At 45.1% G+C, this 71,830-nt stretch overlaps 3 protein-coding genes across 14 annotated transcripts; 2 read left to right on the forward strand and 1 right to left on the reverse strand.

The window, feature by feature from the left end:
* Nucleotides 1-25,317: 25,317 nt before the first annotated feature.
* Nucleotides 25,318-33,658, forward strand: LOC125545008 (uncharacterized). 11 transcript variants are annotated; one of them, XM_087547695.1, is made up of 9 exons: nt 25,318-25,757; nt 28,167-28,272; nt 29,296-29,433; nt 29,513-30,975; nt 31,168-31,415; nt 31,512-31,770; nt 32,700-32,879; nt 33,067-33,222; nt 33,306-33,658. In XM_087547695.1, the coding sequence occupies exons 4-9, from the start codon at nt 30,907-30,909 to the stop codon at nt 33,471-33,473; spliced, it is 1,080 nt and encodes a 359-aa protein (XP_087403821.1). In that variant the 5' UTR covers nt 25,318-25,757; nt 28,167-28,272; nt 29,296-29,433; nt 29,513-30,906; the 3' UTR covers nt 33,474-33,658. The 11 variants fall into 11 exon arrangements, with proteins under 11 accessions (XP_087403821.1, XP_048564793.1, XP_087403820.1 ...); XM_048708836.2 differs by having other exon boundaries at nt 29,316-29,433; XM_087547694.1 differs by having other exon boundaries at nt 25,318-28,272.
* A 987-nt stretch (nt 33,659-34,645) lies between these two features.
* LOC125545007 (receptor-like serine/threonine-protein kinase SD1-8) lies at nt 34,646-45,031 on the reverse strand. 2 transcript variants are annotated; one of them, XM_048708832.2, is made up of 8 exons: nt 44,020-45,031; nt 43,281-43,836; nt 36,383-36,514; nt 36,130-36,302; nt 35,748-35,958; nt 35,431-35,668; nt 35,195-35,345; nt 34,646-35,111 (listed from the first exon to the last, which is right to left on the reverse strand). In XM_048708832.2, the coding sequence occupies exons 1-8, from the start codon at nt 44,758-44,760 to the stop codon at nt 34,800-34,802; spliced, it is 2,514 nt and encodes an 837-aa protein (XP_048564789.1). In that variant the 5' UTR covers nt 44,761-45,031; the 3' UTR covers nt 34,646-34,799. The 2 variants fall into 2 exon arrangements, with proteins under 2 accessions (XP_048564789.1, XP_048564788.1); XM_048708831.2 differs by having other exon boundaries at nt 35,431-35,671; nt 44,020-45,029.
* On the forward strand, nt 36,521-42,631 carry LOC125545010 (uncharacterized). Its single transcript, XM_048708841.2, has 2 exons — nt 36,521-42,099; nt 42,226-42,631. Exon 1 carries the CDS (start codon nt 39,431-39,433, stop codon nt 40,253-40,255), a length of 825 nt encoding a protein of 274 aa, XP_048564798.1. The 5' UTR covers nt 36,521-39,430; the 3' UTR covers nt 40,256-42,099; nt 42,226-42,631.
* Nucleotides 45,032-71,830: the final 26,799 nt, after the last annotated feature.

Below are 71,830 nucleotides of genomic sequence, written 5' to 3' on the forward strand. Positions count from 1 at the left end.
GCTTTTCTCCTCACTGGGAATTTTCTCTCAAAGGCTTCGAGGTGAGTTTCTCTCAAACGACAAAAGCCGTGCACTGAAATCTGAGCAGCCAACCGTTTATGGTTGTGGGGGTGGGCTATTTATAGCCACTTGGCAACCCGACCTGATTTGTCCGAAATGACCCTGGGTCACTAAGGAACTGACACGTGTCTCAACGGTCAGATTTCGAACTCTCATGGCAACTTTACTTCGGCTGCAAGCAAAGCTGACTTGTCCGGCTCTGGACAAGATTCGCTCTCATTGTCTTCACTCGAAGACATAGGTTTTTGATTTAGGCATCACTTTAGTCATTCTGACTGGTTCTCCTGGACCCCACTTAACAGTACGGTGGTTCCTATGACTCAACACAAAATAAAAGGAACTACAAAGTCTTCGAGCTCCATAGGCTTCATAACGTGTCTTCTTTTGTCATAGTCTTCAATGTGAATATCTTCATATGCCACCTTTGTCTTCAATGTCTTCATACATTTTTAGGGGTCATCTCTGGTAGTGAAACCGAATCAATGAGGGACTTCTACCTGTGTTTTCCTGCAATTCTCACAAACACATTAGTCCCTCAACTAGGTTTGTCGTCAATACTCCAAAACCAACTAGAGGTGGCACTAGATGCACTTACAATCTCCCCCTTTTTGGTGATTGATGACAAACTAGTTGAAGTTTTCAACGGGGAATATAAAGTGTGAAGTTTGTAAAGGATAGGGAATTGTCTTCATAAGTTGCAAGGGCTCCCCCTGAAGATGTGCATATAAGTTAATTTGCTTTTGGAATGCAAATGCACATGGTAGGTTGTACTTGTGGAGATCCACTTCAGCTTATGATGACAATCCACTATGCATGTGAAAGTATATGAAGATAATGACATGCATAATGGAAAATGGACGTCTGCAGAATGAGATAAGTGCGGAATTTATCGTCGCATATGCGGAATTTATCTTCGCAAACAGAGTGGCAAACAAGTAGCAGACGACCATTAAGTTTTAGTGTTTACAACTCAAAGAACCAAATGAAGCAAAAACAAGAGTTGTAAACACGAAGCAAAATATAACAAAACATAAGGCACCCGCCCATATTGACCCGCTTGAAGACTATAAACATCATATGCTTCTCCCCCTTTTGTCAGTAATGACCAAAAAGGTTTGAAGACATAGAGTTTTCTACGCGTTCCCAGGCGCAGCAAGGTCGGTGGAGTTGTTTGGCGGTGCAGAGCTTTGAGGTGCAGAAGCAGGTGGTGGTGAAGTAGCATCATCGTCTTCATCAATGATTCTTGCAGTGACTGTGGTAGCTGATGAAGAAAACTCAGAGTCTTCAAGTGACGGTGTGTTGCGCATCACAGCCCTTCTAGGAGGTGTGGTGTCAAACTTGAAACGCTCTGTGAAGCCATCCTCTTCAAGTTCAGCTTCAGTGCATATCATTGAGAGCCCTTTCCATGTCCGACGGCAAGTCTCATGTGTAACGAAGGCATTCTTGGTGGCAAGGTTTCGAAGTCGATTGACATCCACCAAGAGGCTCTTCATCTGATGTTTGAGCCAGTCGTGATGCCTATCTTGCTTTTGGTGAAGGGCCACAAGAAGCTCTCGATCATTGAGGAAACGAGCACGCTTCTTGGGTCTTGGAGCATTTGTGCTGTCTGTGGCTTCAGTAGATGCTGGTGCACGTGTAGTGCCAGCCAACGGATATACCTTGGATATGGCTTCAACACCTTCAACATTCTGCGTGAAGCTCTGGTATTCTGCATTCTGAAGATTTATTGGTTGCTTGTCTGGCTCAGGATATATTGCTTCAGCAGAGGTATCCACATCTGGCAGAAAGATCCTATGGTTTCGGGCAGAGGGCTGATACGAGATTGTAGAGTGCAGTTTGATCAGCCTCATCACCCAAGGGGCATAGAACTTCAAACCAAATAATTCCGAGCCTGACGCTGCAAGTTGGCGTATGAAGAGATCTTGTGCGTTGAAGCATTTGCCATGCAGGATATAGAATATGAGAGTCTTCATTGCACCTTCAATCTTTGCATGTGGAGAGTGCCCCTTAATGGGCCAGAGAGTCCGCCGGATGATGTGATATATGGTCCTGGGCAGGTACTCTAGGTCTTCAACAAAGAACTCAGTAGGATAAGGTGCATCATGAGGCAATGGCTTCATCATTGAGAGCATCTGACTCATATTGGGTTCAGGCCTCTGGAAGATACTCTCAATAGCTTCATAATGTGATTGACAGCCTTCCTCGAAGAATTCGCCTGGAGTGGGCAGGCCGGTGAGCTCAATGATATCAAACGCATTGGCTTCATGATGGACATTGCCGGTCATCCACTCCAGGATCCAAGTCTTCGGATCTTTGTTGTATCCTCTTATATGAAGGGTGGCATAGAACTGAAGCAGAAGCTCTTCATTCCAGTGCTCTTCATCCGTCACAAACGGCAGCAGACCCACTTGCCTGAAGCAATCTAGTGCTTCCTCTAAGCAGGGCAGACCAGCAATGGCTTCAACCTCAAGGCGCTTGTGCGGAAAGATGCGGCCTTGGTTGTATAAGATGCATGAATAATAATTACGCTGAGAATAGCTCCAGAACCTGTCTGAGACGATCCTTTCCCTTGAATAGGGGTTCTTGGAGCTATTGAAAAATGTATTATCTGCCTTGAAGCTGTTGATGTCAAAGGAACCAGGTGCTGATGCAGGACCTGGGAACCTTGGGAGCCTTGGGACTGGCTTCTAGACATGAGGCATGTGCTCAATGTGATAATCAAACTGTGGACCTGCAGCAGACTCAGGGACTGAAGTGTCTGGCTCAGTAGCTTCGCTGTCCGCTGAAGCATTTGGTGGGGCGGGCTCCACATTGGCTTCAGTGTTTGTGGTGGCAGTTGCAACAGTTTCTGCCTCCGCTTGTGTAGTTGGAGGGACAACCTCAGGCACGTTCTCCTGGAGAACTGCATCTTGTTGGAGCGGGGGAGTGGGTTCTGGTGGAGCATCTCCATTGTCTTCGGCTGATGCAGCCGGAATTTCTGCAGTATGGACTTGAGGCCGTGGACCTTTGCGAAGCCTACGGAACGCAGACGACGCTTGTGGGGTCGGAGTGGTCTGGACCTCAAAGTCTTCTTCCTCCTGAGGGCAATCCGCCCATGACTCATCTTGTGCCATTGGCGTCAGAGGACGACCAATACTGATGAGTTCGCTTGTTTCAAGCTGAGGAAGGACTGCATCATTTTGTGCATTGTCTTGATGACCAATGTCTTCAGCAGCTATGGGGTCGGCTGCTGGAATGTCTTCAGCGTCAGGAGCCTCTGTGGGAGCAGGCTCATGAACTGTCAGTCTTCTTTCTGCATTGGGGTGAATGACAGAAAGGGGTTCAACCATCAAGGGCTCTGTGGGAGCAGCCCTAAATTTCTTGGCCTTGCGCTTCTTTTTGCTGGGGGCAGTAGGAGAGGCTTCAGAGCTCTTCCTTTTCCTGGCTTCAGCCTCTGCATTCCGTGTCTTCTTATGCTCTGAAGCGGTTGAATGGCTCTTTGGCTTCGAGCCGGTCGTGGCGGTTGGGAAGACAATCGGAATGGCTTCTTGCCTTGGGGCCTCTGGTTCATTCACAACAGGCTGCTTCTTCTTCTTCGCGGCCATCTTGGGGTCGATGCCTGGACGCCCAAGTGCCTTGCGCTTTTCAGCTTCGTTGTAGGCTTGTACACATCTTTCTGCCAGAGACTTCATCCTTTCACGTGAGCCTTGAGCTTCAGCACGCTTCTTCAGAAAGTTTTCTTTGAGCTCATGCAGCATGATTTTGAAGCTTCTCACTTCCTGCACGCTGAGGCTGGCCATGTGCTTCTTGAACTGAGCCTTTTCGTGATCAATTTTCTGCTTCAGCTCAACAATGCGCTGAGCAATGGCCAGTTCTAAAGCAATTGTGCCTTGAAAGGTGACGCTGAGTCCAACAGGCAGCTGCAGATCATTGAAGCTTATGTCTGGTGAGTCAAACCATTCATCGATGAAGCTGTGGATGATGGCGACATCAAAGAGAGGCAGATTGTTGAAGATTTCAGCTTCTTCTTTGCTTTTGATGAGCTGCTCTAGAGCGTCATCTCCCAGATCTTCATCGCTTGATAGATCAATGGCTTCACTGCGCAGAATAGCAGCAGCAGTGAGCTCTTTGCCGGTTTGTTGCTGGGGCTCCTTTTCTTTCTGGGGCTTGGAGACGGGGGATACATCTTCAGACTGCACACTGACTTCAGGAGGTGCAGTTTTCAATGGCTTCGCCCTTGAGATTTTTGAGGCAGGGGCCGGCTTCGAAGCTTTTGGTTTCTTCGTCTGCTTTGGCTTCGGCACAGCAGGAGCTTCATCAGACTCAGAGTCAGCTGGGGGTCATTTACGGCAGCCCCTTGGACTAAGATGTGAGTGATCAGGCCCACAAGATTGGCAAACGGACCGATGATATTGGGTTCGGCGTCGCGTGTGCCATCTGCCCTTGGTGAGGAGGGACCAGGGTTGAAGTCAAGCCCAAATTTCTTCTTGTTTAGCTTCGCTGACTGTTGGGCAAACTGAAAGTTGCGCTTGAAGAGATTGTCGTCACGACACCAGAGAAGTGACGACGAATGTGCATCATCAGGCTGTGGTCCTCGGACCATGCATGGGTAGAAGCCTTGAGCAATGGCTTCATCTTTGGTCTTGGGTACAAGGTTCTTGTATAAGATACCCCCCCATGGACTCTTGATAGCATTCTTTTCAGCATACTCCTGGGTGACGAAGCGGTATTTGAACCACTGTTCTGCCCAATAGCGTCGAATCCATTGGATTCGGGTCTTGCGCTGCCCATAGCTCTCTTCTGGATCTGTTTTGTACATTTTTGCCAAGTCTTCAGGCAGATCCTTGGAAGTTCCCTCACATCTCCGCCTGCCCCCCTTTCTTGCACTGCTTCTGAAGCCATAAACTTTAACATGAAAGGCTTCAAAACTTTCAAAGGCTTTCTTTTTCTCGGCCAACAGGAACTGGCTTCAGGAGAGTTTATGTGATGTTGTAGGAATTCTGCAAATGAATGCAGACTATGAGAACCGAAGGATTCTCCCACGGACATGTACCTGTGACAGCATTAAGGTGCGAGGGAAGGGGAAGAGGTCATATGCATTCTCAGAAGGTTTTGAAGATTAATCAGTTTAGAAGACATTGACCTCATCGAGCGACGACATTCACTCATAGATAAGAAGTTGGTTCCAGATTTGTACGAACACACGGATTAGTACAAGTGAGGAATCTAACTACTTTATGAAGCACAAGTGAATATACTAGGCATGTTATGAGATGCATCTAGAGATCTAACTATTGTGAAGAGAAACTTCTTATGGTAGGAAGTAACAGAACCATGAGATCAAAAGAGGCTGTAAAAAGAAGTTTTATTTACCACACTGGAACTGCTAGACGGAAGTGAGTTGATGCCGAGCAGTTCGGTCCTCCGTGCCCTAACTTGGCGACGAAAAACACCTACGGCGACGGCTGAGAGGACGATGTCCGCGGTCGGCGTGAGGACGGCGTTGGAGAGGTTGCGGCAGCGAAGCGCTTCGTCTCCGGCGTCGTCGAGTGCTAGCGGTGGCGCTAGGGTTCGTGCGAGGTGGAAGAAGGAGATAATGACCGCGGTAAGTGTGAATTTATAGGCTCAGGGGCGGCACTGTGCTATTACACAGGTGCCCCTGGCGGTTCGTATTTGAGAAACGCGTGGCCAGTTAGCGGATGTTTGGGGTTTGTTCCACGACCCACGCACGCCTAAATTGTCGGGCGGTCGTTCTTGCTCCTCCGGATTTTATGTGAAGGGATGAGCATTAAAAACGAATTTTATGGTTGTCTCTATATCTTCAGCTGACAAGGACACAGTGAAGACATTCGACAGTTTCAATAGAATGCATATGACTTGGAGAGATAGAATTTGAGATAGACAGCATAGAGAGATTAGGGTTCGATCGCATTCACTTAGTTCAAAAGATTCAACCAAGAAGACATAGCTATAAGTGAATGCTATAGAGGACAGAACACTAGTATGTATATATCTATATAATCAACGCAGTGAAGATAATTATGAAGACATGTTTAGTTCGAAGCACAACCAAATGTGAAGATATTGCAAGGTAACGCCATGAGTGAAACACTTCAAAATGGAACGTTTGGTGGTGACGTTACCCACCGTATAGGAAGTATTAGACCCAGACACGGCACACAATTATCGTGGCGCTCCGAAGTCAAATTCCACATTGATGTATTCACACTTAGAAGGTATGTCTTCATTGATTGAAGATATACTTTGCTTTGTGTGTTGCACATCTAAGTCATCAATATGCATAAGTGTTAGGATGTGTGCCTGATCACAGGACATTTGAGGATTCCAAGATATTTAGCTCACACCGTAACTTGCAAAATCTCTTCTCATCCAAGGTCTTTGTGAAGATATCCGCCAATTGCTCTTCAGTGTTGACGTGTATGATATCAATGTCTTCTTTCACAACATGATCTCTGAGAAAGTGATGACGAATTTCAATGTGCTTTGTCTTCGAGTGCTGAACTGGGTTGTTGGCAATCTTGATGGCGCTTTCGTTGTCGCAGTATAGTGGCACTTGCTTCAGATGAATGCCATAGTCCTTGAGTGTTTGCTTCATCCACAGAAGCTGAGCGCAGCAAGATCCAGCAGCAATGTATTCAGATTCAGCAGTGGAGAGAGATACACAGTTCTGCTTCTTTGAAGACCAACATACAAGTGATCGTCCCAGAAAGTGACATGTGCCTGATGTAGACTTTCGATCAACTTTGTCACCAGCATAATCAGCATCCGAAAATCCAACCAAATCAAACTCTGAGCCCTTTGGATACCATAATCCTAGAGTTGGGGTGTGAGCCAAATATCGAAGGATTCGCTTCACAGCTAAGTGATGCGACTCCTTTGGTGCCGCTTGAAATCGAGCACACATGCAAACACTAAGCATAATATCTGGCCTAGATGCACATAAATAAAGCAAAGACCCAATCATGGAGCGGTATACCTTTTGATCGAACTCTTTACCATTGTCGTCAGGACCTAGATGATGTTTGGCTGGCATTGGTGTTGTGAAGCCTTTGCAGTCTTGCATACCGAACTTCTTCAGGCAATCTTTGAGATACTTTTCTTGAGATATGAAGATGCCATTGCGTTGTTGTCGTATTTGAAGACCAAGGAAGAACTTCAGCTCCCCCATCATGGACATCTGATATTGCTCTTGCATCATATATCCAAACTCTTCACTGTACTTCTGATTGGTGCAGCCAAAGATAATGTCATCCACATATATTTGGCACACAAACAGTTCACCATCATATGTCTTCGTGAAAAGAGTGGGATCCAGGGAACCAGGTATGAAGCCTTTGCTCTTCAGGAAGCACTTGAGTGTGTCATACCAGGCCCTAGGGGCTTGTTTGAGACCATACAGTGCCTTGTTGAGCTTGTATACCATGTCAGGATGTTTTGGATTTTCAAAGCCAGGTGGTTGTGCAACATACACTTCTTCTTCAATCTTGCCATTGAGAAAGGCACTTTTCACATCCATTTGATATAGAAGTATGTTATGATGATTTACATATGCCAGCAGTATGCGTATGGCTTCAAGCCTAGCCACAGGAGCAAATGTTTCATCGAAGTCAATGCCCTCCACTTGAGTATATCCTTGAGCAACGAGCCGAGCTTTGTTTCTGACAACTTGACCATGCTCATCTTGTTTGTTGCGGTATATCCATTTAGTGCCTATAATGTTGTGCTTCCGTGGATCAGGACGCTTGACCAGTTCCCATACATTATTCAGTTCAAACTGTTGAAGCTCTTCTTGCATAGCTTGAATCCATTCAGGTTCCATGAAGGCTTCTTCAACTTTCTTGGGTTCTGATATTGATACGAATGCGAAGTGCCCACAGAAATTTGCCGGTTGAGTTGCCCTTGAACGAGTGAGTGGACCAGGTGCATTGATGCTGTCAATTATTCTGTCAATTTGCACTTCATTTGCAACACGAGGATGGACAGGGCGAAGACTTTGCTCTTGCTGATCTGCGTTGTTGTTGGGAGGAATGTCTTCAGGCTGAGCATTGTCTTCATGTTGATCAGGTGCTGAGATGATAAGTTCTTCTTCAGGATGAGCTTCAGAAGGCATAATCTCTCCAGTTCCCATAAGCTTGATTGATTCACTAGCTGGAACTTCATCTAGCACATTTGGCAGTTGCTCTCTTTGTGAACCATTTGTCTCATCAAACCGCACATCCACTGTTTCAACCACTTTGTAATGGAAGAGATTGAAGACTCTGTAGGAGTGTGAATCCTTTCCATATCCTAGCATAAAGCCCTCATGTGCTTTTGGTGCAAACTTTGAGGTGTGATGTGGGTCCTTGATCCAGCACTTTGCACCAAATACTCTGAAGTAACTAACATTTGGCTTCTTGCCAGTTAGGAGTTCATAAGATGTCTTGTTCAGAAGCTTGTGAAGATAAACACGATTGATTGTATGGCATGCAGTGTCAATGGCTTCAGTCCAGAATTTTCTTGGAGTCTTGTATTCATCTAGCATTGTTCTGGCCATCTCAATGAGTGTTCTGTTCTTGCGTTCGACGACGCCATTCTGCTGTGGCATGTACGGAGCTGAGAATTCATGTGTGATGCCCAAGGTATCAAGATATGTGTCAAGGCCAGTGTTCTTGAATTCAGTGCCATTGTCACTCCTTATGTGCTTTATCTTGGCGCCAAAATTGTTCATAGCTCGATTGGCGAAGCGTCTGAAGACATCCTGCACTTTAGTCTTGTAAAGGATTATATGCACCCAAGTATATCTAGAGTAATCATCAACAATCACAAAGCCATAGAGGCAAGCAGTAGTAGCAAAGGTTGAGTAGTGAGTGGGACCGAAAAGATCCATGTGGAGTAGTTCGAAGGGTTGAGTAGTAGTCATGATTGTCTTCGAAAGATGTTTTGCCCTTGTCATCTTCCCTGCTTCACAGGCACCGCATAAGTGATCTTTCTTGAACTTGACACCCTCGATGCCTATGACATGCTTCTTCTTCGCAAGGGTGTGGAGGTTCCTCATGCCAGCATGCCCAAGCCTCCGATGCCAAAGCCAGCATTCTGAAGCTTTTGCAAGAAGACATACTGCAAGTTGTGGTCCTGCTGAGAAATCTACCACATACAAATCACCTTTCCGATACCCTTCAAACACTAGAGACTTGTCAGATTCCATTAGTACCAGGCAACGATATTTTCCAAACATTACGATCATATTCAAATCGCAAAGCATTGAGACAGACATTAAGTTGAAGCCAAGGGATTCAACAAGCATGACTTTATCCATGTGTTGATCCTTTGAGATTGCAACTCTACCTAGACCCAATACCTTACTTTTACCAGTGTCAGCAAATGTGATGTGGCTCTTGTCGGATGGACGTAATGTTGAGTCCATAAGAAGGCTTCGTTTGCCAGTCATGTGATTTGTACACCCACTGTCAATAATCCATTCTGAAGACTTTGAAGTCGCTGGTGTCGTACCCTACAGTGCAGTTAGGGGGATAGGCTTCACGAAGAGAATTGTGAAGCAAAAACATTTGACGAACCAGTGGGTTATGAAAACTTAGATCCAGATTAGGACTAATAGGGAGAGTAGCATGCGATTCAGGAATGAAGTACATAATGATGCCATTCGGGCATTTTATCTTGCGCCCTACAAGATTTTTAAGGTCCCCAGCAATAGCGTCAGAAGATTTTGTTTTTCTGCTGGAGACCTTTCCCTGCAAAAGAGAGTTAAGCTTTCTTAACCACCCACATCTTCAAGGGTGGCTTAGAAGCAATAAGTCTAAGTGCAGCATCTGAGAATTTTGGCTTTGAGGCCTTAGCAAACAGTCTAGCAGGTGGACAATAATACTCATAGGAATAAGCAGAATAATTTTTGGTCATATGAACATGACGATTCGAAGAACCGCTCTCATATTCATATGCCTAAGTATGGTTTCCCTGCAAAACATTTGCGTTAGTGTGACTCGGGTGAGTCCTCTGTTTGTATGAAGCCTTTGGTCTGAGGTTTGTCTTCTTCAAGTGAGGTGTCATGAAGACATTCACAGAAAAATTTTCAAGACACTTTTTTGGAACCCAGATCTTCTTCATAGGCGGTCCATTCCTGCAGTTAGTACCAATGTACCTGGCAAACACTTCACCATTCTGATTCTTAAACATTTTATAGTTTGCATCAAAGGATTCAGCAATGATAATGGGGTTAGCACAAGTGAAGCCAGATAAATTGGATGGATCTGCTGAAAGTTCCTTTGCAGCAACCCATGTGGTTTTGGGGTACTTCTCAGGTTTCCAGTAAGAGCCATCTGCGTTTATTTTCCTCACGAACCCAACACCCTCTTTCCTGGGGTTTCGGTTCAGAATCTGCTTCTTGAGGACATCACATAATGTCTGATGTCCTTTAAGACTTTTGTACATCCCTGTTTCAAGCAATGTCTTCAACCTAGCATTCTCATCAGCAATAGCAGTGGTATCCTCAGCAGAGGGGTTAGTTACCACATCAACAATTGAAGATATTGCAACAGCAGTAGCAGTGGAACATTCAGCAACAGAAGTAGCATTATCACGCTCAATGCATTTAAGACATGGTGGTTCAAATCCTTCCTGAGCGGGACTGATCTGTTCGGTGCGAAGTGAATCGTTTTCCTTTTGAAGATCTTCATGAGCCGCTCTCAATTTCTCAAGTTCTTGCTTCCTTTGAAGATAATCATAGGAAAGCTTTTCATGAGTTGTTGAGAGAGTATCAAGACGATCTTCAAGTTCCTGATACTTAACGTGAAGGTTTTTTATGTCTTCAATTAAGGATTCAGATCGAGTCATTTCAGCACCCAACAGATCATCGCTTCTGTCTAACAGTTTTTGAATATGTTCCATAGCTTTCTGTTGTTCAGTTGCAATTTTAGCAAGTGTTTTGTAGCTGGGCTTTGAATCACAGTCAGAGTCATCATCACTTGATGTTTGATAGCGAGTAGTGCGTGTGTTTACCTTGGCACCACGTGCCATGAAGCAGTAGGTAGGAGTGGAGTCGTTATTGTCATTTGCGTCGGTGTCGGTGATGCAGTCATTGTCTTCAGTGTTGAAGATGGACTTGGCGACGTATGCTGTAGCCAGACTCGCAATGCCAGAATCAGACTCTTCCTCAGACTCCACCTCTGCCTCCTCAGATGCAGACTCCTCCTCTGAATCCATCTCCTTGCCAACAAACGCACGTGCCTTGCCAGATGAGCTCTTTTTGTGTGATGAAGACTTTGAGGAAGACTTGGAAGAAGACTTTGAGTATGTCTTCTTCTTCTTGTCATCCGAATCATATTCCTTGCTCTTCTTCTTCTTTCTGTTCTCATTGTCCCACTGTGGACACTCAGAGATGAAGTGTCCAGTTTTCTTGCACTTGTGACATGTTTTCTTCTTGTAGTCATGAGCAGAAGCTTCATCATTCCTTGAGCTTGATCGTGAAGATTTTCTGAAACCTTTCTTCTTGGTGAATTTTTGGAACTTCTTCACTAGCATTGCAAGTTCTCTTCCAATGTCTTCAGGATCATCAGAACTGCAGTCAGATTCTTCTTCAGATGAGGAAACAGCTTTTGCCTTCAAGGCACGAGTTCGCCCATAGTTTGGACCGTAGATATCTCTTTTCTCAGAAAGCTGAAACTCATGTGTGTTGAGCCTCTCAAGTATGTCAGAAGGATCGAGTGTCTTGAAATCGGGACGTTCTTGAATCATCAGGGCCAGGATGTCAAACGAACTATCAAGTGATCTCAGCAGCGTCTTGACGATTTCATGTTTGGTGATCTCAGTGGCGCCGAGGGCTTGAAGCTCATTTGTGATGTCAGTTAGCCGGTCAAATGTGTGTTGGACATTCTCATTGTCATTTCGCTTGAAGCGGTTGCGAAGAACACTGATCCTTTGATCTCTCTGGGTTGAGACGCCTTCATTGACCTTGGAGAGCCAGTCCCAGACCAGCTTGGATGTCTTCAAAGCACTCACACGGCCATACTGTCCTTTTGTCAGATGACCACAGATGATATTTTTGGCAGTAGAGTCCAGTTGAGTGAACTTCTTGACATCAGCAGCAGTGACACCTTCTCCAGCCTTGGGAACGCCGTTCTCGACGACATACCATAGGTCGACGTCAATGGCTTCAAGATGCATGCGCATCTTATTCTTCCGGTAGGGATATTCAGTTCCATCGAAGATGGGGCACGCAGCGGAGACTTTGATTATCCCTGCAGTCGACATAGCTAAAACTCCAGGTGGTTAAACCGAATCACACAGAACAAGGGAGCACCTTGCTCTGATACCAATTGAAAGTGCGTTATATCGACTAGGGGGGCTGAATAGGCGATTTTTATGAGAGTCTTCAAAACGTGGAAGTTATGAAGACACACAGTGAAGATTATGCCTATCACTATGCAGCGGAAGTTAGATTACACTAGGCCAGCCATGGTCAAGTATTCAATAGAGTGAAAGTACAATGACAAATAGCTGAGATGTAATAAGGATCAGGTAGGAAGAAGTTATGAAGCCAAACAGATCATACATTCATGTTGTGAAGACAAAAGATAGAGCAAGCATGCAATGGCTTCACAATGAATAACAATAAGAAAAAGGGAAGTGAAGATGAAACCAGTGACTCGTTGAAGACAATGATTTGTTGGACCAGTTCCAGTTGCTGTGACAACTGTACGTCTGGTTGGAGCGGCTAGGTATTTAAACCTTAGGACACACAGTCCCGGACACCCAGTCCTGAACACACAGTTCAGGACACCAAGTCCTCACCGTATTCTCCTTGAGCTAAGGTCACTTAGTCCTCGCCCAATCACTCTGGTAAGTCTTCAAGGTAGACTCCCAAACCTTCACAGACTTCGTTCACTGGCAATCCACAATTTCTCTTGGATGCTCTGAACGCGACACCTAACCGTCTGGAGGATTCACAGTCCTCAAGTGTAATAAGTCGTCAGATCACACAGACAAGAAGACCTAAGTGATGCCCAATTTGCTTGGGCTCTGGGTGGTTAGGGCTTTTCTCCTCACTGGGAATTTTCTCTCAAAGGCTTCGAGGTGAGTTTCTCTCAAACGACAAAAGCCGTGCACTGAAATCTGAGCAGCCAACCGTTTATGGTTGTGGGGGTGGGCTATTTATAGCCACTTGGCAACCCGACCTGATTTGTCCGAAATGACCCTGGGTCACTAAGGAACTGACACGTGTCTCAACGGTCAGATTTCGAACTCTCATGGCAACTTTACTTCGGCTGCAAGCAAAGCTGACTTGTCCGGCTCTGGACAAGATTCGCTCTCATTGTCTTCACTCGAAGACATAGGTTTTTGATTTAGGCATCACTTCAGTCATTCTGACTGGTTCTCCTGGACCCCACTTAACAGTACGGTGGTTCCTATGACTCAACACAAAATAAAAGGAACTACAAAGTCTTCGAGCTCCATAGGCTTCATAACGTGTCTTCTTTTGTCATAGTCTTCAATGTGAATATCTTCATATACCACCTTTGTCTTCAATGTCTTCATACATTTTTAGGGGTCATCTCTGGTAGTGAAACCGAATCAATGAGGGACTTCTACCTGTGTTTTCCTGCAATTCTCACAAACACATTAGTCCCTCAACTAGGTTTGTCGTCAATACTCCAAAACCAACTAGAGGTGGCACTAGATGCACTTACAATAACACCGATATGACGGAAACTAGGGCGGCAAGAGTGGAACAAAACACTAGGCAAAAGGCCGAGCCTTCCACCCTTTACCAAGTATATAGATGCAATAAGATAAACAATATAATATGGTGATATCCCAACACTAAACAATGTTCCAACAAGGAACAATCTCCAATCTTCACCTGCAACTAGCAACGCTATAAGAGGGGCTGAGCAAAGCGGTAACATAGCCAAACAACGGTTTGCTAGGACATGGTGGGTTAGAGGTTTGACATGGCAATTTGGGAGGCATGATAAGCAAGTGGTAGGTATCGTAGCATAGGCATAGAAAAAGAGCGAGCATCTAGCAAGCAAAGATAGAAGTGATTTCGAGGGTATGATCATCTTGCCTGCAAAGTTGTCAGAGTTGACTTGATCCTCGTAAGCGAACTCAACGGGCTCCTCGTTCATGAACTCGTCTCCCGGCTCTACCCAAACAAGAACAACAAGCAAATGGAACACAATCAACCACGTGCAATGCTCAAACAACATGATGCAAACATGGTATGATATGCGGGATGCGATATGCGATGCATAGGCAAGATTTGACAAGGAATGATTGAACCTGGCCTCAACTTGGAAATCCAAGAGTGCCATCGGAAAGGTGAGGTGATTTCGGTTGAAATCGATATAAAGATCACCGGAATCGGATGTACGGTTTGGAAATGGCAAGCAAAACAAATATGGCACCGGTCTGCGATAATCAGCAAGTGACCAACTAAATACATCAAGATAAATATGCTACAGCACTCAAACATGACAAAAAAATACATGGCAGGTATCCACTGATGATGCTTGACAAAATATGAACACTGAGCTACGCCTAATTCATCCATTACCAGGTTCAAACAAGCATGTCAAAAGAGCAAATGATAACAGGTTTCAGACTTAGTGAAATTAACACAAGTCTGGAATTTATCATCAGGAAGCACAATTTAGAGCATCAAAACTACAAGCTACAGGATCTTAACATGGCAAAGAAAGGCATGGCATGAAGCTACTCCAAGCACTTAACAAAAGTCCCTTAGTGACCTTGAGCCAAAAGGGGACAGAAAATACAATTGCAAGCATGTGAACATGGCAAAAACATAAACAGATTCAGACTTAGTGAAAAACTGGAGCATGCAAAACAGTTAACGAGTAGGCATGTTTACGAGCTCGATGCACTCACTACATAGCATGGCATGACAAACTAAGCATACACTCATCAAGAATACATGGCCTAGAAGCTAGACATGGCAAGAACAACAACATAGCATGCACGGATCAACAACAACATCCTCGGCAAAATCGCTAAACATGTCAACAATCTGTCAGGATCATTTTATAGCAAAAGTAGAGCTCGATTGACTCAAGCTAGGGTTCTTCATAAATGCAAACAAATACATGTATGGATAGAGCACCACAATGTTAACAAAACATCCTTACTGATCATCCTCAAAAGAGGCACGGATCGCTAGGAAACAACATGAACATATGGCATAACAACGAAAACAGGATAAGGACTTGGTGAAATTTTAAGTCCCTGAAATCAGCATTACCGATTACGCTACTTTACAAGCTTGTGCTAGTCACCACAAATATCACAAAAATACATGGCATACACCCCTGTAAATATGGCATGGCATATAACAAAACACATGTAGAGCTCAGGATCATAGCATGCACACATTAATCATGGCAAAAATGACAAAAGACTATTTGTTGAAACAGATCTGGCAAATTCCTCACATAGCCCTCTTCCAACAGCATTTCGGGCAACAAGATGAGCTCAAATGAAAATTATGCAATGAGATGAAATGATGTACTCGTCGAGACGAACATTTTGATATGCTACACGCATGAATCAGAGCTACGATGAGAGAGTTATGGCATGCGGAAAAATGCTAAAAGCTAGGGGTTTGGGAGGAAAAAGTCAACCCTCGGACTCAGATCTGGATCCAGATCGGGATCCCTCACGGGCACTGTAGCAGCGCGGCGGCGGGTCCAGGTTCACCGGCGACGGGGGCTCGTGGTGGCCGGCGATTGGCGCGGGGCGTCGTCGGGGAAGGAGATGGCCGGATCCAGGGCTCGGGGCGACGGAGCTAGCGCACGCCGGCGACGGGGAGGCACGGGCCGGCGAGACACGGCGTCGGCGAGGCAGACGGCGAGCGCTTCGGCGAGGTCGCGGCAGCCTGTGACGGCGGGCTGCGGCCGGACGCGAGGAAGGAGACGGGGCGCGGGCGGCGCGAGGAGGAGATGGGCGGCGGCGAGCAAAGTGGGCTCGGGGGCCCGAACCGGGCCGCGCGGACCGGTGGCGCGGGGCGGCGGCACCTGCCATGTGGCGACGTCTCAGTGGCCGCGGGCGGCGGCGGCGGCGTGTCCGGCCAAACTCGGACGTTGTCCGGCGCGGAGATGGGAATTTAGGGCTTCGGGGAAGAGGAGACCCGGGATTTGGAATGAGGGGTCTATATATAGGCGTAGAGGGAGCTAGGAAGCTCCAAATGAGGTGTGGTTTGCGGCCACACGATCGTGATCGAACTCCCTAGATGATGGAAGGGTTTTTGGTGGGTTTTGGGCCAAATTGGAAGGGTGTTGGTCTGCAACACACACGAGGCCTTTTCGGTCCCTCGGTTAACCATTGGAGTATCAAACGAAGTCCAAATGGCACAAAACTTGACAGACGGTCTACCGGTAGTAAACCAAGGCCGCATGGCAAGTCTCGGTCCAATCCGGAAATGTTTAACCCTCACACACAAAAAGAGGTAGAAAGGGACACCGAAGGACATAGGAGCGCCGGAATGCAAAACGGACAACGGGGAAAATGCTCGGATGCATGAGACAAACACGTATGCAAATGCAATGCACATGATGCCATGATATAAGATGCATGACAAAGACAACAACACACGGAGACAAAAACCTGACACCGAGGAAATAAAATAACTTAGGCCGGAAACGGCAAGAGTTGGGATACATATAAGGTAAATTACATCCGGGGTGTTACACACATGTACTAAGTTTCCGGTTAATACAATTCTAGCATGAATAATAAACATTTATCATGATATAAGGAAATATAAATAACAAATTTATTATTGCCACTAGGGCATATTTCCTTTAGTCTCCCACTTGCACTAGAGTTAATAATCTAGTTCACATCGTCATGTGATTTAACACCAATAGTTCACATCTTTATGTGATTAGTTCACATCTCCATGTGACTAACACCCAAAGGGTTTACTAGAGTCAATAATCTAGTTCACATCGCTATGTGATTAACACCCAAAGAGTGATCATGTTTTGCTCGTGAGAGAAATTTAGTCAACGGGTCTACCACATTTAGAGCCATATGTATTTTGCAAATTTTCTATGTCGACAATGCTTTGCACGGAGCTACTCTAGCTAATTGCTCCCACTTTCAATATGTATCTAGATCGAGACTTAGAGTCATTCAGATCGGTGTCAAAACTTGCATCAACGGAACTCTTTACGACGAACTCTTTGTCACCTCCACAACCGAGAAATATTTCCTTATTCCACTAAGGATATTTTTGAACGCTGTCCAGTGATCCACTCCTGGATCACTATTGTACCCTCTTGCCAAACTTATGGTGAGGTACACAATAGGTCTGATACACAATATATTATACTTTATAGAACCTATGATTGAGGCATAGGGAATGACTTTTCATTCTCTTTCTATTTTCTGCCGTGGTCGGGTTTTGAGTCTTTACTCAACTTCACACCTTACAACACAGGCAAGAACTCCTTCTTTGACTTTTCCATTTTGAACTACTTCAAAATCTTGTCAAGGTATGTACTCATTGAAAATATATCAAGCGTCTTAATCTATCTCTATAGATCTTGATGCTCAATATGTAAGTAGCTTCATTGAGGTCTTTCTTTGAAAAACTCTTTTCAAACACTCCTTTATGCTTTCCAGAAAATTCTACATTATTTTCGATCAACAATATGTCATTCACATATACTTATCAGAAATGTTGTAGTGCTCCCACCCACTTTCTTGTAAATACAGGCTTCACCACAAGTCTATATAAAACCATATGCTTGATCACTTTATCAAAGTATATATTCCAACTCCGAGATGCTTGCACCAGTCCATAGATGGATCGCTGGAGCTTGCACACTTTGTTAGCACCTTTAGGATTGACAAAACATTCTTGTTGCATCATATACAACTTTTCTTTAAGAAATCCATTAAGGAATGCAGTTTTGACATCCATTTGCCAGATTTCATAAAATGTGGCAATTTCTAACATGATTCGGACAGACTTAAGCATCACTACGAGTGAGAAAATCTCATCGTAGTCAACATATTGAACTTGTCGAAAACCTTTTGCGACAATTAGAGCTTTGTAGATAGTAACACTACTATCAGTGTCTGTCTTACTCTTGAAAATCCATTTATTCTTAATGGCTCACCAATCAACAGGCAAGTCAATCGAAGTCCATACTTTGTTCTAATACATGGATCTCATCTCAGATTTCATGGCTTCAAGCCATTTCACGGAATCTGGGCTCATCATCGCTTCCTCATAGTTCGTAGGTTCATCATGGTCAAGTAACATGACCTCCAGAACAGGATTACCGTATCACTCTGGTGTGGAACGTATTCTGGTTGACCTGCGAGGTTCGGTAGTAACTTGATCTGATGTTTCATGATCATCATCATTAACTTCCTCACTAATTGGTGTAGGAACCACTAGAACTGATTTCTGTGATGAACTACTTTCCAATTCGGGAGAAGGTACAATTACCTCATCAAGTTTTACATTCCTCCCAATCACTTCTTTTGAGAGAAACTTCTTCTCTATAAAGGATCCATTCTTAGCAACGAATATCTTGCCTTCGGATCTGTGATAGAAGGTGTACCCAACAGTTTCCTTCGGCTATCCTATGAAGACGCATTTCTCCGATTTGGGTTCGAGCTTATCAGGTTGAAACTTTTTCACATAAGCATCATAGGCCCAAACTTTAAGAAACGACAGCTTAGGTTTCTTGCTAAACCAGAGTTCATATGGTGTCGTCTCAACTGATTTAGATGCTGCCCTATTTAATGTGAATGCAGTTGTCTCTAATGCATAACCCCAAAACGATAGTGATAAATCAGTAAGAGACATCATAGATTGCACCATATCGAATAAAGTACGGTTATGACGTTCGGACACACCATTACGTTGTGGTGTTCCAAGTGGCGTGAGTTGCGAAACTATTCCACATTGTTTCAAATGAAGACCAAACTCGTAACTCAAATATTCTCCTCCACGATCAGATCGCATAAATTTTATTTTCTTGTTACGATGATTTTCCGCTTCACTCTGAAATTCATTGAACTTTTCAAATGTTTCAGACTTATGTTTCATCAAGTAGATATACCCATATCTGCTCAAATCATCTGTGAAGATCAGAAAATAACGATACCCGCCGCGAGCCTCAACACTCATCGGATTGCATACATCAATATGTATTATTTTCAATAAGTCAGTTGCTTGCTCCATTGTTCCGGAGAACGGAGTTTTAGTCATCTTGCCCACGAGGCATGGTTCGCAAGCATCAAATGATTCATAATCAAGTGATTCCAAAAGCCCATCGGCGTGGTGTTTCTTCATGCGCTTTACACCAATATGACCTAAACGGCAGTGCCACATATAAGTTGCACTATCATTATTAACTTTGCATCTTTTAGCTTCAATTTTATGAATATGTGTATTACTACGATTGAGATTCAATAAACCATTCACCTTGGGTGTATGACCTCAGAAGGTTTTATTCATGTAAACAGAATAACAATTATCCTTGACTTATATGAATAATCGTATTGCAATAAACATGATCTAATCATATTATGCTCTACACAAACACCAAATAACATTTATTTTAGGTTCAACACTAATCCCGAAGGTAAAGGGAGTGTGCGATGGTGATATTATCAACCTTGGAATCACTTCCAACTCACATCATCACCTCGCCCTTAACTAGTCTCTGTTTATTTTGCAACTCCCGTTTCGAGTTACTACTCTTAGTAACTGAACCAGTATCAAATATTGAGGTGTTGTTATAAACACTAGTAAAGTACACATTAATAACATGTATATCAAATATATACTTTTGTTCACTTTGCCATCCTTCTTATCCGCCAAGTATCTAGGGCAGTTCCACTTCCAGTGACCATTTCCTTTGTAGTAGAAGCACTCAGTTCCAGGCTTGGGTCTAGATTTGAGCTTCTTCATGGGAGCAGCAACTTTCTTGCTATTCTTCTTTGAAGTTCCTCTTTCTTTCCCTTTGCCCTTTTTCTTGAAACTAGTGGTCTTGTTAACCATCAACACTTGATGCTATTTCTTGATTTCTACCTTCGCTGATTTCAGCATCACGAAGAGCTTGGGAATTACTTTTGTTATCCCTTCTATATTGTAGTTCATCACTAAGTTCTAGTAACTTGGTGATAGTGACTAGAGAACTTTGTCAATTACTATCTTATCTGGAAGATTAACTCCCACTTGATTCAAGTAATTGTAGTACCCAGACAATCTGAGCACATGCTCACTAGTTGAGCTATTCTCCTCCATCTTGTAGGCAAAGTACTGTCAGAGGTCTTCTACCTCTCGACACGGGCATGAGTATGAAATACCAATTTCAACTCTTAGAACATCTTATATGCTCTTGGCATTCAAAACGTTTTTGAAGTCCCGGTTCTAAGCCGTAAAGCATGGTGCACTAAACTATCAAGTAGTCATCATATCGAGCTTTACCAAACATTCATAACGTATGTATCTACTTCTGCAATAGGTCCGTCACCTAGCGGTGCATCAAGGACATAATTCTTCTGTGCAGCAATGGGGATAATCCTCAGATCACGGACCTAGTCCGCATCATTGCTACTATCATCTTTCAACATAGTTTTTCTCTAGGAACATATCAAAAATAAACGGTGAGCTACATCACGAGCTATTGATCTACAACATAGTTATGCAAATACTATCAGGACTAAGTTCATGATAAATTAAAGTTCAATTAATCATATTACTTAAGAACTCCCACTTAGATAGACATCCCTCTAGTCATCTAAATGATCACGTGATCCAAATCAACTAAACCATGCCCGATCATCACGTGAGATGGAGTAGTTTTCAATGGTGAACATCACTATGTTGATCATATCTACTATATAATTCACGCTCGACCTTTCGGTCTGTAGTGTTCTGAGGCCATATCTGCATATTCTTGGCTCGTCAAGTTTAATTCGAGTATTCCACGTGTGCAAAACTGGCTTGCACCCGTTGTATGTGAACGTAGAGCTTATCACACCCGATCATCACGTGGTGTCTCGGCACGACGAACTGTCACAACGGTGCATACTCAAGGAGAACACTTATACATTGAAATTTAGTGAGAGATCATCTTATAATGCTACCGCCGAACTAAGCAAAATAAGATACATAAAGGATAAACATCACATGCAATCAAAATATGTGACATGATATGGCCATCATCATCTTGTGCCTTTGATCTCCATCTCCAAAACACCGTCATGATCTCTATTGTCACCGGCATGACACCATGATCTCCATCATCTTGATCTCTATCAACGTGTCTTCACATGGTCGTCTCACCAACTATTGCTTTTGCAACTGCTATCGCATAGCGATAAAGTAAATCAATTATATGGCGCTTGCATCTTATGCAATGAAGATACAACCATAAGGCTCCAGCCAGTTGTCGATAACTTTAGCAAAACATGATCATGTCATACAACAATTTATATCTCATCACGTCTTCACCATATCACATCACAACATGCCCTGCAAAAACAAGTTAGACGTCCTCTACTTTGTTGTTGCAAGTTTTACATGGCTGCTACAGGCTGAGCAAGAACCGTTCTTACCTACGCATCAAAAAACCACAATGTGGTATAATGATTGCTTTTTGATCTTCAGAAATAACCTTGTTCATTGAATTTGATTCAACTAAATTTGGAGAAACAGACACCCACTAGCCACTTGTGTGCGAAGCACGTTGGTAGAACCAGTCTCGCGTAAGCGTACGCGTAATGTCGGTCTGAGCCGCTTCATCCAACAATACCGCTGAATCAAGAATCAACGAGTGACGACAAGCAATATGTATATACCCACGCCCACAACTCCTTTGTGTTCTACTCGTGCATATAACATCTACGCATAGACCTGGCTCGGATGCCACTGTTGGGGAACGCAGTAATTTCAAAAATTTCCTACGCACACGCAAGATCATGGTGATGCATAGAAACGAGAGGGGAGAGTATTATCTACGTACCCTCGTAGACCGTAAGCGGAAGTGTTATGACAACGCGGTTGATGTAGTCCTACGTCTTCATGATCGATCGATCCTAGTACCGAAAGTACGACACCTCCGCGATCTGCACACGTTCAGCTCGGTGACATCCCACGAACTCACGATCCAGCAGAGTGTCGAGGGAGAGCTTTGTCAGCACGACGGCGTGATGACGATGATGATGATGCTACCGGAATAGGGCTTAGCCTAAGCACCGCTACGATATGACTGAGGTGGGTTATGGTGGAGGGGGGCACCGCACACGGCTAAGAGATCAATGATCAACTTGTGTGTCTATGGGGTGCCCCCTGGCCACGTACATAAAGGATGGAGGGAGGAGGAGGCCGGCCCTCATAGGGCGCGCCCAAAGTGTGGAGTCCTACTAGGACTCCCTAGTTCTAGTAGGATTCCACCTCCCACATGGAATAGGAAAAAGGGAAGGGAGAAGGAGAAGGAAGGAAGGGGGCGCCCCCTTTCGCTAGTCCAATTCGGACCAGTCCATGGGGAAGGGGCGCAGCCACCCTTAGGGCTTTCTCTCCTTTCCCGTATGGCCCATTAAGGCCCAATATGAATCCCGTAACTCTCCGGTACTCCGAAAAATACCTGAATCACTCAGAACCTTTCCGATATCCGAATATAGCCTTCCAATATATCGATCTTTACGTCTCAACCATTTCAAGACTCCTCTTCATGTCCCCGATCTCATCCGGTACTCCGAACAAACTTTGGTCATCAAATCACATAACTCATAATACAAATCGTCACAGAATGTTAAGCGTGCGGACCCTACGGGTTCGAGAACTATGTAGACATGACCGAGACACATCTCCGGTCAATAACCAATAGCGGAACCTGGATGCTCATATTGGCTCCTACGTATTCTACGAAGATCTTTATCGGTCAAACCGCATAACAACATACGTTGTTCCCTTTGTCATCGGTATGTTACTTGCCCGAGATTTGATCGTCGGTATCTCAATACCTAGTTCAATCTCGTTACCGGAAAGTCTCTTTACTCGTTCTGTAATGCAACATCCCGTAACTAACTCATTAGTCACATTGCTTCCAAGGCTTATAGTGATGTGCATTACCGAGAGGGCCCAGAGATACCTCTCCGATACACGGAGTGACAAATCCTAATCTCGATCTATGCCAACTCAACAAACACCATCGGAGACACCTGTAGAGCATCTTTATAATCACCCAGTTACGTTGTGACATTTGATAGCACACAAGGTGTTCCTCCGGTATTCGGGAGTTGCATAATCTCATAGTCTGAGGAACATGTATAAGTTATGAAGAAAGTAGTAGCAACAAAACTGAACGATCATTATGCTAAGCTAACGGATGGGTATTGTCCATCACATCATTCTCTAATGATGTGACCCCGTTCATCAAATGACAACACATTTCCATGGCTAGGAAACTTAACCATCTTTGATTAACGAGCTAGTCAAGTAGAGGCATACTAGGGACACTCTGTTTGTCTATGTATTCACACATGTACAAAGTTTCCGGTTGATACAATTCTAGCATGAATAATAAAAATTTATCATGATATAAGGAAATATAAATAACAAATTTATTATTGCCTCTAGGGCATATTTCCTTCAGATGTTTACCCAGGTTCGGGCCCTCTTAATGGAGGTAATACCCTACTTCCTTCTTGATTGATTTTGATGAGTATAGGGGTTACAAGATTTGATCTACCTCGAGATCGTAATGGCTAAACCCTAGATGTCTAGCCTATATGATTATGATCGCCTCTACGGACTAAACCCTCTGGTTTATATAGACACCGTAGGGGCCTAGGGTCGTACAGAGTCGGTTTACGGAGAAAGGAATCTTCATATCCGAACGCCAAGCTTGCCATCTACGCAAAGGAGAGTCCCATCCGGACATGGGGGAAGGCCTTCTATCTTATATCTTCACGGCCCACTAGTCCGGCCCATGTCACACAGCCCGGACGTCCGGGGCCCCCTACTCCAGGACTCCCTCACAAGGTGGAGCCGACACGCGAATCAATCCTTGACATAGCCTCGTGTATGTAGCCTTAGCAGAGTATGTACCCTCCTCTCATGCGTAAGGCCATGTAGATTTGTCAACAGCAAGAGGGTCACGTTGTACCGTGGCAATGGCATGCTGGAGGTGCAGCATTTGCAACTGAGCCATGAAAAAGATGTCTCCATAAATATCTTGTGCCCAAAGCTCGCCCATAATCGCCCGCTCAACAGTTCTATGATTGATCACTCGGGTGTCCACCAAAGCATGGATGCTCGGGGCTATGGGGCTCCAAATTTGGCCATGACGGACCCTAGGCCGACGGTCCTTGGATGGGCTCTCTCTGACGAGGTGGCAGTCTGCGGTGTTGTGGAAGGTGGACTAGCCGTTCACGGGTTGGAGGTGTTCGACCAATTGCCTACAAGGTAAAAAGTCCTGGCTCGGTTTTTTTGTTGTGCACAAAAGTGAGTAGCTTGTGATGGAGATTTTGGTATTATAGATGAGTACAATTGGTTCATCCTCTCCATTGAGTGATTCCTCATTGCGACAAGGAATTTGACATGACCGAAGAGGATGACATCGTGTTGATCTTGACAATGCGCGTCAACAAGAGGCCTAACTATGGTGGTTATGTTTTCGGCCGTGAGTTCTTGCGGAGGGACCGATAAGAGGCTCACAATCAATTGATGCACAAGTACATTTGTGTAAATCCAGTGTATCTAGAGCGATACTTTTGACGATGGTTTAGAATGTATATGGAATTGTTTCTTCACATTTTTCCAAATGCGTGAAGAAACATGACCGTTCTTTTCGAGCAAAGAAAAAATATGTCCCGCGGCTGATGTGTTCGGGCTGCTGTTGGAGATGCGGCGCCCTATTTTACGGCAGCTCTTGGAGATGCAAAAAATTTGATGCCCAAAAACTCACTTTTTGCTGGTCCAGATTTTACTTCAAGCACCTTAATGTGTCCTAAAATAGAGGTGCCATTAGTGATGCTCCGAGCGCCTCCATGACAATTGTATGCTATGGATTCATTCATGATGGGTGGGACAGGGGGAAACCCTTTCTTAGAGAAAATAGTCCTCAAAGTATACCGGTTAAGTTTATTCACACAAAAAAGTACCTAAATTCTAAAAAGTGCATACGCACTATTTCGCATCATCGAGCGGCTGGCCATGAGCCGTAGGATTTTGACGCGATGCGGACCTATCAGTAGATTTCTATCGTTTCGTGGTCGGCGTCCATTCCCCACCCTTTCGATGATCTGTCCCACACCTCCCCTCTCTCTTATCCCCTCCCTCTCCTCTGTCCACAGTGACACGGGTCGACGCGGCAGCGTGGTGCCGGAGACAGGGGATCGTGGATCCGGCGGCGGCGTTGTGCCGGAGACAGGGGATCTTGGATCCGGCGAGCTGACGGAGCCGAGCGACTTAGGATCTGCAGACGCGGCGAGGGAGGAGCAGGACATCGCCTATTGTGGGAGCGCGTCACCCCCATGGTGAGGGAGACTGACAGCTCGCGCGACCCTCGCGTAGCAGGAAGCGCCGCTGCGACGGGAGGAGGTAAGCGGTTCAGCGCGGAAGAGCTCGTGCGACCGCGGCATGTGAGAGGCGAGTCCCCGTGGCGAGGGAGTTAACTGGTTCGGCATCGGCAACCTGCAAGACTGCAAGTCGCAAGGTTAGCCCCCTTTTCAAACTAGTTTTTCATGTGGTTATCTCCTTCACTTGAGGATCGAGGCAGCCATGTGTGTTGCTTCCATGGTCCGAGAGATGATTCAGCAGGAGGTGTGGAGAAGACGTGGGGAGAGAAAAGGGGGATTGGTACACAAGAGCAATTTTTCCCCATCAAATTTGTTGGGCAGTTCTGCACACAACAGTTAAGCCATCATGGGAATTGTAGAAAGGATTGAGAGACAATTAGGGGCATTGTGTTTGAATCACTGCGGCAATTTTTGCAGGCAATAATAGAAAGACAATTATCATTACCAGTTTGTTCAGGAATTGTTGAATTAGGACATAGTAGTATCCCACATCAATTATCCTAAATGTTGTCTCAAAGAAGAGTTTAGAAGCATATGTCATACTCTATTTGAAAGTTCAGACTTCTTTTTTCTCTAAAAAAGAATTGATTTGCTGTATCAAGGGAAATCAAAGATGGATGAGAAGAAGATGATTCAGCGGCGGTGGTTGGGTTTTGTGGTTTCACGTTTTGAAGCTTCGCGTCTGCAGCTGCGGTTTCCGGCGAGGTTCCAGTCGCCGTGGATGTGGCAGATAGGTGGGGCATAGGGATGGATTCCTTGCTTCGGTCCCAATGTGTGTTGCGTCGGGTCTACAGGACAAGATGCTAGGTGGTGGTGCACCCTCTCCCCGTATGTGTTTCCTCGATAGATCTGGCTAGCTGCACAGAGAGCATTACGCAGTTGGCTAGTTAGATTATGTAGTTGCACAGGAACGGCAGGGAAGTTAAGTGCAATGCATAAAAGCATGTCCAGGCACTTCGGGGTGTTTTTGCACACACATATGCTCATTTGGCCTGCAATGTAGTTTAGTTGCGCACACATTGATGTTTAGTTGGCAGGACTAGTTACACACATATATGCTCAGTTGGTCTGCGATGTAGTCTAGTTGCACACACATTGATGTTTATTTGGCAGGACTAGTTGCACACACCAATGCTCAGTTGGTCTGTAATGTAGTCTAGTTGCACACCCATTGATGTTTAGTTGGAAGGTCTAGTTGCACACATATATGCTCAGTTGGTCTATAATGTAGTCTAGTTGCACACAAATTGATATTTAGTTGGCAGGACTAGTTGCACACACATATGCTTAGTTGGCCTGTAATGTAGTCTAGTTGAGGCATAAGGATGCAGAGTTATTGTCGCGCGCTGCAATAGGATGCAGAGGGGGCGGTGGGAGTATACAAAGTTGCTGTCGTGCGTGGCGACGACTGTGAGGAACCACACACGGCGGCAGACGGTTGCTCGAGCTTTCGGTGGGAGTGGTTCACAGGTTGTGGGCGATGTTTTGTTTCTGCGTTTGTATGGGACTCCGGCGAATTGTTGGTTGCCACGGAATTTTGTGTGTTGCATATGGGCTAGTCGTTTTGCTTTAGGTGTCCAATTTTAGTTTTTTTAGACAGGTCTAGCGAAGTTGCACGCAGAGCAGTACATAGTTGGCCAGTCAGTTAATTTAGTTGCACAAGAGCCTCTAGGTAGTCGAGTACACTGCCCAAAGCATGTTCAGTCTGGGGTGTATTTTCTGCACATACATGTATGCTCAGTTCGCTTGCATTGCTGTCAAATTGCACATTCTATTTTTGTAGTTGTATACTACATGGATGCTCGGTTGGTTTGCTCTCGTTGTTAACCGAATAATCAATGACATTTTTGCCAACTATATGATACGCCTGCTGCCGATGATGAGTTTTTGCATTTTTTTTGTATGCTACATGACTTTGTTCTCGTTTTTCGTGGCTGTAACTAATTTCCTCTAGTGATTGTAGTTAAATTATGTAGAAGTTGCATACCCACAGGTTGTTTGTGGGTAATTCACACAAGCCATTGCTAATATTTCAATTTCTTTTCTGATTTTTCTGTACATGATTTTATATCAATAGTAGGTTTGCATAACTAGTGCTTCAAATAGCAGGCTATCTATTAGAGAGACGCATGACATCCAATTTTAGTTCCTGCAGTTTATCCAATTTGGTCATTTTTGTAGTACTAGTTGGCCATTTTAGTATCCCTAGTTGGATATGAGCATGAGAAAGTTGCACAATACGGTGATACTTAGTAGGCAGTTTAATTATCTTGTTTCTACATAGTCACATTTCTTGTTGGCATCTCTAGCAGTTGTAGTTGCACACGAACCTCATAATAGTTGGCTTCATATATAATGCAAGTTTCTTTTCATACACGGAACTAATTCAAGTTGGCACCCCTACAGTTTGTAGTTGCACATGAACCTTATAGTGGTTGGCATCCATATAAGGCATAGTTGCAATGTTGCACATGAACTTGATACTAGTTGTCATCTTTAAAAATTCACTATTTTAACAAGTTTCCTGTCTTAATTATTTTAATTAGATGTGCGTGTAAGTAATTTGCCCCGTCCAACCAATGGCATGGGATAACAATCTAATCACCACAGTCACTAAGATGGGAGTTGAAAGCGCATGGTGTGTTTGACAAGGTACAAGCGAGTAGACCTTTTTTGCTCCCTATCTTTTGTTTTTTAATGCAGCTCCCATTTTTTTACTTGCACTTGTTTGTTCTGGTAGTTGCACAACTAGGAATATCAGTCTGGCACAGCAACCCATGGTAGTTGCACAGATGCACCTTTTTTCTCAATCTCAAAGGTAGTGGAAGAGGGAACAAACAAACAAATCAACATGAGTTTGAAACAAACAAATCAAATTTTGGCGGCACTTTTTTTATCAAACTAAACATCGAAGTAGATTCTCTCAGTTGCACACATGGGTCTAATCAGTTGCACAGATGCACCTACAAGTTGCACAAATAACACACATGATGGGCACTGTTTTTTGCTGTTATATTGCATTTTTTTCTATTTTCAAGCTTTTCACACAAGGTCTATTCCAGCTGCACACAATAGACACAAATCCGAAAGTACTTTTATTCAAGTCAAAACATCCAAATTACTTTTGTCAGTTGCACAATTCTTTTTTAAGTTGTATAGAAAGAAGCCATAAGTTGCACACCACAAACCTATCTAGTTTCAATATGTTGTCAGGTTTGATGCCACATAGTGTTTTTTTTTCTGTTTTTCCATAGTTTCACACAGGGGATTCTTCCAAATTTGGCCAAGATGACATACAACATGGGGTCCCATGTCTTCTCATGTAAGTTTTTTTTTCATGCATCAACAATCTTACAAGCAGTAACACATCTTCTTTTTGTTTTGTTTTTGTCTGCCAACCAGGAGCTGGATGAACTAAAACATTACTGCATTATAGATATGACTAGTAGACTATATGCAATAAACCAGAACATATGACCTATATATGTTACATTTTCGGTACAACATGATGTTCATTTATTTCATTTGTCTGTGTGTGAGTTGCACAATTTGAAACAAAGTTGGTTGGATTACCCGATCGAAATAGTTGGTCGCAACCAAATCAAAAGTTCCACAATATGCAATTCCATATTTGTGTGTTCCTGGGGTTTTATGTTTGTTTTTGCACAAGTTTAGGTGAACTTTTTTTGGAGCAGTTCTGTAGTTGCAGTCAATATGAAGAAGGATTGGAGAAGTTGAATTCAAGGTGAAGAAGAAGAGGAACATACCACCTTGATTCCTCCTTTTTTCAAGTTGAAGATCTACAGCAGCCTGGTATGTCTCACTTCTTTCCTTCTCTTTTTCCTCCTAAAAAACTGCATAGGTCAGATCTTCTTGTTCTTCACCTTGGCAGATCTTCCCTGACGGCTCCTGACATAGGGAAGGCTCCCATGGCGTGTTTCTGGTTGCTTCTTTTGTGGGGAAGAAGATGGTGGGCGAGGCAGCAGTAGATGGGTTGGTGTGCACTGCTTGATTGGTGAAACCAGGAAGGTGGAAGAGAAATGGAGGGGGGCAGAATCACGTGGGTTCAGGGCTGGAGTGGGACGCTGGGGACCATACGTTTTTTTGTGCTGTGGAGAATTGCCTTTTTCCTTTCTTTCCTTGTTGGGACTGGGAGGGGACATAAACTTATCGTATCTAGCATGCCGCTCGGGACCGCTAGGGAGCCAACGGCCGCTCCCTAGACGCGTCCAAAAAAGTATACCGGTTAAGTAGGGGTAAAGATCACCCCCCTCCCCCTAATATCAAAAGGAAAAGTCCTGATATTAATTATAGATTGAAATGGACGTCAACAAAAGATTGAAATGCGCTTTGGTGTCTTTATATTGTTATATATTACCATCGTTTTCTCCCCCGTGATGTTTTGCTGCCCCCATCTGCCACCGTGGACTATTCTTTTTTCTTGCTCCTTGCCACTGGCTGTGTCGGCGAGACGTCGGCGGGCGGACGGTATGTACGTAGCGGGAGAGAGAAAAAAGGCGGGGGAGAAAAATAGGGTGGGGCGTGCGGCACACAGTCAACGACTCTGCGCGCCGCCTTCCGACGGGGACGCGAGCGCCAAATCGGAGACGCCGCGTTGGGGAACGGGGTGTACGGACCGGCCGGACCCCGGTGACGCGCGAGTCGTCGGGGCGAGACGGGCTGCTTCAGGTAGCATTCCTGCTCGTATTCGCAGCTTATTTCCCAAGGAAAAACTCCCGCGGCAGGAAAAAGGGGAGACGTTCGATCCTCTCGGGGCACGGATACGAGCGGAGTCGTGTTGGCCACTTTTCCCCTCTCCTCGGTTCGCTTCTCACCGGCCATGCATCCGATTCCCTTCCCTTCCCTTGCCCGAGGGAGCGGCAACGGCCAACCCAAACGAACCTCGCGTTGGGGCGCGAGATTAGACAAAGCAAACCCGGACCAGAACACAACCCCAGAATGGACACGCACTAGGCGATCGCCCTCGGCTCCCCCCTCGTCCCCTTCCCTTCCCTTCTCCCTTCCACCTGCGCGGTGCCTAACCCCTCCTCCTTTCTCTCCCCCAGATGCGAACACCCCGCCGCCCCCTCCTCATAACCCGCCGACCGCCGCGCCGCCTCTCCTCCCACCTTCCTCCGGCCCCTTCCCCCCTCCAGCCAAGCCCGATTCCTCTCCCCGGTTTCCGTTGTGCTGTGGAAACTCCGCCAAGATTGGGTGGGATTCTGCGCTTGTTTTGGAGCCGGCGGCGTTGTTGTCATGTTTGATTGATGCTGCTATTATTCTTCGATGGAGGGGGTAGGGAGAGAGCACGATAGCTCCGTGGCGCTGCCCGTGGAGGATTTCGGCGCCGCCAAGGTCAGGCCAATCCAATTCTTCCCCCCTCCGCCCTCTTTTCTGTCACAGTATCTGTTTTTGTAGATTGTTGTCAGCATATGCCCAGACTGGAACCAGCTCATGTACACCGATTTTTTTCATCTGCGACTGCCATGGATCAATTTTATTTGACTTTTACCCTTCGTTTCCTGCCATTAACTCTTCCAAATGCAGGATACAACCAGCGTGAGCACAAAGCCTACAAGGAGGTACCCGCTCGCGTCATGGGTTGCCATACTGGCCCTGGCCACCCTTGTGGGCGTATACATATTCTCCTTATCTCTCAAGCAAAACGGGATGCTGTTCGGGCTCAGGCAGACCAACATGATAGAGAAAGAAAGGGAGCAGCCTTGCCACCACCCGGGAGTTCCAGAGACCGAGATCCCTTACGTGCACTTCCCCACACCCAATACTTATAGTAGGTATGGAGGTAGATAGATACACTTGGGCATCTGATTTTACGTTTTATAAGGCTGGTGAGTAACTTGCTCTTCTGTTTGTTTCTTTGTTTGTTATAGGAAAGAATGTGCATGCACACCAGTTAGATTCTTTGCTATCTTGTCGATGCAGAGGTCGGGAAGTGGATGGTTTGAAACCTTGTTGAATAGCCACGAGAATATTAGCTCAAATGGAGAGATTTTCTCTGTCAAAGACAGGCGTAGCAATGTCACGGCCATCACACAAACACTCAATAAATTGTACAATCTCGACTGGGTCAGCAGTGCCGCTAAAAATGAGTGCACGGCTGCTGTGGGGTTGAAATGGATGCTCAATCAGGTAATATTTTGCCATTAGTTGTTTACTGTTCTGTTAGTTACTCCATAAGGTGGGAAAAAAAAGTAAGACATGCTCATCAAATTAAATTTGAAGAACGTTATTTTGTCGCTGAATTACATGTTCTGTAAATAGCTGCGTGATAATGACTTGCCTGCTGCCCTTAACCTTGGCTACATTACCATGAAGAATGGTTGGTCAACTTTTGGAGCACTGCAGCACTATCTGATATCTGTGAAGTAACAATTAGTTGATGCACTGCCCCATGACCATTGCAAACTCTCTTTAGAACATATTCATAACATAAGAAGTCAGCTTGCCAGAAAGCGTTAATGGTAACATGATTTCATGGAAATAACCTGCGAAAATACCTTAGTAACTATCATAATGATAAGGGCAGCCAAGTACTAAAACCTCTTTTTACTTCTCGCCATTGCAATACTTTCCCCCCATTTTTAATCTTGTATGTTTGAATTATCAGCCTTGTTTAGATTATCTACCTATTAAATGTGTTCATTACATAAAGGGGGCCACATTCATTTTTTTTACCAAAAACTGTAGAGGAGGTCCTTGTATATATATTTTCTATTTATATGGTATATACAAAATGTAAGCATGTAAGCGTTATATGATGAAGATGCACAAGACAGCCTTCACATAAGAAGTTATACACTAGAGGCAAGAACATGCTTTCTTTTTTCTTTTCTTTTCTTTTTTTTTGGGGGGGGGGGGTGATACGGTAATTTATCTCAATGCTCTCTTTGTACTTTGTCTTTGAGGAAATCTAACGTTTGTTATAAATCAGGTTTTCCTTTGATTTGTTCGTAAGCAGTATTTTCTGTACTGTAATTATTTAATGTGCTGCATCTCTTCCGATAATCTTAGCCGGCCTGGTTTACTTGTTTTGATACGATTGTTTTGTGGAATTACAGGGTCTGATGAAACATCATCAAGAGATAGCTGAATATTTCAACCGAAGGGGTGTGTCTTTAATTTTCCTTTTAAGAAGAAACCTTCTGCAGCGATATGTCTCTATATTGGCAAATGATTATGATAGAAATACGAAGCAACTAAATGGAACTCACAAAGCTCATGTGCATCACAGAGGCCAGGTTCACCTTTTTTCCCCTTGATCTTACAGCCCACAGTGTGATAAATTTTATTTTATGTCTGCAAATTTTGGTATCACAAATCAAGGATGACCCCCCTACATCTTAGCGCACCTTTAACTACTTTATCTTCTGTGCTATTTTGGATGTGCCGCAGAATTAAAAAATTCTCCATTTTTCTTCTCTGCAGGCTGATGTTCTTGCTCAGTATAAGCCAACAATAGACACAAAATCGTTGATTGCTGAACTGAAAAGGTCTGATAAGTTGGCAGCTGATGGTTTAGTGAGTTTCAAGAAGATCCGGAGTATTGTCCTGTACTATGAGGATGTGGTCAGCAATCGCACTGTGAGCCCTCTTGCATTATGTTCATGTTTGGGAATTAATCAACATTTATTTCTCTCGGTAACATCTATTTTGCTTTCTTTCAGAAGCTTACAGATGTGCTGGATTTTCTGAAATTGCCAAAGATGAAGCTATCCAGTCGGCATGTGAAAATCCATACTAAACGGTTGCGTGATCATATTGATAATTGGACTGATGTTTCTAATACTTTGAATGGGACTCAATACCAGAGCTTCTTGAATGGTCGAAGATGACCAAATTAGCTAGGTGTAAATAATGTTGTAGTGAGTTTCATTCTTTTGACCCCTTCTTTCTCCCCTGCCATAGCTAGCAGAGTAAGCCAAAGTTGGCACTTGTGTCCATCATGTGCTAATTCAAAGGGCTCATTTGGTTTCCATTTGACGTCCTAACATATATATAAATTAGCTGATTAAATTAATAGCTTACCATACAAAGTTTTTAAATTCAGATAGAAGGCTTTTTTGCCCAGTTTAAGCTTTTAGTCTCCAGGACACGGATCGCAAAGTAGAGCAAGGGGATACCCTATTACATCAGAGCATACAAAGTTATGATCATCTTACACCAAAACCTCTTCCCTTAGATCAGAATATATAAGTGGTTGATGATTACATTATGTTTAGGTATCACTTCACTGTTCCTGATTATTGTATGACGATGTTTGGATAGCTGTAGATTCTGACGGCTGTAACTGATAAATGGGGAAACATAGTCCAATAAGACATGACCTGTTGATGATCTAAGGTAGTTAATTTATTATTGGATATTAGATGTTCATGATTTCAGGACATAATATGGGAAAATATACGATTATGATTTCCAAGTACAAATACTTAAGTACTGTTCAAAGTTATTTGAGTGCTCAATTTTGTGTCAGAACTTGATATACTGCAAGGACTATTAATCCGACATTGCACAGGTGCTGGTGCCTGATTTTGCTTTAGTTGTGATTTGTTTGCGAAATTAGAATAGGAGATACTAGAAATTCTATTTAAATCCATCTAATATACTTACTTTGTTCCCTAATTTCATTCAAGAGATCCTGAGGAAAATAATTGGGTTCCCACCGAGCTGGAACAATATGCTGATGGCTAGAAAAAACCCTCGTCTCTTCTATTTTAAAAATAAAGTAAAGATAAGAAAAATATCCTTAGGAATTAAGAGTTTGAAACCTTCAGGACATGGAATATTAATGGTGTGAGGTGCTTTGAAATATATTGCCTTGTAGCAGAACCTTTTTATTTTCTGTTACTTTCATTTCATTGATGATCACTACAATTTAAAATAACTGCTGTGCGGACATAATCTTCATTCTGATTTGTGACTTCAAAATAATACCAGATAACAGAACTTTCCTACTTTCTGTTGTTACTTGTCAACAATGACCACCACAGTTTAAAATGACTGCTGAGCTGAAGCAATCTTCATTCTAGTATGTGATATTATTCAAAACAACATTAGTCCCTTTTGCCCAGATGCACAATCGATAAGAAAATAGTAATGTACTAATCCTCATTCTATAATATAGAACCCCTGGTAAGTTCAATAAGCAGCTTAGCTTCCTATCGACCTTCAATTATGGTAACAGTCGCACTGCCGAATATGCTGCTGTCTGGTTTGCTTGATGACGTCTCTGTTTCCATTTGAATTCTTTTAGCTGCAAAACCAGGCTGCTTAGGAGTTGGCAATGTGGCAATATCTGTAGCAGCTAACATCATAAGCACTTGAGACATCAATGGACGATCATCTGGGTTCTCTTGCACACACAGGAGCCCCACTCTGGTGCATTTGAGTACTTGATCTGAGTTGAACGAGCCATTCATGGTTTCATCTGCTAATTCTACGCCTTTCCCTTCGTTCCATAAGCTCCATGCCTGCAGAATGAAAAACCTGACGAAGTTATCTTGAAATTTAACTGAGAAACACAACTTCTATGTATGGATGACTATGTTCTTACATGTCCTAGAAGATTTAGGTGATTTGAGTAGGAGTACACCCCTCTGTTTCTTCTACCACTTATTATTTCCAGCAGTAATACGCCGAAACTAAATACATCTGATTTGACTGAGAAGACTCCATCCATTGCATACTCTGGAGCCATGTAGCCACTACAGAATAGCCACGTCAATATGATTAATATTGGGAAACTCATTTGTATAATCAAATATTTGTTTTCCCTGTTATCATACTTACTATGTGCCAACGACTTTACACGTATTTATTTCTGTCTCTTCACTGCCAAACATTCTTGCCATCCCGAAGTCAGAAATTTTGGGAATCATCTCCTTGTCTAGAAGAACATTACTTGCCTTCATGTCTCTATGGATGATTCTGTATCTTGAGTCCTGGTGGAGATACAGTAATCCTCGAGCAATGCCTTCTATGATAGAGTATCGCACTTGCCAATCAAGTTGGATACTGTTGGACTTTTCTGCTGACATATGCAAACACATGTTGGTAATTTTGTCAGACAATATTTGAGGTCAGAAAGTGAAAGGTTGAGAGGTTACCAAATAGGAAGTAGTCAAGGCTCTTATTTTCCATGTATTCATAGATAAGTAGCCTTTCTTGTCCACTAATGCTATAGCCAAGAAGCCGGACAAGGTTCCGGTGCTGGAGTTTAGCTATTAACATAACCTCATTCTTGAACTCATCGAGACCCTGTACGGATGTTTTTGAAAGTGTCTTAACAGCTATTTCCTGTCCATCCTCGAGCTTACCCTGTAATTTTGAAAGAGATGCTTTCAAACTTTAGCAGATCAGAGTTTTCAAATTGCCGTAGTTTGTTGATTTAAAATGATTATGTTGTTCCTTTCGATTAATTAGTGTTCTTGATGTTGCTTATTGTTTCATCAATATGCATTGTGTAGATATGCCATATAGAATGCTAACCTTGTATACTGGTCCAAAGCCACCCTCGCCGAGCTTATTATCGATGGAGAAACCATCGGTGGCAGCTGCAATTGTCCCCAGATCAAATATCGGCAGTTCCAAGTCATCATTGTGACTACTTCCATCATACTGGCGGGGAGTGCTGCGTGAACCGCCGCTCCATTTACTAGATCCTGGAGACATAAGAATCAGAATAACATTCAGAAACGTCATGTATTAGTTCAGTTGGAAGTCTAGTGGATCTGGATGCTACCTGTTTTTCTTGCTTTCTTCTTCCCTCTTGTCCAGAAGAAAACACCAGCGATTGCTAAAAGGAATGCCAGCGCGGAGACGCAGGCGACGACTGCGATTATTACGTGTTTCTTCTTGGATTTACTTGTTATACCTGTGTGATAAACCATGAACGGTTAGTTTGAGGATGCATATGCCTGCACATTCATCTGGAGTTCTAGAGGAACAGATGCTTTTATGAGCATCCCAAGATGTCACATGCTCTTTGCTCTGCTTCAGCAGCCGAGGCCTGAGTGCGAGCTTCAGATGCCCCCAAGAGCTCTGGCGCTACACATCGGACCAGCTTGCAGTTGCAAATGAATAAAGCAAAGTGATGCCTGACCGGGCCCGGGCTGCTGCTGCTTTGGCAGATTTGGTTGTCTGGCTTTTACTACTGCAATTATTGAATCCTAAAACGCTTTGTAGCTCTGCATGTGCCGAGTGGTGCTGAGCGACCAACCCGACCACGTTTTGTGGTTTGTGGCTGTGGAGGCCCCGTCCTACCAAAAAGACGCTGCTGCGGCGACCACGTTTTGGCTGATTAATAACCTTCTCACGGAAGCTGGGTGTCGGACGCCTGCCTATGGTGATGGTGATTTGGTTTCCAGCAGATTTGCTGTGGCTGCCATGTTATGAGCATCTCTAGCAGATCCCTTAAAACATCCTGACTCACAAAATAACCATCAGTTTACGGTTTTCGACGAAAAAAATGTCCCGAATAAAAACCATAAAAGCGTTTGACCCGTAATTTTTTTTGATGGGCGCGGTAAAATCCTCCCTTGATCCGCGAAAACAAAGCCCCCCTTCCCCTAACTCCTCGCCCAGTCGGTGCCCTGTATCCCGTGAAAGCGGTTAGTAGGACATTTCGGCGCGTGCGCTCCCCGTAGCCGCCCGGCGCCCGCCCCGGATCCGACGAGCCAAGCCACTGCGATGTCGCCGCCGCCCTGGATCGACCGCCACGAGCCACTGCCCACCACGAATTCACTGAGCCGCCACCGGTCGGCCCCCGCCCCGGATTCGCCGAGCCGCCATCGGTCGATGCCGCCCCGGTGAGCCTCTTTTCTTTCCCTTGTAGCTCGGTCGCAGAAGTTTCGTTGATGCGAGTGTCTATGCGTTTTTTTTTGTAGATGGATTTGAGCCGTGCGAGCAACTTTTGCTCGAGGATTCGTGCTCGTCCGACGACTCAGACGTCGAATCGATACTCGAGCGCCATCGTCAGCAGATGGTTGTGGCGGTCGTAGCCGTGAAGGAGGTGGAGGATCGAAACCGCAAGAGACGGCCGTCGGCCGTCTTTGCATCCCTCGCAACCGCCATCTCGGGAATATGATGTTGATGCAAGACTACTTCACGGACAATCCAACCTATTCGCCGCACCTCTCTCGGAGAATGTATCAATTGCGCTGATCACTCTTCGTAAAAAAGCTTGCGAAGCCAATTGCCGGTTTTTTACTCAAAGGAGAAACGTCGCGGGCTTGTTGGGTTTTAGTGCCTATCAAAAAAATCTCCGTAGCTATGCGTGTGATTGCATATGATATTCCGGCTGACTATGCCGATACTATAATTGAGTCAGTGCGTAGGTTTTGTCAAAGTGATGATTCGAGTCTTGTGGTCTTGTCTATCTTCGTGAACCCAACGAGGAAGACACAATAAAGTTGATGGCAGCAAATGAGAAGCAAGGTTGGCCCGGCATGCTAGAAAGCGTTGATTGCATGCATTGGACTCGGAAAAACTGCCCGAAGGCATGGCACGGGCAGTATTGTGGCAAGTCTCGTGATGCAACAATTGTGCTAGAGGCCGTAGCATCCGAGAATTTATGTATTTGGCATTGTTTTCTTTGTATGGCGGGTACTTTCAGTGATATCAATGTGTTGCAACGGTCTCATTTTCTTTGCTGGACTTGCTAGTGACGATGCTCCAACTTGCAACTTCATGATGAATGGATATGAGTATACAAAGAAGTACTATCTAGCAGATGGTATTTATTCCTTTTGATGTACATTTGTGAAGAGCATCAAAAGTCCAAAACTGCCCACTGCCGACGTCGACGTCGTGGAGCATCAAAAGGTCCAAAACCCATGGCATGTTGGTCCGCTCCGCAGAGGCTGCGTTACTGCCGACGTCGTGGGTTTGGCCTCATTCGGGAGGGCGGCTCAAGTTTCTACCATAAGAGCAAGCGTTTAACTAATTCCTAGCATTGTTGCCTCATGACTGCCAACCAAATCCATGGCACGCTGCACGGGCTTCATGCTAAGAGCATCTTCAGCCAAGCCTCCAAGACACTTTTCTTAGTCGATTTTTTGGCGTCAGCGTATAAAAATCGGCTCAGTCACGTTTCCAGAAGTCTAATTTTCGCCGATTCGGACCGAAATTGACGTTGGCGAACCCAAGCCGAACCCGACGCGCTGGGGGCGATCGGGGGCGCCGGGCGAAATGGTTTTGGCGCAAAAGAGCCGCGGGCCCGCCGAGTCAGCGACACTCGCCTCGTCGTCCCACGAACGCCTCGGTTTTCCGCGGGAAATCAATGCCAAAGCTACTGCCGGTCAGCCTTCCATTGATTCCTTACGGGGCGGCTCTTCACGGACGGCGCGACGCCGCCTCACTCCCCGCCCCGCGTACTCACGCCTCCCCGGCGGCTATAAAAAGCATCACCCCACCCCCGCCGTTGACCACAGACGCCGTGCTCCCTGTCTCTCTCTAGCGCCGCCGAACCTCTCTGTCTCTCTCTCCGCCGCCGACGAATCTCTCCTCTCTCCCAGCCCATCCACGACAATGTGCGAGCGGTTCCCCGGCGACGGAGCGGCGGCCAACGGCTTCGCCGCCGCTCGCTGCAGACGTGGGAGGCGTACCTGCTATTCAAGGCGAACATTCCGGCGCCTCCAGACATGCGCGCTGGGCCAACAGGATGGAGGCTCAGCGCCGGAGGCGTCCCCATCCCCCCTGCCGGACGTCGTCGCGCGCCCCGATCACTTCGCCGGCGAGGTCGACCGCGTTCGGTCGTCGCTGACCGAGGAGCAGCGCGCCTCCCCACAGTATGCCAGCGACAACCACGAGACGTGGGCGGCGTACTTCCAGCACCGTCAGGAGCAACGCCTCGCCTCCTCCAACGGGGCACCGGTGGTGGCGGGCGGCCGGTGGAATAGCGAGGGGCAATGACTGTGGTGGTCCGTCCCCGGCCGGATGCTCCGCGAGGTTCTCGCGCACCTCGAGGGCGGCAACAACCCGCCGCTCACATACCCTCGAGGGCCGGCCGCCGCTCCGGTGCCCCGCCGTGCAATGGATGCCAAGGAGGTTCGTCTCCGGCTCGTCATCCTCGTCCCGTTCCTCCTCCCACTCCTCGTCCCACTCCTCTGGTTCTCCTGCGGTGTTCGGCGTCAAGGCCGAGCCCGCAGCGGAGACCCCGCTCGGCCGGCGCACCCGCCCGGCCGGCATCATCATCAACGAAGGCGGCGGCCGCGCCTCGTCCTCGGCCCCTCCCCGACTCGTCAAGCCGAAGACAGAGCCAGGGCTCCCCGTCGTGAAGACGGAGCCCCGGCTCGCCGGCGGCGTGAAGGAGGAGGCGCTCGACAACGAGGCAGCCCTCAAATGGGCGCGCGACGACTGGCTGCAGGCGGAGAAGGAGCGCCAGTGCGCCGCCCTCGCGCGGTTCGAAGCTCGTCCCCGTGGCTGTGACGAGGGAGGTATCGTCGTCCTCGAGGACAGCGACGACGATGATGACGCGCCGCCACCGCCTGTCCACCATGGAGACGCCGGACAGGGGTCCAGCAGGGGCGGCCGCGCCATCAAGAAGGAGAAGGCCGCCGACGACGATGACGACATCGGCGACTTCGTCGCGCTGATCGAGTTCTTCGCCCCATAGATTAGTTTTTTTTAATAATTTATGTAAAACGCCGAACATGTTTAATATGAATATTAAGTTTGCCGAATTTTAGCCGAACTTCGCCGAATTCAGCTTTTAAAAAAAAATAAAAAACGCGTCCGGGGTGACCCTGGGGCGAGCGGCTGGGAACCCGCTCGCCCCCGCGCCGATTTAAGCGCGGCTCGCCTCCAGGGGACACGTAAAATCGCTCTCGGAGGGGCCAACGGTTGACGATGCTCTAAGGTTTATAAGCACGAAGCAGTAGAGAGTGGAGGCTGCATAGCTTTTCTTACGGAGGAAGACTGCATAACCCTGTCCATCTTTCAGTTGGCAAGGAGCATCTTATCACTAGAGCTTTATCCTCATTAGCGAAATTTCACCCACCAACTCCCTCAAAAAAAGAAAAAGACCTACCAACTGGTGGTACGATTCTAGCCACGTTCCACGTGCCTCTCGTGGCCTACAAAGGCCATGCATGCAACATTGGTCCTTCCCTAGTGTAGTGTAGTGTGGTAGTACCACACGTCCAAATCAGCCGGACTCACCCCGGGCCACATCACGAAAGAGCATTTGATTCCCTTGGGAAAAAGAGGAAACCCCGTCGCATCGCATGCTGCCCGTCTTCTTCGTCCTTTCGATCGTGGCATCAGACAGAGAACGTAGTATCAAAGCATTGAGCGTGGGGGGGAGATACACGTTGAGGCTCGACGGAGACCTCACAGACCAGGTGTGATTCCCGCCGCAGCCGGCCGACCTTGACGCGCTCCTGATCCGAGAAGCCGATCGACCGACGTCGCCATGTCACGGAAGTCAGAACAAGCTGAGTGGCCGAATCCCCAATTCCAATTCCCCATCGGTTTGCCGTCCCAATCGGGCAAATTCGGAGCGATTTGCGAGGGCGCAGTAGATGCCTTTGCGAGAGCGATCGCCACCAATCTGCTTGCCAATGGCATGCAAGCATTCACACGCGATGCCTCTGACCGAACAGAAATGGATCAACGTGTCGACTACCGAGCATATGCTACGTAGGAGTATGCCCGAAGCTTAGTGAAACAAAAGTGTAACGAGGGTGCGTACGTTCCACTAGAAATTTCGGACCTTGGGTCAGGTGAGATGCACGGTTGGAGTCGTGGAGCCTCTCGTTTCGGTGGCGGCGCCTGTTCCACCGTACTACTACTAGCTCGCATAATTGAGCTTTTTGCCGCGCTGTGCAGATCAAAGCTTGCGCTGCGCCTTTTTCGGATGCATGAATGGCCCTGCTTTCGGGATTAAAAGCTCTCGGGACCAATTCATGGAGCGATGGCTGGCTGTGGTCTGGTCCCTGTCCAACTTAAGCACCGCCTTTTTCTTTCCTTTTTTCTCGTAAGATCGGGCTCATGATAGAGAGAAATGCAAGGGAAAGGACGCGCTACAGTACAAAATGCAACAGTGGCTCTCGCCATCTAACATGATCCCCTAACAGAAAACGAGCGGAGCCCCATTTGTTTTTTCGCAACAGCCATATGTAAATTGCTTGAATTTGCAACTCGGGTAAGTGGGGTCGGGAAGAAGACGACGCGCAGCCCTAAGGCCGAAGATGGCGCCCCCGTGGCGAGGTGCGGTGATGTCGAGGAGGCCTTGGACAGGAGCAACCCGAAGCACATATAGGGGGCTCGAGGGTTGACTGGTTCAGATGGGTGTATGGGCTCGCTGGAGAAATCTGGTGTCCGGGGAGGTTCAAAGGGGTGGCTGGGGAATGCGGCAGCACGACGGTGGGGGAGGTCACGAGGCGCACATGGTAGCAACAGGCGTCCCAGCCGACGCTGGATTAGGCGGACCGAAATAGGTGCGGTCGGGAGGTTGAGGTAAGAAGATCAGCTGTTTGATTTCGATCCGAGATTGCTCAAAAATCGACTTGCCCCATACCTATTTTTAGGCTACTTATAAATAATCAGTCCCTTTTTTGGTCTCTGTGCAATACACTGGGGCAGGTCTTGTGGCGCCGCCGTGGCACCTCGAATCCTTTTGGTGAACTCGCTGCCGTGACATGAGCCTTTGAGGCGCAATGTACTCCGTTGGTGGCGACTCTTGGACAACGCCTTCGTTGGGCCCGACTAGTTTCTGCTGACCACTTGCAATTACTTGGCGCTTGGGTGCAGGGTACGTTGATCCAGTTTGGCCTCATGGTTTGGTCGTGCTTCCGGTTGGCCCGGCTTTGGTTGTGGTGTGGTCTTTTGTGTTATGTGTCCTATGAGATGGGCTAGGCGTGTTTAGTTTGATGTGTGTTAGAGGGCTCAGCACCCCTTGTTCTGCTGAGCCCAACTGAGTGTGGTGCCTCCCTTCTTATCTGTATGATTGTTCTCTCTTACCTATCAATGAAAATATGCAATCCTTGTATATTTGTGATAAAAGATGCTTCTATTTGATGGTTGAAGTATTTTTTTAGGCAACACTATAATATGTCAAATATACATTTTATGGGGCTGACACATTTAGATGTGCCATGTACATCTAAGTAACTCAATAAAATATATAAATAAAGAAAAATAAAAAATATACCCACACGAATTTTCATGTAAAATCAATAACATAGGACCCAAATGTACAATATTTTATGTGCTTTAGCAAAACTATTTTTTTATATACTAAGGTCATAGTGTTGGTATCGAAAATACAGTTATTCAAAAGCATATCTAGATATGCTTTAAGTATTGCATATTTAAGTACTATGTCATTGATTCTACACTAAGATTCGTGCAAGCATTTTCTTTGTTTTTTTAGTTTGATTGAGCCACTTAGATATGCAATAATTGGGCACATACATACCGCTGGAAATATACTGAGGTCATTTTTTAGATACCAACACAATGTTTTGTTTTGAGCGAACACTATGTAATGCGAATGTGGTGAAATGTGCTCTAACCCGTACGCACGTACGTACGAATGTTTTTCTTTTTGGAATACTACTATAAGTTAGAATACAAGATACGTACGTATATGGAGGAACGCGGCGTATGTATTGTAGTAGAATGCAGAGTATGCGTACCGAGATCGGCGGCGGCGAGTCGGACGAAGAGTTCCTGGCCGAAGTCCGGGTAGACGCGCAGGTCGGTGAGCCCGGCGCTCCACATGACGCAGCCGGAGCCGTCGGCGCGGCGGTCGGCGCTGACGTTGCCGCTGGCGTAGGCGGCGCAGGAGCAGTTCCGGAGGCACGCCTGCCGGCACTGCTCCAGGCTGAGGCTCATGTCCACGAGGCTCCGCACCGTGTCCGGCACCTTGGCGTGCCTCAGCGTGACGAACCCGTCGGTGCCGTTCCGGCAGTCGAGCGGCGTCGCCCGCACGCAGCCGTCCCGGCCGTCCCGCAGCGCCCACGCCGCCGGCGACCTGGGCACGAAGCCGCGCAGGCAGGAGCAGACGGGCATGTTGTTGGTGTCGCACACGCCGTTGGGCCCGCACGGCGACACGGCGTCGCACTGGTCCTTGGGCGCGTACCAGTAGAGATTCCACGTCCCGGCCGCCTCCACCCACGTCGACCGCTGCAGCACCCCGTTGTTCCCCGTGGTGTTCAGCCCCAGCCTCGATATGATCGACTCGTTGTGCACCTTGATGATTACCGAGCCGTCAGGTGAGCCGTGAGAAGTGTACTACTCCCTCTGTTTCAAATTACTCGTCGTAGAAATGAATGTATCTAAAACTAAAATATATCTACATACATTCATACCTACGACAAAATTCAGAACAGAGGGAGTACGTGTGCGTGCGTGCATGAGCGATGAGTTTCTTACGTGGAAGCTGTACGTGACCTCCTGGGCGTTGTTGATGAAGCTGAAGGTGAAGTCGGAGTAGGTGACGGTGTCCGGCACGCCGGTGAACTGGACGCCGTCCCAGGGGCCGGAGCGCCAGACCAGGTCGTCGCCGTTCCAGATGAACACCTGGGGGTCGCCGGACGTGACCATCGCCATGACCACGGGGCCCGGCGAGGGGTCCGACGGGCTCTTCCACGCCGTCAGCGTCCGGTTCCGCCCCTTCACGAGGTCGACCCCCAGCTTCATGTCCGGGAGCAGCGTGTCGGTCGGGTAGTCGAACCCCTCCCACGCCACGCCGCCGCCCGCGCCCGCGAGCACCAGGTTGCCGCTGTCCAGGATCCGCGCCGCGGGGCTCGCCAGCGCGGCCGCCGGCTTGACCGACCACACCACGGTCGAGTTGGCCGTGGCAATGGCGAGCGTGCCGGTGGCGGACACGGAGAGCGTGGCGCCGTGGTTGTCCGCGACGCCGCCGGGGATGGGGCGCTCGCGGTTGGCGACCCAGACCACCGTGCGGACGGAGACCTTGCCGTACCAGACGCCGACGTAGGTGCTGTTGGCGCCCGGCGGGGTGAAGAAGCCGAGCACGAACTTGCCGTCGGGGGCCGAGAGCAGCGTCTGGTTCGCGGCGAGCGGGCGGCCCGGCGTGACGGCGTCCCTGGCATGGCATGCCGTGGACGCGAGTAGCAGGGGGAGGACGAGGTAACAAGCAAACGACGCCATGGCTCGATCTGAAGGAGCGGTGCCACCACGACACTGTGGATTGTGTCACGCTCACGCGCGCTGGCGTTCGGGACGGTAGCTGCAGGATAGGGCGTTGGTGGAGGATTGCTGCATGTCGTCGTGGAGTGCAGAGTGGCTGCTCACTGCGAACCTGGACAGGAACTCTTCCTTTTAGTAGAGAACGCTGGAGCTCCAGAATCTCCGATTTCTGCAACGGAGTTCAGTACAGATTGGGTAAAAGAGCTCATTGAGTAATACGAAAATAAGGACTCGAGACAGGGAGTCGGCCGGGAGAGTTTGTTTCTGTCTTTTGTGGCTCATGTCTCCGGTTAGACACATACATCACTTCTTGTCAAAATTTGATCTTTGATTTAAGTATTAAAAAATAATTCTATACCCTAAAAATAGTATCATTGGAAACCTTAAATATGAATCCAACAATACAAGTCTTGTGACATGCAACTTATAATGTGTTAGTCAATGTGCTTCAAAAAAAATTGTTAGTCAAATCTACTGTCAAAGTTAGGCACAAAATACGAAGGGACCAGTAAACCTACACATAGATAGTATCAGTCTCAAGCTCCGGGTGAAAACCCGAGGTCTGACTCTATTGGTTATATCTAGCAATAGTGATGCTTATTGTGTTGTTACCTTGTTGAAGGCATTGCTCGGACTTGTTCTTCAGGGTGAAAACCAATGATCTAGCCTTTGATGGCTGGATCCGGCGACGGCGGCGCTTATACGTCCGTTCCCTTCCTTAAGGCGTTGTTGTTGGAAATCCTTTTCGGCGTACCAATGTTGTCAAGTGGTTGTAGGTGTGGATATGGTTGTTGTTGTAGATTGTTGATCATTGTTTCTATCGCTTAAGAGTTCTTTTTTTCATCATGCATAACTTTGGTCTTGTTTGACTTTGCTAGTTGCTGGTGTAATTTTTATGTGTGTGTGTTGGGGTTGGCTGTGAGCATACTAGTTATGTAGAGACCGGGTATGTTGCTCAGCATGTTTGTATCCCCTTGATGCTTCATTTTGAGCTAATAAAGTTCATCATTTGTCAAGAAAGGGATCATTAAATGGACATCACCAAATGTTCACGGACACGAACGTTTCCGCGGACATTCGGTGGGGTAGAGGACATCTAACCGGAGCCATCAAATTTCCGGTCCATTTGAAATGGATCAAACACAAAACATAGACGAAACTTGAAGCAAGTTCCATATATTACATGTAAACTGATGATATTTAACAAATTTAACCTAAACTTAAACTAAACCAAACTAAAACTAGGCCAGGTGCCATCGTCTTCATTTTTGTGCCACTGGCGAAAGACCCGCCAGGCGTCACGACATCCCTGCCAGGCCACCAAAATACACATGCACTTTGGAGGGAGTTGTATGTCGACCGGGCGCCAGCGGCAGCCGTCCGACTCGACGGTGGTCTAGGACAGTTCAAGGGCCCAAGCCTCCGCGAGTTCGAGTATGCAAGCACATAGGCCGACACCATGGAGAACACCACTCGGGTCTTGGCAAATGCCGCCTTGCGCCGCTCTGGGTGGCACGTCTATACCTCTACTTTGCACTTTGGTGATGATGCGTTGTAGGCGCCGATGCCTTTGAGGTAATAATTGAGGCGCGGGGGCACCTCGGACAACGCCAGGGAGGACGACTCCTCCTTCTTAGTGGCGGGGAGGACCAGACGCCATTGCTGCCCGGCTGCATCGGAGACTCCTCCTCCTCCTTCACGCGACGTATGGTTTGGACGCGACGGTTACACGGCAGGAGAATGGCTCCTCCTTCACGCGGTGTCGTCCGATTTGGACGTCGCGGTTCCGTGACGGTGATGATGACGCCAGCCCCGGATCGATCAATGACCGGTGTAGGGCCTCTTCCATCTGCACAACGAACTCGTCATCCGCCGACACAACGAGCAAGGGCGGCTTCTACCACGTCGTCTGAGGAGAACGGCTTCGCCTTCACGGTGGATGGAGCGGTTGAGGATGACGGGCCCGACGACTAGGGGTGACGATGAGAACTGGATCCTGACCTCCGAGCAGCCATGGCGTTCAGGTCTTCTCGGTGTCGTCTTCTTTCCCATCAAAGCGACCCGAGGTATAGTGTTGTGCGGCTGTAGATGGAGGTGTGGGCGAGTAGGAGGATCGCGCTGATAGGGTTTGCGGAGGAGGAGACTGGTCAACTTTAAAGCCAAAGTAGGCTTTTCGGTCTTCGCGTCGCCGCCAATTTGTGTAGGCGATGGCCGGCCAGGACAGAGTGAATGCGCGGAGGGTTCTAGGGTGGCCACCGTAGAGGGTTTTTGGGTAGTCCAACGTTCGGAGTCTGACATGGCAAACAACTGGATGTCCAAGAGCTCCTGGCATTTAGGGCAGGCTACGAGATTTCAAACGCTTGGACATGTCCAATCTATTTTGATTGCCCATGTTGAAGATCTAAAAGTGTCTGGACCGTTCAGTTCAAATATATGGATGTTCTATTACTGAGATGCCTTAATTTTTTTCTCTGAACGTGAAAGCTCAACCCCTGGTCCTTATTTGAGTTTGTCCGGCCACAACGCCAAATTATACTTGGCTCAACCGTCAGGCATTTTTTGAATAGGGCTGTCATGTATTGATTTAGCCCTATCTTCTTTTGCGATTTTAGCTCTATTTAGTATGTTGTGTGCCTTTCAAACAAAACCCTTCTTAATTGTCATGTTCATCATGTACTTTTTTCCAAGAACATGCCAAGGTTTATCATAGTTTTGTAGAATGCAGCAAAACATTTACAAGAAGAGCCGGGCCTTGCGCACAAGGTTTACCCAGAGTCAGCCCATTAAATTTGCTTTTCAAATCATGTAGTTCCTGTAAACTAATATAAGATCATTTAGATCACTAAGTAGTGATAGTGATTTAGATCACTAAATAGTGATAATGAACTAAACAATCTTATGTTAGTAATATTACTAACAATTTTATATTAGTTCTTTTTTGCCAGAAAATTTCTGATATATTCATCTTCAATCATGGCGGTAGAACGAGCACCAGAAGAAATAAAAATTACTTCTAGATCTGTAGATCATCTAACGACGACTACAAGCACGAAGCAAGCCAAAGGCGCGCCGCCGTCATCGTCCCTCCCTTGCCGGAGCTAGGACAAACTTGTCGCAGTAGACAGTCCGGAAGTCGTCATGTTAAGGCCCCATATGACCAGCGTAGCAGAACAGCAACCGCCGCCATTGAAGAGTAGCGTAGATCGAAAAGATCCAACTTGAAGACGCACAAGCGTAGACGAACTATGACCAAATCCAAGCAAATCCACCAAGAACAGATCTGCCGATGACACATCTCCACACGCCCACTGTCGTGAAATTGTCACGGCAGATGTCCTAGTGGAAGGACTTAGTCGTGGACCCATCGCAACTAGGAAGTTTAAAGGGGTTAATCGGGACAAAGGACACGCGAGGTTTATACTGGTTCGGCCCCTTGCGGTGAAGGTAAAGCCTAGTCCAGTTGATGTGATATTGCTAGGTTTCGATGACCAAGGAGCAAAATACGCTAGCTTGGTTCTCGATTTGTTGTTTCCTGCCCTAAGCCGTCGTCGGGTCATCCCCTTATATACGCGAGTTGACGCCCTGCGGCCTACAGAGTCCTGGCCGGCTCATACAACGTGTCCGGCTCGGTGATATCTCTACATGCCTTACTTTACAAGTCTTATTCATACATGGCGGTTTATACTTACGGGCCTTAAGTCACCTCTGGGCTTGGGCCTATTATAAGCCTTATCATAAACTGTCACCTTGTATACTCTTCGGGCTTCACTTAAGTAACCCGCCATTGTGGTTGACCAAGCCCCTCCTGGGCCGGTCATATCTGGTAGTCATATCCCCAACATTAGGCCCTAGGTTGATTTGAACTTTGTTCATGTCAATCTTCAACACTTAGAAGAAATCCATCTTCCACCGCTTGTAAAAGCCTTGTAATCCGCCATGCCGTCATCTTCAGAAAATTTGGAAACCCACCACGACGTCATCTTAATGGATCCTTATCTTAAATGCCTTCCAAAAATCGAGGCATTTAATTAGCTGGATAATCATCATTTTAGCCTTCCTCGTTTTTTGCGCCTGCCTGTTCACCTATCTCCTTATAAATAGGCACGGCTGATCTTCCTCATTCTTCTTTTTCCTTCTCTCGCAACCCCTCTGTCGCTCAAACTCCGTCGCCGCCGTAACGCTCACCTCGTCCTCAACCTTGGGCGCTGCATCAACCTGAGCTTGTCCCGAGAACGGCGGCGATCCTCCGTAGTAGAACTGCGTCCGTAAGTTTTTACTTCTCCGCACCTTAGATCCGCATTAGGGTTTGCAAGTTCTTTTGTGTTCTTCGCTGTTCATCAAGATTCTTCGTAGTTTCTCCACAACATCCTCTTTTGATCTAAAAGAACTATGGAACTCATGCGGTAGCTGTTTCGCATCCATTTTAGATGCTAGTAGATCCCCTTTTCTTGTACAAAGGCCTACTTAGAACCGATGAACTCCTCTGTACTGTTTTTTAGCTCTATATTCATTTTCCGTTTTTGAACAATCTTGATCCAAGATAATAACAACAGCCTTTGAAACTTGTTTATCTCAGTACTTAGCCATTTTTTTGTTGCTGGCAACTTTTGAATACCTTTAGTCATGGCGGCTTATCATGCCGGCTCACTTTTCCGTCATATATCATTAGCCCTTACTTAAGCCGCCATTACTCATCTGTATTGCAATCATTAACCTATGATTCCACCAATTAACTTGAACCGGCAAATTACTTTCTTTTTTAGCTTGTCCTTTTTCATCATGCTGCCAAAGACGACAACAGTCTTCAACCGGGTCCCTTCCACAGTCACTGATGACACTTTGAAGGATTTTGTCACCATCGGATATTTACTAGAGAAGAACATTATGTCATATCACGCCCTGCTATGTCTTGAGCTTGCGTTGGTTTTCCCCGAAGAGGAAGGGATGATGCAGCAGAGTAGCGTAAGTATTTCCCTCAGTTTTTGAGAACCAAGGTATCAATCCAGTAGGAGCCCACGCTCAAGTCCCTCGTACCCGCACAAAGCGATAGCTACTCGCAACCAACGCGATTAGGGGTTGTCAAGCCCTTCACGTTCACTTACGAGAGTGAGATCTGGTAGATATAATATTTTTGGTATTTTTGGTATAAGGATGCAAAGTAAAAAGTAAAGGCAAAGTAAAAGGCAAAGCAAGACTAAAGTGATGGAGATTGATATGATGAGAATAGACCCGGGGGCCATAGGTTTCACTAGTGGCTTCTCTCAAGAGCATAAGTATTCTACGGTGGGTGAAAAAATTATTGTTGAGCAATTGACAGAATTGAGCATAGTTATGAGAATATCCAGGCATGATCATGTATATAGGCATCATGTCCGTGACAAGTAGATCGAAACGATTCCGCATCTACTACTATTACTCCACTCATCGACCGCTATCCAGCATGCATCTAGAGTATTAAGTTAAAACAGAGTAACACCTTAAGCAAGATGACATGATGTAGAGAGATAAATTCATGCAATATGAAATAAACCCCATCTTGTTATCCTCGATGGCAACGATACAATACGTGCCTTGCTGCCCCTTCTGTCACTGGGTAAGGACACCGCAAGATCGAACCCAAAGCTAACCACTTCTCCCATGGCAAGAACTACCAATCTAGTTGGCCAAACCAAACGGATAATTCGAAGAGAGTTGCAAAGATAACCAATCATACATAAAAGAATTCAGAGAAGATTCAAATATTATTCATAGATAGACTTGATCATAAACCCACAATTCATCGGTCTCAACAAACACACCGCAAAAAGAAGATTACATCGAATAGATCTCCACAAGAGAGGGGGTGAACTTTGTATTGAGATTCAAAGAGAGAGAAGAAGCCATCTAGCTACTAACTATGGACTCGAAGGTCTGAGGTAAACTACTCACACTTCATCGGAGGGGCTAGGATGATGTAGAAGCCCTCCGTGATGACGGCCCTCTTCCGGCGGAGCTCCGGAACAGGCCCCAAGATGGGATCTTGTGGATACAGAAAGTTGCGGCGGTGGAATTAGGTTTTTGGCTCCTGTTCTGATCGTTTGGGGGTACGTGTGTATATATAGGAGGAAGAAGTACGCCGGAGGAGCAACGAGGGGCCCACGAGGCAGGGGGGCACGCCCCCACCCTCGTGACCGCCTCTTTTGTTCCTTGGAGCAGGGTCCAAGTCTCCTGGATCACGTTCGGTGAGAAAATCATGTTCCCGAAGATTTTATTCCGTTTGGACTCCGTTTGATATTCCGTTTCTTCGAAACACTGAAATAGGCAAAAAACAGCAATTCTGGGCTGGGCCTCCGGTTAATAGGTTAGTCCCAAAAATAATATAAAAGTGGAAAATAAAGCCCAATATAGTCCAAAACAGTAGATAATATAGCATGGAGCAATGAAAAATTATAGATACGTTGGAGACGTATCAGGCATCCCCAAGCTTAATTCATGCTCGTCCTCGAGTAGGTAAATGATAAAAAGAGAACTTTTGATGCGGAGTGCTACTTGGCATAATTTCAATGCAAATCTTCTTAATTGTGGTATGAATATTCAGATTAGAAAGATTCAAGACAAAAGTTTATATTAACATAAAAATAATAATAATTCAAGCACACTAACAAAGCAATTATGTCTTCTCAAAATAACATGTCCAAAGAAAGTTATCCCTACAAAATCATATAGTCTGGCTATGCTCCATCTTCACCACACAAAGTATTTAAATCATGCACAACCCCGATGACAAGCCAAGCAATTGTTTCATACTCTAACTCTTTCAAAACTTTTTCAATCTTCACGCAATACATGAGCGTGAGCCATGGATATAGCACTATATGTGGAACAAAATGATGGTTGTGGAGAAGACAAAAAGGAGAAGATGGTATCACATCAACTAGGCGTATCAACGGGCTATGGAGATGCCCATCAATAGATATCAATGTGAGTGAGTAGGGATTGCCATGCAACGGATGCACTAGAGCTATAAGTATATGAAAGCTCAAAAAGAAACTAAGTGGGTGTGCATCCAACTTGCTTGCTCACGAATACCTAGGGCAATTTTTGAGGAAGACCATCATTGGAATATACAAGCCAAGTTCTATAATGTAAAATTCCCACTAGTATATGAAAGTGATAACATGAGAGACTCTCTACTATGAAGATCATGGTGCTACTTTGAATCACAAGTGTGTTAAAAGGATAGTAACATTGTCCCTTCTCTCTTTTTCTCTCATTTTTTTATTTGGGCCTTTTCTTTTTTTATGGCCTCCCCTTTTTTCATTTGGGCTTCTTTGGCCTCTCTTTTTTGTCCGGAGTCTCATCCCGACTTATGGGGGAATCATAGTCTCCATCATTCTTTCCTCACTGGGACAATGCTCTAATAATGATGATCATCACACTTTTATTTTTCTTATAACTCAACAATTACAAATCGATACTTAGAACAAAATATGACTCTATGTGAATGCATCCGGCGGTGTACCAAGTATGCAATATGACAATGATGGAGTGTGTCATGATGAACTAGATGGTGGAAAGTTGCATGGCAATATATCTCGGAATGGCTATGGAAATGCCATAATAGGTAGGTATGGTGGCTGTTTTGAGGAAGGTGTAGGTGTATGATACCGGCGAAAGGTGCGCGGTATTAGAGAGGCTAGCAAAGGTGGAAGGGTGAGAGTGCGTATAATCCATGGACTCAAGATTAGTCATAAAGAACCCATATTCTTATTGGAAAAATCTAGAAGTTATCAAAGAAAAGTATTACGCGCATGATCCTAGGGGTATAGATTGGTAGGAAAAGACCATCGCTCGTCCCCGACCGCCACTCATAAGGAAGACAATCAATAAATAAATCATGCTCCGACTTCATCACATAACGGTTCACCATACGTGCATGCTACGGGAATCACAAACCTTAACACAAGTATTCTTTAAATTCACAACTACTCAACTAGCATGACTTTAATATTATCACCTCCATATCTCAAAACAATTATCATGCTTCAATCTTTTCTTAGTATTCAACACACTCAAAAGAAAGTTTCACAAATCTTGAATACCAAGCATATTATTATTAAGAAAATTACCATGATAGTAAGAGACTCTCAAAATAATTTAAGTGAAGCATGAGAGATCAATAGTTTCTTTAAAACAAATCCACCACCGTGCTCTAAAATATCTAAGTGAAGCACATATAGCAAAATTACTACGCTCAAAAGATATAAGTGAAGCACATAGAGTATTCTATCAAATTTTAATTCATGTATGGCTCTCTAAAAAGGTGTGTACAGCAAGGATGATTGTGGCATACTAAGACACAAAGACACAAATAATACAAGATGCTCCAAGGAAAACACATATCACGTTGGTGAATAAAAATATAGCTCCAAGTAAATTACCGATGGAAGTGGACGAAAGAGGGGATGCCTTCCGGGGCATCCCCAAGCTTTGACTTCTTAGTGTCCTTGGATTATCTTGGGGGTGCCATGGGCATCCCCAAGCTTAGGCTCTTGCCACTCCTTGTTCCATGATCCATCAAAAGAATTCACCCAAAACTTGAAAACTTCACAACACAAAACTCAAAATAGAAAACTCGTGAGCTCCGTTAGCGAAAGAAAACAAAAGACCACTTCAAGGTACTGTAATGAACTCATTCTTTATTTATATTGGTGTTAAACCTACTGTATTCCAACTTATCTATGGATTATAAACTATTTTACTAGCCATAGATTCATCAAAATAAGCAAATAACACACGAAAAACAGAATCTGTCAAAAACAGAACAGTCTGTAGTAATCTGTAGCTAGCGCAAGATCTGGAACCCCAAAAATTCTAAAATAAATTGCTGCACGTGAGGAATTTATCTATTAATCATATTCAAAAATAATTAACTAAATAGCACTCTTCAAATAAAAATGACAGCAGTTCTCGTGAGCGCTAAAGTTTCTGTTTTTTACAGCAAGTTCAACAAGACTTTACCCAAGTCTTCCCAACGGTTCTACTTGGCACAAACACTAATTAAACATAAAAAACACAACCAAAACAGAGGCTAAATAATTTATTTATTACTAAACAGGAGAAAAAGACAAGGAATAAAAATAAAATTGGTTTGCCTCCCAACAAGCGCTATCGTTTAACGCCCCTAGCTAGGCATAAAAGCGAGGATAGATCTAGGTATTGCCATCTTTGGTAGGCAATCCATAAGTAGCTCCCATGATAGTTTCATATGGTAATTTTATTTTCTTTCTTGGAAATTGTTCCATGCCCTTTATTTAATTGAAATTGAAATCTAATATTCCCTTCCTTCATATCAATAATCGCACCAACCGTTCTAAGGAAAGGTCTACCAAGAATATTAGGGCAAGAAGGATTGCAATCTATATCAAGAACAATGAAGTCTACGGGCACATAATTCCTGTTTGCAACAATAAGAACATCATTAATTCTTCCCATAGGTTTCTTAATAGTGGAATCCGCAAGATGCAAGTTTAGAGAGCAATCATCAAAATTACGGAAATCTAGTAAATCACACAAAGTCTTGGGAATAGTAGAGACACTAGCACCCAAATCACACAAAGCATAAAAACTCATGATCTTTAATTTTAATTTTAGTAGTTGGTTCCCACTCATCATAGAGTTTTCTAGGGATAGAAACTTTCAACTCAAGTTTTTCTTCATAAGATTGCATCAAGGCATCAACAATATGTTCGGTGAAGGCTTTATTTTGACTATAAGCATGTGGAGAATTTAGCACGGATTGCAACAAGGAAATACAATCAATTAAAGAGCAACTTTCATAATTAAATTCCTTGAAATCCAATATAGTGGGTTTAGCAACATCTAGATTTTTATTTCTTTCAATCCCACTTTCGTCAATTTCATCATTAAGATCTAAATACTCCAAATTTTTAGAACGCCTTCTAGGTAAAGGAAGATCATATTCAGTTTCATCAAGATTCATATTGCAAAATAAAGATTTAATCGGGGACACATCAATAACTTTTAGATCTTCATCTTGATTTTCATAGGTATCCGGTTTAGCAGCCATCTTATTAACTAAGGTGGCTTGCATATCCGAAATTTCAGCAGTCATCTTTTCTAGACGAGCAATTTGGGATCTTATACCCCCAAATTATTTAGACGTATCATCAAGCTCTTTATTCATATAACTCATAAAACTTTTTTGTTCCTTAAGCTCGTTTCTAAAGAAATTATTATGCTTAAATTGCAAAACCATAAACTTCCTAACATTGGTTTCGATCTCCTCTATCCTTTTAAGGTGAAGATCACCAAATCTCGGTTGATTCATCGCGACAAACAAGCAAACTAACACACGAGCAAACAAAAAGCAAACGGGCAAAAAGAGGCAAATAGAGAGGGAGGATAGAGAGAGAGGGCGAATAAAACGGCAAGGGTGAATTGGGGGGGAGAGGAAAACGAGAGGCAAATGGCAAATAATGTAATGCGAGAGATAGGGATTGTGATGGGTACTTGGTATGTTGACTTTTTGCATAGACTCCCCGGCAACGGCGCCAGAAATCCTTCTTGCTACATCTTGAGCTTGCGTTGGTTTTCTCCGAAGAGGAAGGGATGATGCAGTAGAGTAGCGTAAGTATTTCCCTCAGTTTTTGAGAACCAAGGTACCAATCCAGTACGAGCCCACGCTCAAGTCCCTCGTACCTACACAAAGCGATAGCTACTCCCAACCAACGCGATTAGGGGTTGTCAAGCCCTTCACGGTCACTTACGAGAGTGAGATCTGAGAGATATAATATTTTTGGTATTTTTGGTATAAAGATGCAAAGTAAAAAGTAAAGGCAAAGTAAAAAGCAAAGCAAGATTAAAGTGATGGAGATTGATATGATGAGAATAGACCCGAGGGCCATAGGTTTCACTAGTGGCTTCTCTCAAGAGCATAAGTATTCTACGGTGGGTGAACAAATTACATTGAGCAATTGACATAATTGAGAATAGTTATGAGAATATCTAGGCATGATCATGTATATAGGCATCACGTCCGTGACAAGTAGATCGAAACGATTCTGCATCTACTACTATTACTCCACTCATCGACCGCTATCCAGCATGCATCTAGAGTATTAAGTTAAAAACAGAGTAACGCCTTAAGCAAGATGACATGATGTAGAGAGATAAATTCATGCAATATGAAATAAACCCCATCTTGTTATCCTCGATGGCAACGATACAATACGTGGCTTGTTGCCCCTTCTGTCACTGGGTAAGGACACCGCAAGATCAAACCCAAAGCTAACCACTTCTCCCATGGCAAGAACTACCAATCTAGTTGGCCAAACCAAACGGATAATTCGAAGAGACTTGCAAAGATAACCAATCATACATAAAAGAATTCAGAGAAGATTCAAATATTATTCATAGATAGACTTGATCATAAACCCACAATTCATCGGTCTCAACAAACACACCGCAAAAAGAAGATTACATCGAATAGATCTCCACAAGAGAGGGGGAGAACTTTGCATTGAGATTCAAAGAGAGAGAAGAAGCCATCTAGCTACTAACTATGGACCCGAAGGTCTGAGGTAAACTACTCACACTTCATCGGAGGGGCTAGGATGATGTAGAATCCCTCCGTGATGACGGCCCTCTTCCGGCGGAGCTCCGGAACAGGCCCCAAGATGGGATCTCGTGGATACAGAAAGTTGCGGCGGTGGAATTAGGTTTTTCGCTCCTATTCTGATCGTTTGGGGGTACGTGTGTATATATAGGAGGAAGAAGTACGTCGGAGGAGCAACGAGGGGCCCACGAGGCAGGGGGCGCGCCCTAGGGGGGGCACCCTCCACCCTCGTGACCGCCTCTTTTGTTCCTTGGAGCAGGGTCCAAGTCTCCTGGATCACGTTCGGTGAGAAAATCATGTCCCCGAAGATTTTATTCCGTTTGGACTCCGTTTGATATTCCGTTTCTTCGAAACACTGAAATAGGCAAAAAAAACAGCAATTCTGGGCTAGGCCTCCGGTTAATAGGTTAGTCCCAAAAACAATATAAAAGTGGAAAATAAATCCCAATATAGTCCAAAATAGTAAATAATATAGCATGGAGCAATCAAAAATTATAGATACGTTGGAGACATATCACGCCCCGGACCTGGCCGAAGAACAACCTCATTCCAAAGATGGTGAAATTATCATCTTTACTGACCATATGAACCGGGGGTTTTCACCGCCTGGCTAAAAATTCTTCAGATATGTTCTGCACTTTTTCAAGCTTCATCCACAAGATCTTGGACCCAATTCGATATCAAATATCTGCAATTTCCAAGTGCTCTGCGAGGTTTATCTTCAAGAAGAACCTAGTGTTGAACTCTTCAGAGAGTATTTCTATTTGAACCGCCAGAATGAATACACCAACGGCCCCAGCTTGGAACTGGTGGTATTTCGATTCAACGCTGACGGGATGCTATCTTTCCCTCAGTAGTCTTACCAAGCCATCCCAAGGATTGGAAAAGACGTCGCCAGCTGATGAAAAACCAATGTCGGGTTATCGCCCGGAGCGTCTTGACACTAAGTTTTCACTCCCTGACAAGCTTACTGCTGCTGAACGTAAGAAGCTCATCCAAACCATCAAAAGGGTTCAAGCCTTGTTGGGAAACAGCTTAACTGGAGTTGACTTGATCCACTATTGGATCGCATGGCGGGTCATCCCTCTTAGTCGCCGCTCTGACTTGATGTATTACTATGCCGGAGGACCAGATGACCCTCTGCGTCATAGTTCTCTACAACTGACTGAAGAGGCCATCGTTGAAATGTCAACCGCCCTTGTAAACTGTAAATACGAGGACTGTAGTGAAGTTGGATTGAATCCTTTCTGCAAACTTAACCCGGCACCAGAGGTAAATCCCCTTGACTCCCTTTTTCCTTCAGTAGTTAAGTACTTGCATGGCTTTTAACCTGTTATTTGCCTACAGGCCAAATCTGACTTTTGGAAGGCCAAATATGATCATGAAGCTCCCAAGAAGGCTAGAGCCGCCGCCATAGCCGCCAATAAGACAACCCGAAAATCTAAGAAGAAAAGAACTGCTTTTGATATGTCCAAGCTGGATGATGTTTCTGAGTCGGAGGTAGCCCTTGACTCTCTTGGCCTGCTTTTTAACAACCTTATTGACACTGCTATTGCCAGGATGACACGGGGGCCAGCCAGGCAGTAGAAGAAGAGGTAACTATTTCCTCCGACTCAGAACCTTTGCCAAGACAGAAACCTCGACTGGTAACCCGGAAAGTAAGGTTTTCACACCCTTTGGATTATTTGGATCCTCATTTTCTTTTGAAAAAACAACAACATGAGAGCCACCGCCATACCCGGACCAGTGACGACCATGAACTGCCCCCCGGGCTTACCAAAAACTCCTCAGAAACGCCAAAATGAGGTTTCTTTCACCTTTGATTTTTTGCTTTTATCAATGAATCTACTTCCTTGCTCTTTTAAATTGTGATTTCACTTTTTCAGGAGGTCTCTCGTTCTTCTGGTGATTCCTCACAAACTCAACTTCCGACTTTCAAGACTGCCCCTGGGTAAAGATAATTATCCTTCTTCTGTATCTTTATGTCCATATCATTATACTGACTCATCAAATTCCTCTTAGCGGTCAAGCAAAACCCAAGAAGGCCAGGGTGGTTAAGCCGACTGAAAACCCGGACACCGCTGAACCGGCACTGCCAACTCCTGCCCCGGGACAACCTGAAGCACCAGAAGACCCTGCTGTCAACGTTCGTATAGATCCTCTTGAACCGTCTGTTGACGAAACTGTTCTCAACCCATCTACTTTTGAACCGTCAAGGTTAGCTAACCCGCCGTCGACTTACGACAGTGACGTTTTAATCACCGGTAGTAGATTTGTTGAACCGGGCAATCCAACTGTGCTAGCCAGACACTCCGCCAAGCAAGAGGCTTTGGAAAAGCAAAAAGTGCGGTTTGACATCTCTCACTATGCTCACGTGAGTATTAGTGATGTGCTATCTGGCTACCTTAGTCATGTGCATTCTAGCCGTGACTCTGAAATTGAGATGGTCAAACAGCTGCAACTGAAATATGAGGTATGTTCTCCGGCTTTCAGTAGTTTATTTGCTCTGCCAGCCCCCAAGTCTCCTGATTATGATAAGCTTGAATGATCCGTAGACTTGTGATATAGGTTGATGAGTATAATATCACCTGTAGTCCCCAAGGGTCGGCTTAATTCATCATGAATGAGCCGGTACTTAACTTCATAATTTGCTTGACCCAGTCCAAACTAACATTGTTATCCGGCTTAAGAGGAAAAAACCTTCTGAATATCATGCATTAGCCCCCAAGTGCCAAGCGTTGTTACCTATAAAACACTTGGGACTTTTTAGAAGAGTCATTTCTGCATTTAAAAATTACTTTGGCAGACATTAGCCGCCAAGTGCCGAGTGGTGTTGCTTTGCAAAGTACTTGGGACTTTAATCATTATGATCTCTATTGGGACAAACTTTGACACACCTGTGCATTTTTGCAGGCCGCCATAACCGACTTGGATTCTCAACTAGCTGTTGCGAAAACCCGGTTGGCGGCTCAAGAGACTGAGATAAAGAATACTGAATCCAAACTCCAGTTGAGCCTATCTGAAGCAGAGAAACTGAAGACCAGTTTTGATGTAGAGAAAAAAATCTTGGGCCGATGAAAAAGCCTTGCTGATACAGCATGCTGAAACGGCCGAGGCGGCTCTCAAAGAGGTTACTGCTGAACTCACCGGTTTAAAAAGCCGTGTGTCTCAGATGGTCTCTGCAATCTTTGGTGAGTTCTCGTATTATTTACGTAAACTCTATTTTTGCCATCATAATGTAAGCCGCCTGGTTAACCTTTTGGAATACCTCGTAGGTCCATGGAGCAGCAATCTGAGCCAAAACAGTCTGATAAAGCTCAAGGCGGTTTACACCCTGGTGGAGCAACTGCATACTGGAGCTCAACGGGCTCTTGCGATTATCTCCCCAGTCAACCAAAGACAAAACCTTTTGAGTGATGTCTTGAACAAGTTATCTATCTTACCCGCGAGATTCCAAGAAGTCAAACGGTCCTGTGCGAGAGCCAGAGCCCTAACTGCTCTAAGCCGCTCCAAAGCCTGGGTGTCGGAGCTAGACCCGACGCATGTAGCCAAGGGGTATCCCAGCTTTAAGGAAGACGGGACTCCGTTTGATCAAGAAGATTTTGCTGCTTGCGTGAAGGGAATTCGACCTCATGCTACCATCCTTGGCAACGAGACCAATGTTGATAAGTATCAGCCGGGTTTTGATGCTGAGAATAAAAAGATGGCGACTCCTTCGTATAAAGTGACAGATCTAATCCCGCCGGTTCACCAACACACCTTTGCCCCAGAAATTGACCCGTCTGGTCTAATTGATGATGAAGCTGAGTTCGTTGCTCTTCATGGCTTTGATTGGTCCAAGCCCAGTTTCCAAACGGTGGAGGAAGATGAACCGGTGAGGGAGGAGTCGTAACCATCCAAATAATCCGGCTAAGATTTAATGAACCGACATCTGCTTAGTTGAAAAACAGTATTAACCTTTTGGGATCCAAACGCCTTGTAATAGGCTAGCTTAAAACTTCATGTTCTGCCTATGCCATCACGTATATCATACTGCGTATGACACTTTTATCCGTTATGTCAATATATGGTTTACATCCTTTATCATATCCGTAGCGTTTGAATCTGTTCCTGTATGTAAAAAGATGAAAAACCGTCCTGGTGGTTTGTCGCTGGATGGGTCAAAACACCCAATACATAACTATGAAATTAACATAATGGTATAATCAAGGTTAGATGTAAAGATAAGTAAGGCCGGAAAGCCTTTGATTAAAGAAAAACACATATAAGTCTGTTTATGAATTTTAAACGACAATATCATACCTGTGTTCTTTGAATCTGGACTGGCGGCTTATGTGACCCGGATAGTAAGGGTGATAACCCAATCTTTCTAGAAGCCAATACTTCCGTATGCATGATGACTGTTATACATTGGAAACTCATTGCCAAAGAACCAAGCCGGTTTAAATTTAAACCATACTTACAGTTAGATTCTAGACAACAAAAACTAGTAAAACAAAAGATTATCTTTCAAATAATGTAAATCAAGTATCAAGAAAGATTTGGAGGCTTCTGATTCGAGTACGATTAGTAAACCGGACCAAAGGGGTTAAGCTAGGATTCGAATACGATCATGTAGCCCCCAGTGTCTTTGGCGTTGCGCCAATCAAGAGGGTACTGACATCTATGTTCTCTTTGGTTCGAATACGACCTATGTTTGAATAGGAATCCCCCAAATGACCTTGAGAGGTTTTTAACGACCCTGATTCAAATACGATCCAAGTCGGACCCAAAAGGGGTTAAGCTATGATTCGGATACGATCAGGAAGCCCCCTAGCGAGTTTGGCTTTGCACCGATCAAGAGGGTAACGACAGCTATGTTCTCTTTGGTTCGAATACGACCTATGTTTGAACAGGAAGCCCCCTAGTGATCATGAGGTTTAATGGCTAGATTCGAATACGATCATGAACCGGACTAAGAGGGTTAAGCTAGATTTGAATACGGTCAGCCCCCAATTGGTCGTCTTATACTTAAAAGACATGTGATCATTAAGGATAAAAAGGACAGAGGTCCTGCTTTATTACTTATCATAATATATACAACGTCAAAGTATGTACATTATGAGAGCCAGTGGCTTAAGTGTAGTAAGGCTGAAGATGAGCAATATTCCACGGCCGGCGGGTCTCCTCGTCCGACTTACGTGAGTATTTGTGCTCTCGAACATCGATAAGGTAGTATGACCCGTTATTCAAGTTCTTGCTGACCACAAAGGGTCCTTCCCAAGGTGGGGATAGCTTGTGTGCATCAGACTGATCCTGGATGAGCCGGAGCACCAAATCACCTTCTTGAAAGGTTCTTGACTTAACCCGGCGGCTGTGATAACAACGTGGGTCCTGTTGGTAAATTGCTGAACGGGCTGCTGCTAAGTCACGCTCTTCATCTAATAGGTCAAGTGCATCCTGACGGGCTTGTTTTTTATCAGCTTCAATGTAAGCCGCCACTCGGGGTGAGTCGTGACGGATGTCACTGGGCAGGACTGCCTCTGCTCCATAAACCATGAAGAAAGGCGTATAACCCGTAGACCTGTTAGGGGTAGTACTGATGCTCCATATCACAGAGGGTAACTCTTCCACCCAACAACCCGACGTCCGTTGTAAATGAACCATAAGCCGGGGTTTGAGACCTTTCAGGATTTCCTGATTGGCTCTTTCAGCTTGACCATTGGATTGGGGGTGAGCTACTGACGAAACATCAAGCCGGATATGTTCCCGTTGACAGAATTCTTCCATAGCTCCTTGGGACAAGTTAGTGCCATTGTCAGTGATAATGCTGTGTGGAAAACCAAAACGAAAGATAACTTTCTTCATGAATTGAACCGTCGTGGCCGCATCACACTTACGAACCGGCTCTGCCTCAACCCACTTTGTGAATTTGTCCACTGCCACCAAAAGGTGCGTCTTTTTATCTTTGGATCTTTTGAAAGGTCCGACCATATCAAGCCCCCAGACTGCAAACGGCCAAGTAATTGGAATCATCCGTAATTACTGAGCCGGCACGTGCGCCCGTCGTGCGAATTTTTGACACCCATCACATCTACTGACCAGATCCTCCACATCGGCGTGAGCCATTAGCCAGTAGAAACCATGGTGGAAAGCTTTGGCCACAAAAGACTTTGAACCGGCATGATGGCCACAATGTCCTTCATGGATCTCATGGAGAATTTCTTGATCTTCTTCAGGAGAAACACAACGTTGAAATGCTCCGGTGACACTGTGATGATACAACTCACCATTGGATATTGTCATTGACTTAGACCACCGAGTTATCTGTCTAGCCAAGGTCTCATCCTCCGGCAACTCCCCCCGGGTCATATAAGCCAAATACGACACTGTTCAATCTGGGATGACATGAAGAGCCGCCACCAATTGTGCCTTCGGGTCTGGAACAACCAAGTCTTCCTCTGTAGGCAACTTGACAGAAGGGTTATGCAGAACATCTAAAAAAGTGTTAGGCGGCACCGGCTTACGCTGAGATCCCAACCGGCTTAAAGCATTAGTTGCTTCATTCTTTCTGCGGTCAATGTGCTCCACTTGATAACCCTTGAAGTGTCCAACAACAGCATCGACCTCACGGCGATAAGCCGCCATGAGAGGATCCTTGGAGTCCCACTTTCCTGATACTTGTCGAGCCACCAAATCTGAGTTGCCAAGGCACCTTACCCGGCTTAAACTCATTTCTTTAGCCATTCGAAGACCATGGAGTAAGGCCTCATACTCAGTTGCGTTGTTAGTACAAGGAAACATAAACCGCAACACATAACAAAATTTGTCACCTCGAGGGGAAGTTAAAACAACTCCAGCCCCCGAGCCTTCCAATTGCCTGGACCCATCAAAATGAATCGTCCAATATGTGTTGTCTGGCTTCTCTTCGGGTATTTGCAACTCTGTCCAATCGTTAATGAAATCCACCAGCACTTGAGATTTGATGGCAGTACGTGGCACATACTTTAAACCATGAGACCCAAGTTCAATGGCCCACTTGGTGACTCATCCCGTGGATTCACTATTTTGAATAATATCTCCTAAGGGAGCAGAACTAACCACAGTGATAGGATGACCCTGAAAGTAATGCTTAAGCTTCCGGCTCGCCATGAACACCCCATAAACAAGTTTCTGCCAATGTGGATATCTCTGTTTGGACTCAATGAGCACCTCACTGACGTAGTAAACCGGCCGTTGAACCGGATATTCCTTGCCAGCCTCTTTGCACTCTACAACAATGGCCACACTAATAGCACGTGTGTTAGCAGCCACATATAACAACAGTGGCTCCTTATCAATGGGAGCAGCAAGAACCGGCGGCTCAGCGAGCTGTCTTTTCAGATCTTCAAAGGCAGAATTAGCAGCATCACTCCAAACAAAATCATCCGTATTCTTCATCATTTGATATAATGGCATAGCCCTCTCACCTAACCGGCTTATAAACCGGCTTAAAGCTGCAACACGACCCGCCAGCCGCTAGACGTCATTGATGCACGCCGGCTTAGCCAAAGACGTAATTGCCTTGATTTTCTCTGGGTTAGCCTCAATGCCTCTGTTAGACACCAAAAAACCCAAAAGCTTGCCCGCTGGTACTCCAAAAACGCACTTGGCCGGGTTAAGCATCATCTTGTAGACCCGAAGGTTATCAAAGGTTTCCTTCAGATCATCTATCAAGGTTTCCTTCTCTCTGGATTTCACCACTATATCGTCCACATAAGCATGAATGTTGCGCCCAATCTAATCATGAAGATAGTTCTGTACACAGCGCTGATAAGTTGCCTGGGCACTCTTAAGCCCAAAAGGCATAGACACATAGCATAAGGCTCCAAACGGAGTGATAAAAGCCGCCTTCTCCTGGTCCTTAATTGCCATCTTGATCTGATGATAACCAAATAAGCATCCAAAAAGCTTAAACGCTCACAACCCGCCGTAGCATCAATGATTTGATCAATACGAGGGAGAGTCGAAGGATCAGACAAGCTTTGTTTAAGTCTGTATAATCCACACACATGCGCCAGATGTCGTTCTTTTTTAGTACAAGCATCGGATTAGCCAACCACTCTAGGTGAAAAACTTCAACAAGGCCGCCAAGAGCCGGGCCACCTCCTCACCAATAGCTTTACGCCTCTCTTCATTAAACCGCCGAAGAAACTGCCTGACCGGCTTAAATTTTGGATCAATATTAAGAGCGTGCTCAGCGAGTTCTCTCGGTACACCCGGCATGTCAGAAGGTTTCCATGCAAAGATGTCCCGATTCTCACGGATGAACTCGCTGAGCGCGCCTTCCTATTTGGGATCCATATTGGCACTGGTAATAAACTGTTTGGATGAGTCGCCAGGAACAAAATCAATCATCTTGGTCTCGTCAGCTGACTTAAACTTCAGCACTGGCTCATGTTCGGTAGTTGGCTTCTTCAAAGATGTCATGTCTACCGGGTCAACATTGTCTTTGTAGAACTTAACTCCTCAGTCGCGCAAACAGATTCTGCGTAAGCAGCATCACCTTCCTCACACTCTAAGGCTATCTTCCGACTTCCATGTACTGTGATAGTACCTTTATAACTCGGCATCTTGAGCTGCAGATAAACATAACACGACCGTGCCATGAATTTTGCATAAGCCGGTCATCCAAACAGGGCATGATACGGGCTCTTGATTTTGACCACCCCAAAGGTTAATTTCTCAGCCCTGGAATCATGCTCATCTCCAAAAGCTACCTCCAGCTCAATCTTACCCACTGGATATGCCGACTTACCAGGCACCACTCCATGAAAAACAGTGTTGGACGTCTTAAGACTTTTGTCAGTCAACCCCATGCGACGAAATGTCTCATAATAGAGGATGTTGATGCTACTGCCTCCGTCCATGAGTACTTTAGTGAACTTATATCCACAAACCTGAGGCGCCACCACCAAACCAGATGACCCGGATTGTCAACCCGGGGCGGGTGATCCTCCCTACTCCATAGAATAGGCTGCTCAGACCATCTCAAATAACGAGGAACCACCGGCTCAACAGCATTGACCGCTCTCTTATGAAGTTTCTGGTCCCTTTTGCATAAACTGGTGGTGAACACATGATACTGCCCATGAAGGAAATATTCCCTGGAGGCAATAATAAAGTTATTATTTATTTCCTTATATCATGATAAATGTTTATTATTCATGCTAGAATTGTATTAACCGGAAACATGATACATGTGTGAATACATAGACAAACAGAGTGTCACTAGCATGCCTCTACTTGACTAGCTCGTTGATCAAAGATGGTTATGTTTCCTAGCCATAGACAAAGAGTTGTCATTTGATTAACGGGATCACATCATTAGGAGAATGATGTGATTGGCTTGACCCATTCCGTTAGCTTAGCACTTGATCATTTAGTTTGTTGCTATTGCTTTCTTCATGACTTATACATGTTTCTATGACTATGAGATTATGCAACTCCCGTTTACCAGAGGAACACTTTGTGTGCTACCAAACATCACAACGTAACTGGGTGATTATAAAGGTGCTCTAAAGGTGTCTCTGAAGGTACTTGTTGGGTTGGCGTATTTTGAGATTAGGATTTGTCACTCCGATCATAGAGAGGTATCTCTGGGCCCACTCGGTAATACACATCACTTAAGCCTTGCAAGCATTTCAACTAATGAGTTAGTTGCGGGATGATGTATTATGGAACGAGTAAAGAGACTTGCCGGTAATGAGATTGAACTAGGTATTGAGATACCGATGATCGAATCTCGGGCAAGTAACATACCAATGACAAAGGGAACAACGTATGTTGTTATGCGGTTTGACTGATAAAGATCTTCGTAGAATATGTAGGAGCCAATATGAGCATCCAGGTTCCGCTATTGGTTATTGACTGGAGACGTGTCTCGTCATGTCTACATAGTTCTCGAACCCGTAGGGTCCGCACGCTTAAAGTTCGATGACGATTATATTATGAGTTTATGTGTTTTGATGTACCGAAGGTAGTTCAGAGTCCCGGATGAGATCGGGGACATGACGAGGAGTCTCAAAATGGTCAATACGTAAAGATCGATATATTGGATGACTATATTCGGACATCGGAAAGGTTTCGAGTGGTTCGGGTATTTTTCGGAGTACCGGGGAGTTACGGGAATACGCGGGAAGAAGTATATGGGCCTTATTGGGCTTTAGGGGGGAGAGAGAGGCAGGCCGCGAGCCCCGAATGACTAGTCCGAATTGGACTAGGGTGAGGGGCGGTGCCCCCTCCTTCCTTCTCTTTCCTCTTCCCCTTCCTTGTCTCCTACTCCTACTACTTGGAAGGGGAGGAATCCTACTCCCGGTGGGAGTAGGACTCCTCCAGGGCGCGCCATAGGGGCCGGCCCTCTTCCCCTCCTCCACTCCTTTATATACGTGGCCAGGGGGCACCCCATAGAGACAACAATTGATCTCTTGGATCTTTTAGCCGTGTGCGGTGCCCCTCTCCACCATAGTCCACCTCGATAATATCGTAGCGGTGTTTAGGCGAAGCCCTGCAACGGTAGAACATCGACATCGTCACCACGCCGTCGTGCTGACGGAACTCTCCCTCAAAGCTTGGCTGGATCGGATTTTGAGGGACGTCATCGTGTTGAACATGTGCAGAACTCGAAGGTGCCGTACGTTCGGTACTTGATCGGTCGGATCGTGAAGACGTACGACTACATCAACCGCGTTGTGCTAGCGCTTCCGCTTTCAGTCTACAAGGGTACGTGGCCACACTCTCCCCTCTCGTTGCTATGCATCACCATGATCTTGCGTGTGCGTAGGAATTTTTTTGAAATTACTACGTTCCCCAACAGTGGCATCCGAGCCTGGTTTTATGCGTAGATGTTATATGCACGAGTAGAACACAAGTGAGTTGTGGGCGATACAAGTCGTACTGCTTACCAGCATGTCATACTTTGGTTCGGCGGTATTGTTGGATGAAGCGGCCCGGATCGACATTACGCATACGCTTACGTGAGACTGGTTCTACTGACGTGCTTTGCACACAGGTGGCTGGCGGGTGTCAGTTTCTCCAACTTTAGTTGAAACGAGTGTGGCTACACCCGGTCCTTGAGAAGGTTAAAACAACACTAACTTGATGAACTATCGTTGTGGTTTTGATGCGTAGGTAAGAACGGTTCTTGCTCAGCCCGTAGCAGCCACGTAAAACTTGCAACAACAAAGTAGAGGACGTCTAACTTGTTTTTGCAGGGCATGTTGTGATGTGATATGGTCAAGACGTGATGAGATATAAGTTGTTGTATGATATTATCATGTTTTGTTGAAGTTATCGGCAACTGGAAAAAGCCTTTTGGTTGTCTTTCTATTGCATAAGATGCAAGCGCCAAATAATTGCTTTACTTTATCGCTATGCGATAGCAATAGTTGCAAGAGCAATAGTTGTCGAGACAACCATGTGATGACACATTGATATAGATCAAGATGATGGAGATCATGGTGTCATGCCGGTGACGATGGAGATCATGACGATGCTTTGGAGATGGAGATCAAAGGCAGAAGATGATGATGGCCATATCATGTCACATATTATGATTGCATGTGATGTTTATCTTTTATACATCTTATCTTGCTTAGTTCGGCGGTAGCTTTATAAGATGATCTCTCACTAAATTTCAAGGTATAAGTGTTCTCCCTGAGTATGCACCGTTGCAAAAGTTCTTCGTGCCGAGACACCACGTGATGATCGGGTGTGATAGGCTCTACGTTCAAATACAATGGGTGCAAAACAGTTGCACACGCGGAATACTCAGGTTAAACTTGACGAGCCTACCATATGCAGATATGGCCTCGGAACACTGAGACCAAAAGGTCGAGCATGAATCATATAGAAGATATGATCAACATAGTGATGTTCACCATTGAAAACTACTCCATCTCACGTGATGATCGGACATGGTTTAGTTGATTTGGATCACGTGATCACTTATATGATTAGCGGGAGTTCTATCTAAGTGGGAGTTCTTAAGTAATATGATTAATTGAACTTTAATTTATCATGAACTTAGTCCTGGTAGTATTAGCATATCTATGTTGTAGATGAATAGCTCGCGATGTTGCTCCCCGTTTATTGTGTTCCTAGAGAAAAACTATATTGAAAAATGTTAGTAGCAATGATGCAGATTGGATCCATGATCTGAGGATTGTCCTCATTGCTGCACAGAAGAATTATGTCCTTGATGCACCGCTAGGTGATAGACCTATTGCAGGAGTAGATGCAAACGTCATGAACGTTTGGGTAGCTCAATATGATAACTACTTGATAGTTTAGTGCACCATGCTTAACAGCTTAGAATCGGGACTTCAAAGACGTTTTGAACGTCATGGATCATATGAGATGTTCCAGGAGTTGAAGTTAATATTTCAAGCAAATACCCGAGTTGAGAGATATGAAGTCTCCAACAAGTTCCATAGCTAAAAGATGGAGGAGGATAGCTCAAGCAGTGAGCATGTGTTCAGATTGTCTGGGTACTACAATCGCTTGAATCAAGTGGGGGTTAATCTTCCAGATAAAATAGTGATTGATAGAATTCTCTAGTCACCATCACCAAGTTAGTAGAACTTCGTGATGAACTATAGTATGCAAGGGATGACGAAAATGATTCCCGAGCTTTTCATGATGATGAAATCGATGAAGGTAGAAATCAAGAAAGAGCAGCAAGTGTGATGATTAACAACACCACTAGTTTCAAGAAAAGGGAAAAGGGAAAGAAAGGGAACTTCAAGAAGAACGGCAAGCAAGTTGCTGCTCAAGTGAAGAAGCCCAAGTCTGGACCTAAGCCTGAGACTAAGTGCTTCTACTGCAAAGGGACCGGTCACTGGAAGCGGAACTGCCCCAAGTATTTGGTGGATAAGAAGGATGGCAAAGTGAACAATGCTATATTTGATATGCATGTTATTGATGTGTACTTTACTAGTGTTTATAGCAACCCCTCGGTATTTGATACTGGTTCAGTTGCTAAGAGTAGTAACTCGAAACAGGAGTTGCAGAATGAACAGAGACTAGTTAAGGGTGAAGTGACGATCTGTGTTGGAAGTGGTTCCAAGATTGATATGATCATCATCGCACACTCCCTATACTTTTGGGATTAGTGTTAAACCTAAATGTTATTTGGTGTTTGCATTGAGCATGAATGTGATTTGATCATGTTTATTGCAAAACGGTTATTCATTTAAGTTAGAGAATAATTGTTGTTCTGTTTACATGAATAAAACCTTCTATGGTCATACACCCAATGAAAATGGTTCGTTGGATCTCGATCGTAGTGATACACATATTCATAATATTGAAGCGAAAAGATGCAAAGTTAATAATGATAGTGTAACTTATTTGTGGCACTGCCGTTTAGGTCATATTGGTGTAAAGCGCATGAAGAAACTCCATGCTGATCAGCTTTTGGAATCACTTGATTATGAATCATTTTGATGCTTGTGAACCATGCTTCATGGGCAAGATAACTAAGACTCCGTTCTCCGGAACAATGGAGTGAGTAACTGACTTATTGGAAATAATACATACTGATGTATGCAATCCGATGAGTGTTGAGGCTCACGGCGGGTATCGTTATTTTCTGACCTTCACAGATGATTTGAGCAGATATGGGTATATCTACTTGATGAAACATAAGTCTGAAACATTTGAAAAGTTCAAAGAACTTCAGAGTGAAGTGGAAAATCATCGTGACAAGAAAATAAAGTTTCTACGATCTGATCGCAGAGACAAATATTTGAGTTACGAGTTTGGTCTTCAATCAAACCAATGTGGAATAGTTTCACAAAATCGTGCCACCTGGAACACCACAGCATAATGGTGTGTCCGAACATCATAACCGTACTATTATTGGATATAGTGCAATCTATGATGTTTCTTATCGATTAACCACTATAGTTTTGGGGTTATGCATTAGAGACAGCTGCATTCACGTTAAAAAAGGGCACCATCTAAATCCGTTGAGACGACACCGTATGAACCATGGTTTGGCAAGAAACCAAAGTTGTTGTTTCTTAAAGTTTGGGGTTGCAATGCTTATAAGAAAAGTTTCATCCTGATAAGTTCAAACCCAAATCAGAGAAATGTGTCTTCATAGGATACCGAAAGGAGACAGTTGGGTACACCTTCTATCACAGATCCGAAGGCAAGACATTTGTTGCTGAGAATGGATCCTTTATAGAGAAGGAGTTTCTCTCGAAAGAAGTGAGTGGGAGGAAAGTAGAACTTGATGAGGTAACTGTACCTACTCCCTTATTGGAAAGTAGATCATCACATAAATCTATTTCTGTGACTCCACCAATTAGTGAGGAAGCTAATGATGATGATCATGTAACTTCAGATCAAGTTACTACCGAATCTCATAGGTCAACCAGAGTGAGATCTGCACCAGAGTGGTATGGTAATCCTGTTCTGGAGGTCATGTTAATTGACCATGACAAACCTACGAACTATGAGGAAGCGATGATGAGCCCAGATTCCGCGAAATGGCTTGAGGCCATGAAATCTGAGATTGGATCCATGTATGAGAACAAAGTATGGACTTTGATTAACTTGCCCGATGATCGGTGAGTCATTAAGAATAAATGGATCTTCAAGAGGAAGACGGACGCTGATAGTAGTGTTACTATCTACAAAGCTCGAATTGTCGCAAAGTGTTTTCAACAAGTTCAAGGTGTTGACTACGATGAGATTTTCTCACTCGTATCGATACTTAAAAGTCTGTCCAAATCATGTTAGCAGTTGTCGCATTTTATGAAATCTGGCAAATGGATGTCAAAACTGTATTCCTTCATGGATTTCATAAAAAGAAGAGTTGTATATGATGCAACCAGAAGGTTTTGTCGACCCTAAAGGTGCTAACAAAGTGAGCAAGCTCCAGCGATCCATCTATGGACTGGTGCAAGCATCTCAGAGTTGGAATATATGCTTTGATAAAGTGATCAAAGTATATGGTTTTATACAGACTTGCGGTGAAGCCTGTATTTACAAGAAAGTGAGTGGGAGCACTACAACATTTCTGATAAGTATATGTGAATGACATATTGTTGATCGGAAAGAATGTAGAATTTTGTGGAAAGCATAAAAGAGTATTTGAAAGGAGTTTTTCAAAGAAAGACCTCGGTGAAGCTGCTTACACATTGAGCATCAAGATCTATAGAGATAGATCAAGACGCTTGATAAGTTATTTCAATTAGTACATAGCTTGACAAGATTTTTGAAGTAGTTCAAAATGGAACAGTCAAAGAAGGAGTTCTTGCCCGTGTTGCAAGGTGTGAAGTTGAGTAAAGACTCAAAACCCGGCCACAGCAGAAAATAAAAAGAGAATGATAAGTCATTCCCTATGCCTGAGTCATCGGTTCTATAAAGTATGCTATGCTGTTTACC

This window comes from Triticum urartu, chromosome 3A, assembly GCF_056163025.1.
Source record: "Triticum urartu cultivar PI428250 chromosome 3A, HENAU_Tu73, whole genome shotgun sequence".
NCBI lineage: Eukaryota > Viridiplantae > Streptophyta > Magnoliopsida > Poales > Poaceae > Triticum > Triticum urartu.

What these genes read in the sequence shown, in the direction of transcription:
- LOC125545008 (XM_087547694.1), top strand. Translation starts at nt 30,907, where the DNA reads ATGGAGGGGGTAGGGAGAGAGCACGATAGCTCCGTGGCGCTGCCCGTG. An exon ending in ATGTGCATCACAGAGGCCAG is followed by an intron (nt 32,880 to 33,066) that starts GTTCACCTTTTT and finishes TCTTCTCTGCAG; the next exon opens with GCTGATGTTCTTGCTCAGTA. An exon ending in ATGTGGTCAGCAATCGCACT is followed by an intron (nt 33,223 to 33,305) that starts GTGAGCCCTCTT and finishes GCTTTCTTTCAG; the next exon opens with AAGCTTACAGATGTGCTGGA.
- LOC125545010 (XM_048708841.2), top strand. Translation starts at nt 39,431, where the DNA reads ATGCCAGCGACAACCACGAGACGTGGGCGGCGTACTTCCAGCACCGTC.
- LOC125545007 (XM_048708831.2), bottom strand. Translation starts at nt 44,760, where the DNA reads ATGGCGTCGTTTGCTTGTTACCTCGTCCTCCCCCTGCTACTCGCGTCC. An exon ending in CCTTGACTACTTCCTATTTG is followed by an intron (nt 35,672 to 35,747) that starts GTAACCTCTCAA and finishes TGCATATGTCAG; the next exon opens with CAGAAAAGTCCAACAGTATC. An exon ending in ACCTAAATCTTCTAGGACAT is followed by an intron (nt 35,112 to 35,194) that starts GTAAGAACATAG and finishes TTCATTCTGCAG; the next exon opens with GCATGGAGCTTATGGAACGA.